A 72,089-nucleotide genomic window follows, 5' to 3' on the forward strand; every position below is an offset into this window, starting at 1 on the left:
TGTGTGAATTTATCTCGTAAAGTATTTTTAGAACACATAATTTGACGACGTTTCCTAAATGTATTCCAACCAAAAGTTTGAGATCAAAGCTAGGTATATTTTCAAGATGCGTAAGATGTCTACAAGGATACATGATCTATGGAAATCTGAGTTACTAACATTGAGGATGGCCAAAACCCTAAGCCCAATATCGGCTAGCATAAAATGAAGAGAGCATGGATAGAGGACGCTTGTGAGCTAGCTAGGTCAAGCATGCATTGTATTTAGTGAGTTCGGTGAGCTGGGTCCACAGCCACAATGGGATCCATCGATGGAATCGTAAAAGAAGAACAATGAGAGGAGGAGGAAGAGGAAGTATTAAATGCGGCACCGCGTGAGATCGACATGGGCGCATGCATGGAGGTGAGGAATTCCCTACCGATCAGGAAGACGGTTCCAATTGGTCCCGGCACGTACGTCCATTGATGGATCTCTCCGACCTTGTCGCGGCCGACCCTCTCTCACTCTCTCTAGTGTATCATGTCTTTGCATTTGGCCGGCCGGCCAATTTAATTATATCGCTAGGAGTAGTACGTACTTTCGAGTAACCAGACCGCTCGAGCTTGAAGGATCACCTAATTTGCACTTGGCAGCTGTAGTTTAGTGCATGGGTAAGTTGTCCATATGCATGCATGCACGGAAAATACGTACGAAGTAGAGTATATGTGTATGCTTTCTTCTGAGAATTGATATGCATATATACGTATGCAAATGCAAAAGAACGGAGGCCAGTAACTCCATCGTCTTCCCGCAAAAAAAAAAAAGTAACGCTATGTGTCAGGGCTGTTTTGTGCCGGTTTTAGCCTCGAATAAGTCTGGGGGTGACGGAGTATAAAGTGCCGGGCGTCAAGAAAAAAAATACTCTGCTCTACGTTTGGAATGAGATTTTCCGCATCCAATTTCACTGGGCGTCAATGACCATATGAGCCCTCAAAAAAATTGACCTTATGAGGGGGTTTTTTTTTTGTAGACAGGCATGATGAGGTGATTAATTGATTGAATTCGTGCGGTGCGAGGCCGGGCCGGAAGAATACGCGTACGTGCGTAACGCAGCGGCGGTCCAGTTGGTGCACGCGCCGGCCGGCCCGCCGCCCGCCGCCACGAGCTTTAAATTGTTTTTTCTCCACTTGCATGCCTTGTCTCGCTGGCTAGATTGACCCAGCAAAGCCGTTTCCTTTCCGGCTTGAGTGGTTGACCACCAGACGACGTACACTACACGCGATGCACTGGGAAAAAGTGAGGCGAATGGCGGTGCGTGGTCGGCCCGGAAACGAAAGCTCCTGCTACTCCACCGCACGCCTCCAATGTCTTGTAAGCCCACACGTCTACTGGCAATCCCTGGGGCCCAGCCCACGCAGTTTCTGCGGTTGGGTCATAACTTACTGGTGGGCTTTTCTCAACAACAAAAAAAACTTACTAGTGGGACAAATCTTGGAAGCAACTAATCAAGAGGTACCCCTTGCAGTAGCCCCGCTAGTGTCACTTTGGTGTGCTGAGAGCATGGCATCTGGCGTGATCTCAGCCCAGAGGCGGAGCCAGCATTTCTCGAAGCCTGGGACTAAAATTAAGCGGCTAAACAAAACGTCTAAAACTAGTATACCACAAGTAACAATGCGTGTCAGATCTACACCACATATTCACAATTCGAAGGAAAAACCAGCTTCATTATTACCACAAGAGAAAAATCGACAAAAGGATGTAAACAATTCGATAAAAATACCTCATTTCAAAAGTGGGTACCAAATTTATGAAGATTTATTCATTTGAGCCCATTGTTTCCTCATCGGTAGTTGTAGAAAGATCTAAAGCTTAAAGATAAAAATCAGTTTTCAAAAGCAAGACACTTGACATAGGATAAGTTAAATTATCATAAATTTTAGAAATAAGAATATTATATATTATTACCATAAAATGTGTGATGTTTCATAGCAAATACATCACACTCTTCATCTTGGATATTTAATTTCCTGTTAACAGTAAAATCAAATTGACTCAAGTTATCATGTACAATTAAAAATCACCAACTAGTTGATTTTGGCTGATTCAGAAACTAGGGGGCAGGGGTCGGATGATATGAGTAGAGATTATTTACCCGCGGAGGCGGCCAAACAGATTGTCAATCCGCAGTAGGGGGAGTAGTGCAGTAGGGGAGGGGGCTGTTCTGCGGTGAGATGATCTCATCCTGAGCCGCCTGGCGCAGCCGCGCAGTTCCGTTCCGCCCCTGGCAATTGACGAGGTTCCACGAAGGCACAAGGAATCTACGCTTGGGAGCTCCTAACCGACGCTCTCAGCGCCGGTTCTCGTACTGGCGCCCGAAGGCGATTCGACTGGGCCGGCCCAGCAAGATTCAATCGCTACAGAGGAGACGCCAAAAAGACAACGCAAAAATGGTCTTCGGGAAGGGTCGAATTCACACCGTGACAACACGGAACCAGTAAGACCAACCACTTAACCTACCACGCTCTACTGACCAACTACAGGGACAACTTTCTAAGTACATTTGTACCCCCGCAAACGTTTACTGTAGCGCTTTGATTTAAATTTTTTGAAAACATTTTGGACAAGGTTCACGAATAACAGAAAAGTTCATTTGTTTTGGAAAAAAGTTCATGATTTTGAGAAAAATGTCTAGCGATTTTGAAAAAGGTTCATCCATTTCACAAAAAAGTTCACAAATCTTGAGAAAAAAGTTCACATATTTGAATAAAGTTCATCAAAATTCAAAAATGGTTCATCGATTCTGAAAAAAGTTCACCAATTTTAAAAAAGTTCATCAATTTTGAAAAATAGTTCATGCATTTGAAAAATAGTTCATGCATCTGAAAAAAGTTCATCAATTTTGAAAAAAAAGTTCACAAAAAAGTGGAAAAAAGTTCATCAAATTTGAAATAAGTTCATCAAAATTGGAAAAAGTTCATCAAAATTCAAAAAAATTCATCAAATTTGAAAAATAGTTCATCGAATTTGAACAACAGTTCATCGTAATTCAAAAAAAGTTCATCGATTTTAAGAAAACGTCCATGTATTTGCAAACCAATTCATCACACCAAGACAAAGAAAAAAACGAAAAACTAAAAAAGGACAAACTAAAAAAGGGAAAACTAAAAAAGGGAAAAGGAAGAAGAACGAATAACAGAGAAAAAGGTATGTTCCAACCAGGTGTTGTGCGGCGGCCGAGTGGTTTGACTAGCTGTCCTTGATGCGGGATGTGGCTGGTTCGAATCCTAGCGGCAGCCCCCATTTTTTGCAGATTAAGACAGAAAAGAGAACACTTTAGATGGGCCGGCCCAGAGCATCGCGGGGGTGTGCGCCCGTTTGCGCACATGCCTGTAACGGGCGCAACGGGCGCCGTTTAGGAAACGCCGATTTCTTTTCCCCCTTTTTGACCCCAGGGGAGGTCGTACGTGACTCATTGGGCCAGAGCGTGGGGCTGGGCTGCACTTGCGCGCCTGGGGCTGTCGTACGTGACTCATTGGGCCAGAGCGTGGGGCTGGGCTGCACTTGCGCGCCTGGGGCTGGGCTTTCTACAAGTGTAAAATACAGAAAAAATACTACTGAGTATAAGGCATCAGTTGGGCCACGCCTGGGGCTATAGCCCCAGTTGCCCTAGGCCCAATTCCGCCCCTGTCTCAGCCGTCCCCATGTGTCGCATGTTGGATGCTCATTCAGGATTTTGTTTCTTTTTTCTATATGCGTTTTTGGGTTTTAGATTTTTATTTTTTGATTATCGTTGACTTTTCTGTTTTCATCCAGTTTTCCCTAGGTTTTGGAAAGAGAAAAAAATGAAAATATATATTTGCTCGACTTTTTTACTTTCACAAAAAGCACGGATTTGCTTCCGCCAAGAAGAAAAAAAATGTGTTTTTTGTGCTTCCACGGAAGCACATATTTGCTTTTCATGGAGCCACAGTTTGCTTCCGCGTGAAGTACAGTTGTACTTCTCGGATAGAGAAAAAGGTAAGAAAAAACATGCTTCTGGCTCTGGATTTTTTGTATCAGTTTTTTTTCTAGGTTTTTCATGGAAAAAAACTCACCAAAACCTATTAACATGAAATCTAGTTTTGAAGATCTTGACATGAGAAATCCAACGATGAAAATGGTTCGGGATTTAGACACATAGTTCAAGAAAGAGAACATATTGAAAAAATAAATCTAAGAAAAAAAGGGAAAAACTCACAGATGCGACAAATGCCGCACAGCCAGTCCCTGAGAAGGTAAGAGTGACCTTTGCAAGAGATATACCTCAATTAGTGATCTCGACAAATCTTACTCCTGGGTTTCCTATGTAGCGGTTTAAATTGGCGTGTGTATAGCCCAGTTTACTCAGAGTGGGCTATCAACCAGCTATCAACACCAAGAGGTCTTACACCGGGGCTATGTGTCGCCTAGTCCAAATGCTATTAGGAAACGCCTTTAGCGGGAGACTGTCAGGCCAACCCAGCACTACAGCAAGCAAGAGTTTTCCTCTTTTGTTTGTTTTCAGTTTTTCCATGGTTTGTACTATGACTTTCCTAGGTTTTCCACATTTTTCATGTTTTTGTTTGCCTTTTCCTTTTACTTTCCTTTTTTCCTTCAATTTTTTGGTTTTTCCTGATTTTTTTCCTTTGGCTCTCACTTGTCTTTCTTTTTCCTTTTTTTCAACATATATCTAATTTGTTTGCATGTGCATTATGTAGTTTTTGTATCCATCAAGAAATTTTGTACACATTTAACTTTTTAAAATGCATGATTCACATTTTAATATATATATATATATATATATATATATATATATGTGTGTGTGTGTGTGTGTGTGTGTGTGTGTGTGTGTGTGTTTTGATGCCTACTTTTTTCCAAACAGAGTATACATCAAAAACATTTCTATATACATTTAAAATTTTAATATACATGATTAACATTCTTTCAGATATTTTTTGAACATTTTTCTCGAATACCCGTTGAAGCATTTTTTGATTACAAACATTATTTTAAAAAATGTAAACATTTGTATACAATGGATGATTTTTTGTGAAAAAATCACAAAGATACTATTTGAAACATGTACACATATTTTTTAAATGTAAATTACATTTTTTTTGAATGGTACAATAAAAGATTGAATTACACAGACATTTTTTCACATTCTATAGCATTCTTTTACAAATGTCACGCACATGTTGTGAAACGCGTGAACATTTTTTGTAATGCCACATATAATTTATTTTTGAACAGTACTACATTTTTTTAAGTTGACAAACACTTTTTTATACTAAAGTTTACTTTTTTTAATGTGCAATGAACAATTTTTTTCAATGAACTAGTTTATTTGTTTAGGTGATATGTATTTAGGTTTTCTAAAATAAACAAAAAGAAAAACATGCTTTACGTCAACATGACGAGTCCACGCGAATACTGGGTGGGCCCAGTATTGGCTCCCTGCAGGCGACCCATTCATAAGAGTCGATGCAAGCAGCACATTGCCACGCCCGAGGTCCTATGTGACATGTTAAGCTCCAAATTAAGATGTGGGCGCTTGCGTGGGAAAAAAGTGAGAAGAATGGCGGTGCGTGGTTGGCCCGGAAAGTAAACCTCTCTACTCCACCGCACGCCTCAAATCTTTTGTAGGGCCACATGTCCACTTGCAACCTTCAAGGCCGAACCCGCACGGTTTCTACCATTGGATCATAATTTATTGGTGGGCCAAATCTTACTCATGGGATAACTATGTAGAGGTTGAAATTGGCCTGTGTATGGCCCGATTTGCTCGAGTGGACTATCAACTATCTTTTTTTATGCCGGCACCCAAGCCTAAACATGTCTACCCCTAAAAAAACCAAGCCCAAATTCATCAGTGAGCACATCAGGATTGCAATTGACAAAGATATTCCTTCAAATTTGAACTAAAACCACGGCAATTGTTATTGGATTGGTGGGAGTACCAAGGACGACAGCTATCCTGGCCCAGCTGTGCAATACTCCAGCTTGGATCTATCCTCCTACGGGTTTGGCAAAAATCAATGTTGATTGTGGCATGTCCAGATCAGGGGTGGCAGTTGCATTCTGTCCAGATGATAAGGCCTTTTCCTAGGAGCGTGACTTGAGAGTGACTTTTCCACCATACACGGGATACACCATGCATGTATCCACGGTTTTGTCGTTGTGTTAAGAGTCATGCCACGTTTTTTGATTTTTGAAAGAAAAAAATTGTCTTGTTCTGGATTTCTATTTCTTGTTCTAAATTGTGTCATAATATTTCATTGTGTACCAGGAACTCCAAGAGAAAAGATCTAATGAAATATTATGTTTTCTTAGAATTTGATGAAATATATTTTTCCAAAAACTGGTGAAATGTTGTGTTTTTCTAGGGGTGTGAAATATTATGTAATACTATGTGTCATACCCGTGCATATATATAGGGTTTTGTTTTTAGGGGTGCATATATATAGGTATACTAGGCTCAATAGAGATGGGCCGTGGGCTGGGCTTGTGGATCGGCTTTGTAACTACAAGAGAGCAATGCAGTACCTTGGGCTCGGCCCATTAGTTTTCTTCCTTTACTTCTCGACAGCCATCACACCTAAATGGGCCAGCCTATGTAACGGTCGACAGCCAGTGAGGGATGAAATCCAGGCTGCCTGGTCACCGGAGCACCCTAGTGGTCGGGTGGAGGATGTAAAACAGAAGCTCCTTGCGCTGTCACAAAGCCTGAGTCGATGGGATAAACACACTTTTGGTTCAGTGCGGACTGAAATAAAAAACTTAAAATGCGAGCTTGGAAGATTAAGAGATAATCCTTTGCGCACTGGTCCGAGCCACGTTGAGCAAAAGATTCATGAGCGGCTTGTGGAGTTGTATCACAGAGAGGAAATACTCTGGCGACAAAGATCGAGAATCGAATGGTTAGCAGTGGGAGACAAGAATACAAAGTTTTTTCATATGAGGGCCAGCATGAGAAGAAAGAAAAACATGATCAAGTCTCTGTCCAATGCTTTGGGCGTCACGATAGACGATCCGGCAGAGCTGAAAATTCTTGTTTCCAATTTCTACAAAGATCTTTACACATCAGAGGGAGTAACAAATATGGAGGCAGTGCTAGCACATGTGCCTCGGAAAGTCACGAATGACATGAACGGCACTCTCTGTGCTCCCTAGACGAGTGAAGAGGTGAAAGTGGCGCTTTTTCAAATGTTTCCCACAAAGTCGCCTAGACCAAACGGCTTCCCCGCACACATTTATCAGAGGCATTGGGACATGTGTGGGGAAGAAATAACTAAGGCGGTGCTAAGAATCGTCAAGGGGGAAGAAAGTGCAGAGTGTATCAACGATACTTTTTTGGTTTTAATACCAAAGGTAATGAATCCAACTCTCCTCACTCAATTCAGACCGATTAGTCTATGCAATGTTTTGTATAAAATTGTTTCTAAGGTGGTGGCGAATAGGTTAAAGCAAATTTTGAAGGAAATATGCCCTAGAGGCAATAATAAAGTTATTATTTATTTCCTTATATCATGATAAATGTTTATTATTCATGCTAGATTTGTATTAACCGGAAACATAATACTTGTGTGAATACATAGACAAACTAAACGTCACTAGTATGCCTCTACTTGACTAGCTCGTTAATCGAAGATGGTTATGTTTCTTAACCATAGACATCTGTTGTCATTTGATTAACGGGATCACATTATTAGGAGAATGATATGATTGACATGACCCATTCCATTAGCTTAGCACCCGATTGTTTAGTATGTTGCTATTGCTTTCTTCATGACTTATACATGTTCCTGTGACTATGAGATTATGCAATTCCCGTTTGCCGGAGGAACACTTTGTGTGCTACCAAACGTCACAACATAACTGGATGATTATAAAGGTGCTCTACAGGTGTCTCCAAAGGTACATGTTGAGTTGGCGTATTTCGAGATTAGGATTTGTCACTCCAATTATCGGAGAGGTATCTCTGGGCCCTATCGGTAATGCACAGCACTTAAGCCTTGCAAGCAATGCAACTAATGAGTTAGTTGCGAGATGATGTATTACGGAACGAGTAAAGAGACTTGCCGGTAACGATATTGAACTAGGTATTAAGATACCGACGATCGAATCTCGGGCAAGTAACATACCGATGACAAAGGGAACAACGTATATTGTTATGCGGTCTGACTGATAAAGATCTTCGTAGAATATGTAGGAGCCAATATGAGCATCCAATTTCCACTATTGGTTATTGATCGGAGACGTGTTTCGGTCATGTCTACATTGTTCTCGAACCCGTAGGGTCCGCACGCTTAACGTTACGATGACAGTTTCATTATGAGTTTATATATTTTGATGTACAGAAGGTTGTTCGGAGTCCCGGATGTGATCACGGACATGACGAGGAGTCTCTAAATGGTCGAGACATAAAGATCGATATATTGGACGGCTATATTCGGACACCGGAAGTGTTTCGGGTGATTTTGGAGAAAACCGGAGTGCCGGAAGGGTTACCGGAATCCCCCGGGGAAGTATTGGGCCTTAGTGGGCCTGAGGGGGAGAGAGAGGGCAGCAGCCCAGGAGGTGGCGCGCCCCCTCCCATGAGGAGTCCGAATTGGACTAGGGGAGGGGGGCGCGGCCCCTCTTTCCCTCTCCCTCTCCCTCTCTTTCCTTCCCCCTTCTCTCTTCCTAGTTGGACTAGGAAAGGGGAGTCCTACTCCTACTAGGAGGAGGACTCCCCCCTCCTTGGCGCGCCCCAAGGGCCGGCCGGCCTCCCCCCTTGCTCCTTTATATACGGGGGCAGGGGGCACCTCTAGACACACAAGTTGATCTTCGTGATCGTTCTCTTAGCCATGTGCGGTGCCCCCCTCCACCATAATCCTCGATAATATTGTAGCGGTGCTTAGGCGAAGCCCTGCGACGGCAGAACATCAAGATCGTCACCACACCGTCGTGCTGACGGAACTCTTCCCCGACACTTTTCTGGATCGGAGTCCGGGGATTGTCATCGAGCTGAACGTGTGCTAGAACTCGGAGGTGTCGTAGTTTCATTGCTTGATCGGTCGGGCCGTGAAGACGTACGACTACATCAACCGCGTTGTCATAACGCTTCTGCTTTTGGTCTATGAGGGTACGTGGACAACACTCTCCCCTCTCGTTGCTATGCATCACCATGATCTTACGTGTGCGTAGGAAATTTTTTGGAATTACTACGTTCCCCAACAGTGGCATCCGAGCCTAGGTTTTATGTGTTGATGTTATATGCACGAGTAGAACACGAGTGAGTTGTGGGCGATATAAGTCATACTGCTTACCAACATGTCATACTTTGGTTCGGCGGTATTGTTGGATGAAGCCGACCGGACCGACATTACGCATAAGCTTACGCGAGACTGGGTCTACCGACATGCTTTGCACACAGGTGGCTGGCGGGTGTCAGTTTCTCCAACTTTAGTTGAACCGAGTGCGGCTACGCCCGGTCCTTGCGAAGGTTAAAACAGCACCAACTTGACAAACTATCGTTGTGGTTTTGATGCGTATGTAAGATTGGTTCTTGCTTAAGCCCGTAGCAGCCACGTAAAACTTGCAACAAACAAAGTAGAGGACGTCTAATTTGTTTTTGCAGGGCATGTTGTGATGTGATAAGGTCAAGACATGATGCTAAATTTTATTGTATGAGATGATCATGTTTTGTAACCGAGTTATCAGCAACTGGCATGAGCCATATGGTTGTCGCTTTATTGTATGCAATGCAATCGCCCTGTAATGCTTTACTTTATCACTAAGCGGTAGCGATAGTCGTAGAAGCATAAATTTGGCGAGACGACAACGATGCTACGATGGAGATCAAGGTGTCGCGCCGGTGACGATGGTGATCATGACGATGCTTCGGAGATGGAGATCAAAAGCACAAGATGATGATGGCCATATCATATCACTTATATTGATTGCATGTGATGTTTATCTTTTATGCATCTTATCTTGCTTTGATTGACAGTAGCATTATAAGATGATCTCTCACTAAATTTCAAGATAAAAGTGTTCTCCCTGAGTATGCACCGTTGCCAAAGTTCATCGTGCCCAGACACCACGTGATGATCGGGTGTGATAAGCTCTACGTCCATCTACAACGGGTGCAAGCCAGTTTTTGCACACGCAGAATACTCAGGTTAAACTTGACGAGCCTAGCATATGCAAATATGGCCTCGGAACACTAAGACCGAAAGGTCGAGCGTGAATCATATAGTAGATATGATCAACATAGTGATGTTCACCATTGAAAACTACTCCATTTCACGTGATGATCGGTTATGGTTTAGTTGATTTGGATCACGTGATCACTTAGAAGATTAGAAGGATGTATTTCTAAGTGGGAGTTCTTAAGTAATATGATTAATTGAACTTAAATTTATCATGAACTTAATACCTGATAGTATCTTGCTTGTTTATGTTTGATTGTAGATAGATGGCCCGTGCTGTTGTTCCGTTGAATTTTAATGCGTTCCTTGAGAAAGCAAAGTTGAAAGATGATGGTAGCAATTACACGGACTAGGTCCGTAACTTGAGGATTATCCTCATTGCTGCATAGAAGAATTACGTCCTGGAAGCACCGTTGGGTGCCAGGCCTGCTGCTGATGCAACTAACGATGTTAAGAACGTCTGGTAGAGCAAAGCTGATGACTACTCGATAGTTCAACGTGCCATGCTTTACGGCTTAGAACCGGGACTTCAACGATGTTTTGAACGTCATGGAGCATATGAGATGTTCCAGGAGTTGAAGTTAATATTTCAAGCAAATGCCCGGATTGAGAGATATGAAGTCTCCAATAAGTTCTATAGCTGCAAGATGGAGGAGAACAGTTCTGTCAGTGAGCATATACTCAAAATGTCTGGGTATAATAATCACTTGATTCAATTGGGAGTTAATCTTCCGGATGATTGCGTCATTGACAGAATTCTCCAATCACTTCCACCTAGCTACAAGAGCTTCGTGATGAACTATAATATGCAAGGGATGGATAAAACAATTCCCGAGCTCTTCGCAATGCTAAAAGCTACAGAGGTAGAAATCAAGAAGGAGCATCAAGTGTTGATGGTCAACAAGACCACTAGTTTTAAGAAAAAGGGCAAGGGGAAGAAGAAGGGGAACTTCAAGAAGATCAGCAAGCAAGTTGCTGCTCAGGAGAAGAAACCCAAGTCTGGACCTAAGCCTGAAACTGAGTGCTTCTACTGCAAGCAGACTGGTCACTGGAAGCAGGACTGCCCCAAGTATTTGGCGGAGAAGAAGGATGGCAAGGTGAACAAAGGTATATGTGATATACATGTTATTGATGTGTACCTTATTAGAGCTCGCAGTAGCACTTGGGTATTTGATACTGGTTTTGTTGCTAATATTTGCAACTTGAAACAGGGACTACGGATTAAGCGAACACTGGCGAAGGACGAGGTGACGATGCGCGTGGGAAATGGTTCCAAAGTCTATGTGATCGCGGTCGGCACGCTACCTCTACATGTACCATCGAGATTAGTATTAGACCTAAATAATTGTTATTTGGTGCCAGCGTTAAGCATGAACATTATATATGGATCTTGTTTGATGCGAGACGGTTATTTATTTAAATCAGAGAATAATGGTTGTTCTATTTATATGAGTAATATCTTTTATGGTCATGCATCCTTGAAGAGTGGTCTATTTTTGATGAATCTCGATAGTAGTGATACACATATTCATAATGTTGAAGCCAAAAGATGCAGAGTTGATAATGATAGTGCGACTTATTTGTGGCACTGCCGTGTAGGTCATATCGGTGTAAAGCGCATGAAGAAACTCCATACTGATGGACTTTTGGAACCACTTGATTATGAATCACTTGGTACTTGCGAACCGTGCCTCATGGGCAAGATGACTAAAATGCCGTTCTCCGGTACTATGGAGAGAGCAACAGATTTGTTGGAAATCATACATACAGATGTATGTGGTCCAATAAATGTTGAAGCTCGTGGCGGATATCGTTATTTTCTCACCTTCACAGATGATTTAAGCAGACATGGGTATATCTACTTAATGAAACATAAGTCTGAAACATTTGAAAAGTTCAAAGAATTTCAGAGTGAAGTTGAAAATCATCGTAACAAGAAAATAAAGTTTCTACGATCTGATCGTGGAGGAGAATATTTGAGTTACGAGTTTGGTCTACATTTGAAACAATATGGAATAGTTTCACAACTCACGCCACCCGGAACACCACAGCGTAATGGTGTGTCCGAACGTCGTAATCTTACTTTACTTGATATGGTGCGATCTATGATGTCTCTTACAGATTTACCGCTATCGTTTTGGGGTTATACTTTAGACGGCTGCATTCACGTTAAATGGGGCACCATCAAAATTCGTTGAGACGACGCCTTATAAACTGTGGTTTGGCAAGAAACCAAAGTTGTCGTTTCTAAAAGTTTGGGGTTGCGATGCTTATGTGAAAAAAACTTCAACCTGATAAGCTCGAACCCAAATCGGAGAAATGTGTCTTCATAGGATACCCAAAGGAGACAGTTGGGTACACCTTCTATCACAGATCCGAAGGCAAGACATTTGTTGTTAAGAATGGATCCTTTCTAGAGAAGGAGTTTCTCTCGAAAGAAGTGAGTGGGAGGAAAGTAGAACTTGATGAGGTAACTATACCTGCTCCCTTATTGGAGAGTAGTTCATCACAGAAACCAGTTTCTGCGACACCTACGCCAATTAGTGAGGAAGTTAATGATCATGATCATGAAACTTCAGATCAAGTTGTTACTGAATCTCGTAGGTCAACCAGAGTAAGATCCGCACCAGAGTGGTACGGTAATCCTGTTCTGGAAGTTATGTTGCTAGATCATGATGAACCTACGAACTATGAAGAAGCGATGGTGAGCCCAGATTCTGCAAAATGGCTTGAAGCCATGAAATCTGAGATGGGATCCATGTATGAGAACAAAGTGTGGACTTTGGTTGACTTGCCCAATGATCGGCAAGCAATTGAGAATAAATGGATCTTCAAGAAGAAGACTGACGCTGATGGTAATGTTACTGTCTACAAAGCTCGACTTGTCGCAAAAGGTTTTTGACAAGTTCAAGGGATTGACTATGATGAGACCTTCTCACCCGTAGCGATGCTTAGGTCTGTCCGAATCATGTTAGCAATTGCCGCATTTTATGATTATGAAATTTGGCAGATGGATGTCAAAACTGCATTCCTGAATGGATTTCTAGAAGAAGAGTTATATATGATGCAGCCGGAAGGTTTTGTCGATCCAAAGGGAGCTAACAAAGTGTGCAAGCTCCAGTGATCCATTTATGGACTGGTGCAAGCCTCTCGGAGTTGGAATAAACGCTTTTATAGTGTGATCAAAGCATTTGGTTTTGTACAGACTTTTGGAGAAGCCTGTATTTACAAGAAAGTGAGTGGGAGCTCTATAGCATTTCTGATATTATATGTGGATGACATATTGCTAATCGGAAATGATATAGAATTTCTGGATAGCATAAAGGGATACTTGAATAAGAGTTTTTCAATGAAAGACCTTGGTGAAGCTGCTTACATATTGGGCATTAAGATCTATAGAGACAGATCAAGACGCTTAATTGGACTTTCACAAAGCACATACCTTGACAAAGTTTTGAAGAAGTTCAAAATGGATCAAGCAAAGAAAGGATTCTTGCCTATGTTACAAGGTGTGAAGTTGAGTAAGACTCAATGCCCGACCACTGCAGAAGATAGAGAGAAAATGAAAGATGTTCCCTATGCTTCAGCCATAGGCTCTATCATGTATGCAATGCTGTGTACCAGACCTGATGTGTGTCTTGCTATAAGTCTAGCAGGGAGGTACCAAAGTACTAAAGGAGTGGATCACTGGACAGCGGTCAAGAACATCCTGAAATACCTGAAAAGGACTAAGGATATGTTTCTCGTATATCGAGGTGACAAAGAGCATCATCGTAAATGGTTACGTTGATGCAAGCTTTGACACTGATCTGGACGATTCTAAATCGCAAACCGGATATGTATTTACATTAAACGGTGGAGTTGTCAGTTGGTGCAGTTCTAAACAAAGCGTCGTGGCGGGATCTACATGTGAAGCGGAGTACATAGCTGCTTCGGAAGCAGCAAATGAAGGAGTCTGGATGAAGGAGTTCATATCCGATCTAGGTGTCATACCTAGTGCATCGGGTCCAATGAAAATCTTTTGTGACAATACTGGTGCAATTGCCTTGGCAAAGGAATCCAGATTTCACAAGAGAACCAAGCACATCAAGAGACGCTTCAATTCCATCCGGGATCTAGTCCAGGTGGGAGACATTGAGATTTGCAAGATACATACGGATCTGAATATAGTAGACCCGTTGACTAAGCCTCTTCCACAAGCAAAACATGATCAGCACCAAGGCTCCATGGGTGTTAGAATCATTACTGTGTGATCTAGATTATTGACTCTAGTGCAAGTGGGAGACTGAAGGAAATATGCCCTAGAGGCAATAATAAAGTTATTATTTATTTCCTTATATCATGATAAATGTTTATTATTCATGCTAGAATTGTATTAACCGGAAACATAATACTTGTGTGAATACATAGACAAACTAAACGTCACTAGTATGCCTCTACTTGACTAGCTCGTTAATCGAAGATGGTTATGTTTCCTAACCATAGACATGTGTTGTCATTTGATTAACGGGATCACATCATTAGGAGAATGATGTGATTGACATGACCCATTCCATTAGCTTAGCACCCGATCGTTTAGTATGTTGCTATTGCTTTCTTCATGACTTATACATGTTCCTGTGACTATGAGATTATGCAACTCCCGTTTGCCGGAGGAACACTTTGTGTGCTACCAAACGTCACAACGTAACTGGGTGATTATAAAGGTGCTCTACAGGTGTCTCCAAAGGTACATGTTGGGTTAGCGTATTTCGAGATTAGGATTTGTCACTCCGATTGTCGGAGAGGTATCTCTGGGCCCTATCGGTAATGCACATCACTTAAGCCTTGCAAGCAATGCAACTAATGAGTTAGTTGCGAGATGATGTATTACGGAACGAGTAAAGAGACTTGCCGGTAACGAGATTGAACTAGGTATTGAGATACCGACGATCGAATCTCGGGCAAGTAACATACCGATGACAAAGGGAACAACGTATGTTGTTATGCGGTCTGACCGATAAAGATCTTCATAGAATATGTAGGAGCCAATATGAGCATCCAGGTTCCGCTATTGGTTATTGACCGGAGATGTGTCTCGGTCATGTCTACATTGTTCTCGAACCTGTAGGGTCCGCACGCTTAACGTTACGATGACAGTTTCATTATGAGTTTATATATTTTGATGTACCGAAGGTTGTCCGGAGTCCCGGATGTGATCACGGACATGACGAGGAGTCTCGAAATGGTCGAGACATAAAGATCGATATATTGGACGGCTATAATCGGACACCGAAAGTGTTTCGGGTGATTTCGGAGAAAACCGGAGTGCCAGAAGGGTTACCGGAACCCCCCGGGAAGTATTGGGCCTTAGTGGGCCTGAGGGGAGAGAGAGGGCAGCAGCCCAGGAGGTGGCGCGCCCCCTCCCATGAGGAGTCCGAATTGGACTAGGGGAGGGGGCGCGGCCCCTCTTTCCCTCTCCCTCTCCCTCTCTTTCCTTCCCCCTTCTCTCTTCCTAGTTGGACTAGGAAAGGGGAGTCCTACTCCTACTAGGAGGAGGACTCACCCCTCCTTGGCGCGCCCCAAGGGCCGGCCAGCCTCCCCCCTTGCTCCTTTATATACGGGGGCAGGGGGGCACCTCTAGACACATAAGTTGATCTTCGTGATCGTTCTCTTAGCCGTGTGTGGTGCCCCCCTCCACCATAATCCTCGATAATATTGTAGCGGTGCTTAGGCGAAGCCCTGCGATGGTAGAACATCAAGATCGTCACCACGCCGTCATGCTGACGGAACTCTTCCCCGGCACTTTGCTGGATCGGAGTCCGAGGATTGTCATCGAGCTGAACGTGTGCTAGAACTCGGAGGTGCCGTAGTTTCGGTGCTTGATCGGTCGGGCCGTGAAGACGTACGACTACATCAACCGCGTTGTCATAACGCTTCCGCTTTCGGTCTACGAGGGTATGTGGACAACACTCTCCCCTCTCGTTGCTATGCATCACCATGATCTTGCGTGTGCGTAGGAATTTTTTTGAAATTACTATGTTCCCCAACAAATTTTGCCTGACATTATTTCTGAGGAACAATCTGGTTTCGTTCCTGGAAGATTGATCACGGACAATATTATATGTGCCTATGAATGCCTGCATTTCATGAAGAGGAGCAAATCCAAATCCAACAGTCATTGTGCTTTGAAGCTGGACATGATGAAAGCTTACGACTGGCTAGAGTGGTCGTATCTGGAGGCAATTATGATTAAACTTGGCTTTGCAAGATCTTGGATTGGAATTGTCATGGGCATGATCAAGTCAGTATCGTTTTCAGTACTTTTTAATGGAGAGAAACTAGATCGGTTCAAACCTACCAGGGGTATTCGACAGGGAGATCCAATCTCCCCTTACCTCTTTTTTATTGCAGCGGAGGGCCTTTCGTGCCTTTTGAAATCTGAAACTCAGTCATCGCATTTCGTGGGAGTACAGGTGGCTCCGACAGCTCCGGTTGTTAACCATCTTCTCTTTGCTGATGATAGCCTGCTGCTATTCAAAGCGAGTAATGAGGGGGCGACTACAGTGTCAAACCTGTTGACTACCTATTGCAATGCTTCTGGCCAGCGAGTGAACAATGCAAAATCATCAATTTTTCAGTAAGGGGTGCCCTCAATCTGTTCGCGATGGCATAAAAAACTCGCTTGATGTGCACAATGAACAATTGAGTGAGAGGTATCTTGGCATGCCCACTGATGTAGGGCACTCGAGGAACGGAACCTTCAAATATTTGAGGGACAGAGTGTGGGAAAAGATAAAAGGATGGATGGAGAAGTTATTATCTTATGCGGGTAAGGAAGTATTGATAAAAGTAGTCGCCCAAGCTATTCCGGTTTATTCTATAGCATGCTTCAGGCTGCCGCGTGGCATTTGTGAGAATGTGACGTCAATGATCCGCCAATTCTGGTGGGGAAGCAAGAGGGGTAAAAGGAAGCCATGCTTGGTTTCGTGGGAAGTATGCACTAAACCAAAATCTTTGGGAGGATTAGGCTTTCGAGACATAGAATTACTCAACCTATCCCTCCTTGCAAGACAAGCATGGCGCTTGGTTGAGGGGCCTGCGACATTGAGTGCAAGGATACTAAAGGCTGTATACTTCCCATCGAACTCTTTCTTAAATTCTGAACTGGGAACCCATCCGTCGCAGATTTGGAGGGCTATTATTGATGGACGAAATGCTATTGCACAGGGCATCATTAAGCGGATTGGAACGGGCGAAAATACCAATATATGGATAGAAAATTGGTTGCCCAGAACGGGCATGATGAGGCCGATCTGTTCCCTTGTGGCAAACCCACCAAAACTAGTTTCTGAACTTATAAATGTAGCTACAAGTACTTGGAAGGAGGAGGAGTTAAGAAGGGTTTTTCTTCCAATTGACGTGAATGTCATATTATCTATCCCACCGTGTACGAAGAGAACAGATGATTTTTGGGCTTGGGGAGAAGATCGTCGAGGCAAGTTTTCAGTCAACTCGGTTTACAAGATGCTCTTCAATATCAAAACCCAAAGGGAAATTTTATTGGCCGGTAATGGAGGCTCTTCAGCATACGAACAGGAGAAGAAGGCGTGGGTGTCTTTGTGGAACATCAAGGTTCCCTCGAAACTGAAAAAATTTGTATGGAGATTGTGCAAGGACTCGGTACCAACTTCAAACATTTTGCATCATCGACATGGCCTCAACCCCGGCCTGTCTGTTCTGCCCAGCGGAGGACAGCTGGAAACATGCTTTAATTAACTGTATTACTGCAAGGTGCGTTTGGTCTCTTTCGTCGGAAGAGATAGTGGAGCATATGTGTGACAACATGAGTTTAAATGCTAAAAACTGGATCTTCACAATGTATGAGAAACTAAAGCATGAAGAATTTACTCGCATGATTGTTACTCTTTGGGCAATTTGGAGATCAAGGCGTAAAGCCATTCATGAGGATATATGTGACAGCCCTATGCAGATCCATCTTTTCATCAATGCTTTTTTGAGGGATATACAGATACTATCAACGCCAGTACAGCGGACTAATGCAAGCCGGATGCCCAGGTCAGCTCTTTGGCAACCTCCGCCACTGGATCACGTGAAGTTTAATGTTGATGCCGCTGTTTCAAGTGGAAAATTTGGTGCAGTTGGAGTAATATGTAGGGATGTGGCTGGCACTTTCCTGGGTGCCTCTTCTCTTACTTCCCAACACATATTTGATCCTGTTGCATTGGAAGCATTGGCGGTAAGAGAGGCGCTGGCGCTCGCGGAGGATTTATATGTGCATAAGATACAAGTGGCGTCTGATTGCAAGATCGTGGTGGATGAAATCAAGAAAGGTATATCGTCGAATCATGTGGCAATCGTACATGAAATCATAGAGAGATCGAATGCTTTTATTGCTTGTAATTTTGTCCATGAATTTAGGAGCTCAAATTTCGAGGCTCACAATCTTGCTAGGCATGCACTTTCGCTCGGGTTAGGCCGCCGTGTCTGGTTAGGCCTCCCCGAAGATTTGAATTTTATCCCTGTAATATTGTGACAATTTAAATAAAGCCTGGCGAGGATGTCTCAAAAAAAAAACGTTCTTAGCCAGTTTTGGGAGGCTTCTAGAAACTTCCGGCTAGTTTTCTTGTTTCCATCTGGTTTTTTCTTTTTCCTTATTTCATTTTTTATTTTTTATTTTTTATTTTTTCTTCGTCTCACGAACTTTTTGTGTCCTGCGTCTCTTCCTCTCGTCCGAATCCCCTGTCTTTCCGATGGCCGCTCTCCACAAACGGCGTCAGCATCCTCTTCCTCACGTCTGGGCGTCTGGCGATCACCGCGGCCACGGGGTGTGAATGTGTGATACTATGAAACAAAAGCAAACATAAACTAGAAAACATGGCATGAATCTCTAAGCAAGGACGGACCGACTGCTATCATTTCTTTAATCTGGCTAACTGGCTTGTAGCGAAGGCAACCATGGACCTGGATTCGCTCCTCGCATTTCGCTAATGGACACCAAACGACCTCCAGATTCACCACGGACTAAGCAACATGAACGTGCATTAACGTTGTAGTAGTAGTATGGATCTGCAAGCGTCTTACTCCCTCCTTTCCACGTCCTACGCAACGCGATTGAATCAAGCTCGATCGATGGATCCTCCACTCTAAACTATCATTACTAGACTAATAACTCTCTACCTAGGTCGTTAGCACTTGGCACTTCCGATTAACTAATACTACATGCATGTCGCAACTCGCGCGCGCGAAGAATTAAACCAAAACTTGCATCGCCAACAGTAGCTAGATACAGTTTGCGAGGGGGAGAATCAAAATGGAGGGCGAACTGCTGGGGAAGAAGCAACTCAGCCCCCGCAACGGGAGGCGCTGGTGCAGGTGCAGCACGACCACTGTGACGCTGCTGCTCTTCCTGGTCACCAACACCGCCTCCATCCTCCTCTCCTCCGGCGCCGGCGCCTCGGTCGTCCGCCGCTACGAGCCCGCCACCGTCCGCCTCTGGGACGACTCCGCCGCCCTCCTCGCGGACCTCAATGCCACGCGGTCTGCGCTCGAGTCCAGCCGCGTCGAGCTCGCCGGCCTCCACGCGCGCCTCGGCACCGCCACCGCGCTCCTCCAGACCCTCCTCGCCGAAGCAGCGCGCGGCGGCGACGGTCAGCGGAAGGAGGAGGCGCCCGCGTCCGGCAATGGGTGGTGGGCGCGCGAGCTCGTCGGCGAGCTCAAGCTGGCTGTCGGGAACGCCTCCGACGGCGAGGCGGCTCTGGGCCACGCGTGCGGCCGCTTCCAGGACGAGCTCGAGCGGTACATGGACTACAAGCCCGGCGGCGAGTGCCCGTCCGACGCGGCGCTCGAGCACCTGCTCATGCGCGGGGGCTGCGAGCCCCTGCCCAGGCGGCGTTGCCGGCCGCAGTCACCGCCCGGGTACGCTGAGCCGGCGCCGCTGCCGAAGAGCCTGTGGTCAATGCCGCCGGACACCAGCGTCGTCTGGGACGCGTACCACCCGTGCAGGAACTACTCGTGCATGGCGAGCCGTGGCTTGGGCCTCGACCTCCGCGGTCGCCGGGAGAAGGGCCTGTGGACGCGCGACGACGGCGCGCTCGCCTACTCCGTCGACACGGCGCTCGCGGCCAAGCCCAAGGGCACGGTGCGCATCGGGCTCGACATCGGCGGCGGGGGCGGCACGTTCGCGGCCCGGATGCGCGAGCGCGGGGTGACCGTGGTGACCGCGACCACCAACGCCGGGGCGCCGTTCGGCAGCTTCGTCGCCTCGCGGGGGCTCGTACCACTGCACGTAGGCCAGGCGCGCCGCCTGCCCTTCTTCGATGGCACGCTCGACGTCGTGCACGCGGGGCGCGAGCTGACGAGCGACTGGATGGTGCCCGGCGACGGCGTGGCGATGGAGTTCGCGCTGTTTGACGTCTACAGGGTTCTCAGGCCCGGCGGGCTGTTCTGGCTCGACCACTTCGTCTTCCCCGGCGCGCAGCTGAACGCTACGTATGCTCCAATGCTTCACCGCGTGGGGTTCAAGAGGCTGCGGTGGAACGCCGGCCGGAAGCCGGACGGCGGAGTGGAGAAGAACGAGTGGTACCTCTCGGCGCTGCTCCAGAAGCCGATGACATGACTTAGGCAAGAACATGAACTAAACAAAACTGTTGTTTGCAACCGAAGTACTGCTGGGCGGTCTGAGAACATTGTAATTTTTATCTATCGGGAAACAGAACAATTTCATCATGCGTTTTCTTTTAGTACTTCGTACTATTTTGCCCTACTCAATTCTCATCGAATTCAAGTTTACTACTCCTACCATTGTTATTTCTGAACTCAACTATCTACGTAGTTGAGCTAAGCACACTGGACTTGGATGTTGTTCGACATTCCTAAAGCAAAATCCCGAATCCAAACAATCCACTACCAGCAATGATGTACACCCTCCTTCAAAAAGGAAGCCTATAAAACTTGTCTCAAGCCAAACAGTGCAACGGATTGTTGATCGCAAACTCAATCGAACATTTGACTTCAAGACAAAATTTATAGGCCTTCTTTTGGGAGATGGAGAGAGTACATTATACTCCCTCCGTTCCTAAGTGTAACTCTTTTTAGAGATTTCAATAAGAACTACATACGGATGTATATAGACATATTTTAGAGTATAGATTCACTCATTTTGCTCCGTATATAGTCTGCATTGAAATCTCTAAAAAGACTTATATTTAGAAACGGAAGTGTCTATTGAGGGATTATAGGAACCTAGTCTTACCCCTGCAAAGTTGCAATGCAGAGAGACTGGTTCAAACCCAAGACATCTTGACACAAGTGGGGAGGACTTCACCACTGTGCCAGGCCTGCCCTCTGCTCTGAAAACGTTTAGGAACACAAATAGCCAAAGGATGTGAAGATATCAGCAATTGTACTTGCTAAACCCAACTATGTATTGCCCATGACAAGTTCTATGTATGATCCAGTCCAATTTAACAACACTCGAAAGTATGTACAACTTCCTTGATGTCAACAGAACAACATAACTATGTATTGCCAATCTTACTTCCAATCAAGGTGTACCCTACCAATTCAATTGTACAAATCAATCACCTGATCTTGTAAGCCCAACCATGTTCCTTCAAAAATACATCTACAGCCTCCTTGACGGCAAGGTTTGATATTAGTTGGAATGGTTCCAGTGGTTCACGGGTCACAGGGTCAAATTTCCCCACCTACGAATTTGAAAGTCTCATGAGTTTGGTACGCAAAACACGAGTATCCAAGTATGTCTCAAGAGATTTATGTTTATTTCACGCTTCTGCTTACCCTATTTAAATGGTCAAGAATCACAGCCCTCTCGTAAGTAATTCCGCTTGGAGTGATCACTGGATCCCTGAAGATATCAAGTGTAATTTTGCAGCAGAGATGGTCAGGAACCTGCACAAAATGCATGTTGTTTGATTATTAGACCAGGCAAGCCAGTATAAAAGTAAGCACTTTGAAAGGCAGTTTCATACTTCTGTTGGAGTATCAGCCTTTGCAGCTTTCCTGAAAACTTCATCTAGCTCATTTAGATGCTCTTCAGACACGTCTGCAGTTGGATTATCAAGGCGGTTATAACTCTTTAGAGCTTCTTTACATGTTGCACTGCAAAAGGACAAATGATATGTTAGACAGGAACTGCAATACATCCCACTGATACGCAATGCAGGGAAAAAAATATTAGTTACGCACTTCAGTTTATGCATTTGAGAGGATCGCATTTTTGATAGTCCTTCCCATTCAATGTATTTTGCTTTAGAAAGCTCTTGCCATATCTCTTCAACCATATAGCTTGCAGGATGTGCACCCCTTCCAAGCTCCAAAGACTAATTTTGCATAGTTTGGTTCATCAGTAAAAATGGCATAAACATAATTGTTTTGCAACTAAAATAACATCATCAAAAGAGCAAACTACATCAATGATGGCATTTAGCATCGCACTTTCCTGTTTGTGTTGGTAGTTAGTAATACCCATGATCAACTCCGCACAACAATTTTCTTTTACCCAGATTAAGATCACATTTACAAATTACCAAAATGAGAGGACGAAAGATAGGGCAGGTGGATGTTAGTAAGATGTGTTCCCAATCAATATTGTGTCTCTGAAAAGGCCAAATTAGTACCTAAATAATACCAAATCCAATTCAGGAGTCCAATACAGACATCAGGAAAGAATGCCAGTAAGGCGCAATTAAACCATCACCCATAAGTGGGTTACTCACGTTAATGGTAAGTCAATATTTTCTACAAATAGTCAGATTAATACTGATAGTTGGAGCAACAAAGAGCTTAACAAGAGAGGAACCTTTTCTAGTGCTTTTATTCCTCCAGCCAATTCTTGCCTGTTGAGAAGTGCAAGCCCAAGCATGTAATGCGCCTACCAACAGAGTAAAAAAAATATTGTCACTACAGACAGAAGAATAAACATACTAACATTGCAAGGAAAATATTACGATGATGCTTTTTCAACAAAACGAAAACTATGTCGCGTGTAGTGTAACATCAAGTTCGAACAGTAGTGTTCAAGCCGATTTCAAAATGTCCAGACCTGAAGCAATCATCTCTTACTTTCTCTCTTTAAAAAGGAAGCTGAATAATCTTGAAATGCTACATGTACTTTTATGATTAACTTTTTACCAAGGGTATTTGAAGCATACACATTACCTAAAGCAAGAACATTATAGGTTTGCTTACAGATTCACGAGGCAATTCATACATTGTCTTCTAGTGATGATGAATGTCACAATACATTCAAGGACATTTTGCTATAGTAAGAACAAGCACTAGAGCCCAAAATAAAATGATACAGGACTTCTTAAATGATTTGGCAAATCAGGTCTAAGGGGCTGTTTGGATTGGAGCCCTGGGCTGCCCGTCCAAAACATTGGTCGTTGACCAGATTTCGTTGCCCGTTTGGATGGCTACCCAAAAATTGGCGCGCCCAGACCACCTCAGTTTCTCTAGTTCAATCCTACGCCAATTCGTTGGCGAGTTATCAGCGGCAGATTCGCTCGCCAATCTTTTGGCTAGCCCAGGTTTGGCGGGGCTGGCAATGGCACGAACCAAACAGCCCCTAAATTTCAATCTTAGTCAAATGAACCAAACAAAACACAAGCTTGATATTGAGTTAACAATGAGCGCAGCTACATAGCTACATATCTCAAGTAACCTCCCAGCTGAGAGGTCAACACCGTGCAACCTCAAATTGTTCATATGTCTAGGTCCAGTTTCTTAGATAAAAGGTGACAGCCCGACTTAATATTAATAAAGCCACCAAGCATCCGACAGAGTTATCAGAACCATCGAGCACACGACAAGGCATAAGTAACAAGTTCAAACGGCCACAACCAGCATGAAGCTTCACGGCACACAGGCCGGCAAAACAAAGAGCAAACTAAGGAGACGACACTAGAGACCTTCTAGATGCAGTTTCCAATTGCAGGATAATGTGCACACTAAAAGATCCAGTAATACCGAATAAAGCCTAACTTAACTAGAGTGTGGATACATGCTACAAGGAGTTTCTCAAAACAGGGTAAAAGATCAAATCCATTACATCTTTGGTCAAAACGGAAAATGCTATTTATTTGCACTACAGGAATCGTGACCTTGGAATACATAAACAAAGCATTTAAAGAGGTTAACTACTAAATAAAGCTCAAGACACAAACCCACCTTAACGGAGTGGCTGTCATAATGGATAGCCATTCTACAATCTTCCTCAACCTTAGCCCACTCACTGCCAAATTTAATAGCAACACAGTACAATGTAAACCTTGGAGTGCATCGAAGACGAATAAGACGCGACAAACAAATGAAAATAGGAGTTGTACATACTTCCGCTTCTTATAGCACAGTGCTCGGTTGGTCCAGTATACTGCAACATTTTGGCAGAGAGCTATAGCCTGTTAACCAATAATATGCCGCAGTTAGCAAGGAAGGTGTAAATAATGCAGGAATTTCTAAATAAAAAGGCACACCAAGTTGACAGAATAAATATTTCTACAACTGACGCCATGAAGAGAAATTTTAAGACGCTCCCAAACTTTCTGGGCCATTCATTTTTATTGATCCAGGGAGCAAGACTAAACATGGTAACCTATTACCAGGCTCGGCCCTGGGGCAGGGCAGCCAGGGCAACGACCCTGGGCCCCTAAACCTCTAGGAGGCCGGCCCAGCTAAGTCGGCAATGATTTTTAGAACCCAGCGCTGAAGTGTCCAACCAAATCGATAAATGACAAACATCCAATAAACTCTAGTACAGGCAGTGGCGGCCCATGTGCATCCTTTGTTCGCTTGACTGGTGGAGTGCCATTTTACTCTAGCTAGCTAAAAAAAACTATTTCCTCCAGAGCAAATGAGAGTGCATTTGCAACAATAGTTTTCTCGTACAAAACAAAGGCCACCTCATTCTTGCTCTTCTCTTTCCAAAACGATAACATGCACTGGCTTTGGTGAAAAGCATAAGAAATACTCCTGGTTCTAAAAAATGATTTGCATTCTTCTAACTTTTTCACACACAACAAAGAGTAGTGGGGTCAATAATATGTGTAGAATTTTATGTTCCATAGCACTTTCTGTCGCATGTGCACTGAAATCAAACTTATAGCACCCGAGGCTGCAGTTTTAGCTCCTCATTTTCTCTTTCATCATACTTCAATCACTATTTATTTCACATGAACTTGAAGATACATAGTTCGTTCTTTATCTACTTGCATCAATTTTTTTCTTCTAATTCATTCCTTAGTTGTTCTAAAATAAAGGGAGCACAGGCACCTAGGACCCAGGTGTGCGAAAACAACACCCGCACAGGCTTTGCCTAAAAGCCTAACCACAATTTCTTACGTTGTCACAACTAATAATGCAGGAGATATATCAACCGACAACCTCGCTTGCTGCAGGAGTACTATTATTCCTTCTCCAGGTTCAGCTTGTACCTTGAATGTAATTTGTCTTTTTAGGCATGTTTGGGCAAACATAGAAGTTAATATCACGAAGTTAACATAGTAACAGAGAGAAATGGCTATAAGCCTATAACTATAGCTTTGCACTAGTTTTCAATTACTAAGGGCCTCGGGCTTTAGTTTGGTCCCGGGAACCCTGAAATCCGAACCGTCCCTGCCTATTTTACCTCCTAGGGGGTAATAGGTCACCCGTAACTACCAAATAGGCATCAGTGTCTTTTGTATTTGGTATATTGCGCATCAACGGAATTGGAAGGTCTATTGCATATGTATGCATCTGTATAGGTTAACATGAGAAAACATGTAACATGTACGTGACAACACATACGTGTCTGAGCAGTGTACTACATGCATACATGTGTACGATCAATCGAAAACAAGTCTTAACAATGTACTACTGCTTTCCTGCAAAAAAATGTACTACTGCTATAACAAGGTGTACGTAAGCCTGAAACCATTTCTATGTTGATTTTGACAATGTACTAATGTTTATATTAGATGAATTTGTAGTTTTATTTTCGTGAAATAAAATACGGTTGCAGCATGCACCTGTTTGAAAGTATAACATGGAGACTACATTATGTCTATTTCCATTTGTGCCACATGTTTCGAAGTTAAGCACATTCGTGATTCATTTCATTGTATTATCCAAAAGAAAATAATTAATTACCTTCCTTATAGTCAGATACGAGGAAAAGTAAATGGCCTTGCATCTTACAAGATGAAAGGCACCGGCTATTCTATAGTGCACATGGTCATATAATTCCACCTATTTTTAGCAAATAAACGGTTTGGGGGTATTCACTTCTATTAAATCATAGAGGGTAAGTTGGAACATCTTAAAGAGCTCATGATCTGAAGAGGCAAAACAAGAAGAGTTCCGAAGCAACTAGAACTAAATTGTAGTCTTAGCTGGATTGCAAACATGTATGACTTGCCACAACATTCCATCTTTCTTGTGACCATAGCGAAAGTTATAATTTGTAGAGTTCACATATGCAACACTTCTAGAGATACGTGAGTAGTTTCTAATTTCTATGCCCAGGTGTAAAAGTACACCATGATGCAGAAACCACATTTTCTCTGTTCTCTCTTCTCCGGGGGTCCGGGCAGGCCTTATAAAAAGCATCAGCATTGAAAATGAATACCCAAGATAAGCATTGGCATTGAAAATGAATACCCAAGATGCTTAAATGTGACTCATCCTGCATTTCTTACCTGCACAATGACATAATGGTGTTCTGTTAAGTAGCTCCTCTCAGCTAACAAAGAGGGAAGAATATGTGTAATCACTGATCAAACCACCTAACTGCTCACAGGTAAAAGCACACATATATAGGTAATGGCATAGCATTCCATGTCAGATAATTCAGCAAAGCTACAGTTGGTAGAATTCGGCAGGAATTCCCGATGATTGATCAAAGCGACGGCCCACAACTAGCCACGATCCTCGGTAGAATGGGCTCCGTCGTTTCAGACCGCTAAACCATTCCGCAGCACACGGATTCGTCTGAAGCAAATGGAGCCTAGCGACTCCAATCCAGCAAAAAATGGGCGCGCGAAGATAAGCTAGCCGCGCGGCGGCGAGCGCGAGCAACCCCTGCTTACCCCGGTGTAGGCGTCGATGGCGGCGCTGATGCGGTCCTTCTTGAAGCAGGTGTTGCCCTCCTGCTTGAGCAGCTCCGCCTGCCGCTTCGATCCCGACGCGCTGTCCGCCGCCGGCGACATCTCCGGCGGCCCTGGCTTCGTGCCGGCGAGGAAGGAACGGAGTTGGTGGATGGGTGGGAGAATGGGGGGAGATTTGGGTCTGGAAAAATCGTCGCGTGCGCCTCGAGGCTTCTTCCCCTTTCGAATTTGTATCGATCCCCCGAACGCGAGACGAGGAAAACCTGGGGTGCGTTTTTTCCGTTTTTGCACGGAGGCCCCTCTATTTGACTATCCAAGGGCTAAAATTCAGACGTTATGGCTCGCATTCGCGGGTGCGCTCGTTGGAAATTTGGACCAAATATTTGCAGCTCGGTAAAAAGTTGATTGTAATAAATTACTACTGCTTTTTTAGGGAATCTAATAAATTACTACCTAAATTACGATCAATCTTACTTACTACTAAGTTTACAGTTCACAAAGTAGACATAATCGATGTAAAAAAAGTGAACTGTTTTTTTTTCTTTCGAGCAACAGGCAGGAGCTTTGCCTTTTCATCATTAAGAAAAAAAAAAGAATTGATCAATTTATAAGAAAAGTTGGATGAAAACCGATACATCTACGATATACGCACACGCTAGATGAGGATATGCACCAATTGAATCCCCGATAGTGCCACCCAAGTGACCGGAGACTCTGCGACACCCTACAACACAACACTTGGATCTGGAGCCGCCGCCCCGACATCCACACCGGCCCCGAGGTCGTGCACCAGTCTAGTTGACGGCTTTGCCACCCTAGAGGCCAAAGCCAACACCCTACACACATGAGATCTTCGGCGCCGCCGCGCCGACTTCCACACCGGCCCCAAGGCCGTGGACCCACCTAGCCGACTGTCATGTTGCCCTAGCGACCAAAGCCAAACACCACACACGATAGACTTCCGGAGTCGCCGCTCCGACTTCCACACAGGCCCCGAGGCCGCGCACTCGCCTAGAAGATGACGAAGCTACAAAACCACAGAAGCCACCGCCAACGGATAAAGGACCGGACCTCCAAGGCGTCGCCCCCAAAAGGGAAGCGAAGAGGAACGCCTTTGACGGCCACTTCGGCCAAGGTCGAAGATTGGGTGTTCACCTGAAGAGTCCATGGCCTAGATGCCGAAGGAGGTGAAGGGGCTGCACGACGACGCCTCCAACGAGGAAACGACTACCTAGGACGCCATCGATGCCGGCATCGACCGGGGTCAATCTAGGCTTTCACATGGAGCTCACCAAACTCATCGTCACCACAACAATCACAAATGACGGCGGCCAAGCACGCTCACAACTCGCCACCGCCAACCACCACCTACACGGCCGACAAAATCACCACGCCCCCCTCGCGCTGCCATAACAACCCCAAAAACACCGCCAAGAGCGGCGGCGCTGCGCCGCCATCCTGCATCCTCAGTGCAGTGGAAGATGTCTCAACCCCACCACCGCAGAAGCTAGCGCCGCTGATGGTGCGGGAAGGAATTGGCCGGAGCCGGACCACACACAGCCAAACTGTGCCACAGTGTCACCCACTGCCAGCTGAATCAAAGCAGCCCACCACACACCAGATCTGGGGCTGCCCGGGCCAGATTCGCGTCGCAAAAGCCACCGGGACCCGCCACAAGAGCACCAACCAGCTAGGTGAAGGAAATATGCCCTAGAGGCAATAATAAAGTTATTATTTATTTCCTTATATCATGATAAATGTTTATTATTCATGCTAGAATTGTATTAACCAGGAACATAATACTTGTGTGAATACATAGACAAACAGAGTGTCACTAGTATGCCTCTACTTGACTAGCTCGTTGATCAAAGATGGTTATGTTTCCTAGCCATAGACATGAGTTGTCATTTGATTAACGGGATCACATCATTAGGAGAATGATGTGATTGACTTGACCCATTTCTTTAGCTTAGCACTTGATCGTTTAGTTTGTTGCTATTGCTTTCTTCATGACTTATACATGTTCCTATGACTATGAGATTATGCAACTCCCATTTACCGGAGGAACACTTTGTGTGCTACCAAACGTCACAACGTAACTGGGTGATTATAAAGGTGCTCTATAGGTGTCTCCAAAGGTACTTGTTGGGTTGGCGTATTTCGAGATTAGATTTGTCACTCCGATTGTCAGAGAGGTATCTCTGGGCCCTCTCGGTAATGCACATCACTTAAGCCTTGCAAGCATTGCAACTAATGAGTTAGTTGTGGGATGATGTATTACGGAACGAGTAAAGAGACTTGCCGGTAATGAGATTGAACTAGGTATTGAGATACCAATGATCGAATCTCGGGCAAATAACATACCGATGACAAAGGGAACAACGTATGTTGTTATGCGGTTTGACCGATAAAGATCTTCGTAGAATATGTGGGAGCCAATATGAGCATCCAGGTTCCGCTATTGGTTATTGATCGGAGACGTGTCTCGATCATGTCTACATAGTTCTCGAACCCGTAGGGTCCTTGCGCTTAAAGTTTCGATGACAGTTATTTTATGAGTTTATATGTTTTGATGTACCGAAGATTGTTTGGAGTCCCGGATGTGATCACGGACATAACGAGGAGTCTCGAAATGTGAAAGTGCTAGTGATCGACTAGAGGGGGGTGAATAGGCGATTTTTAAGAAAGTCTTCAAAACATGGGAGTTTCGAAGACAAACGATAGAAATAAACCTATTACCATGCAGCGAAAGGTAGACTACACTAAGCAAACCATAGTCAAGTATTCAATGAAGTGAAAGCACAACAACTAATGGCAGCTAGGCAGTATGGATCAGGTAGGAAGATAGTATGAAGCCAATCAGAACAAGCAGTCACTCAGTGAAGACAAAAGATAATGCAAACAAACAGTGACTTCACAAGGATCAACTGTAAATAAAGAGATGAGAAGGATAGAACCAGTGACTCATTGAAGACAATGATTTGTTGGACCAGTTCCAGTTGTTGTGACAACTGTACGTCTGGTTAGGGAGGCTGAGATTCAACTCAGAAGACCATGTCTTCACCTTATTCCCCTTGAGCTAAGGACACCCAGTCCTCGCCCAATCACTCTGGTAAGTCTTCAAGGCAGACTTTCAAACCTTCACAAACTTCATTCACCGGCGATCCACAATGACTCTTGGATGCTCAAAACGCGACGCCTAACCGGCTGGAGGATTCACAGTCCTCAAGTGTAATAAGTCTTCAGATCACACAAACAGGAAGACTTAAGTGATGCCTAACACTCTTTGGCTCTGGGTGTTTAGGGCTTTATCCTCGCAAGGAATTCTCTCTCAAAGGCTTCGAGGTGGGTTGCTCTCAAACGACAAAAGTCGTACACTAACTCTGAGTAGCCGACCGTTTATGGTTGTAGGGGGTGGGCTATTTATAGCCACTAGGCAACCCGACCTGATTTGTCCAAAATGACCATGGGTCACTAAGGAACTGACACGTGTTCCAACGATCAGATTTCAAACACACGGCAACTTTACTTGGGCTACAAGCAAAGCTGACTTATCCAACTCTGGATAAGATTTGCTCTCATAGTCTTCACTCGAAGACATAGGATTTTGGCTAAGCATCACTTCAGTCATTCTGACTGGTTCTCTTGGACCCCACTTAACAGTACGGTGGTTCCTATGACTCAACGAAGAAGAAAAAGAACGACGAAACAACTAAGTCTTCGCGCTCCATAGTCTTCATGCGATGTCTTCTCTTGTCATAGTCTTCAATGTGAATGTCTTCACATACCACCTTTGACTTCAATGTCTTCATACATTTTTAGGGGTCATCTCTGGTAGGAGAACCGAATCAATGAGGGACTTCTACCTGTGTTATCCTGCAATTCTCACAAACACATTAGTCCCTCAACCAGGTTTGTCGTCAATACTCCAAAACCAACTAGGGGTGGCACTATATGCACTTACAATCTCCCCCTTTTTGGTGATTGATGACAAACTGGTTGAAGCTCTCGGTCATTTAGGACACGAGACCGCCTTCGAGGCCTTTGCGCAATGGTGCTACCAGTGGCGTCAGTTTGAGAGCGAGGGGCACGTGTGTTGCCATCAAGGGGATAAACGCGCGAGACTGCTTGAACTCCTTCAATAGGCTGGGTGAAGCTTTGGTGATCAACATTGTGAAGATAAATGGGATCCTTAGCAGGCTCTGGGTAAATAGCTTCAACCGACAGATCAACCTCTGGCAAGAAGACAAGATGATTGCACGCAGACGGCTGATAGTTGATTGCAGAGTGAAGCTTGATAAGGTGCATTACCCATGGAGCATAAAACTTTAGACCAAAAATGTCAGAGCCAGATGCAGCCATCTGTCTGATGAAGAAGTCTTGAGCATTGAAGCTGATGCCATTGAAGATATAGAAAACCAAAGTCTTCATTGCTCCTTCAAGCTTTGCTGTAGATGAATGTCCTTTGACAGGCCATAGAGTCTTTCTGATGATATGGTAAATGGTGCGAGGCAGATACTCTAGGTCTTCAACAAAGAATTCAGATGGGTATTCAACGTCGTGAGGTAAAGGCTTCATCATGCTCAGCATTTGACTCATGTTGGGTTCTGGCTTCTGAAAAATGCTTTCCAAGGTATTCTGGTGTTGTTGACAACCTGGTTCATAGTATTCACCAGGAGTGGTCAGGCCTGTGAGCTCAATGATATCAAGAGCTTTGGCTTCATGATGGACATTGCATGTCATCCACTCAAGGACCCAAGTCTTTGGATCCCTGTTGTAGCCTCGAATGTGAAGAGTTGCATAGAACTGTAGCAGAAGCTCTTCATTCCAGTGTTCCTTATCTGTGACAAACTGCAGCAGTCCAGCATCTCTGAAGCAATCCAACGCTTCTTCAAGGCAGGGCAGGCCAGCTATAGCTTCAGAGTCGAGGCGCATATGTGGAAATATGCGCCCTTGATTGTATAAGACGCAGGAATCGTAGTTGCGCTGCTGATAGCTCCAGAACCGATCTGATGAAATGCGAGGTTTGGTATAAGGGTTCTTGGCGCTGTTGAAGAAGGTGTTATGTGCCACGAAGCCATTCACATTGAAAACCCCAGGTGAAGTTGCATTGCCTGGGAATCGTGGAAGTCTTGGCTTGGGCTTCTGGACGGAAGGTCTGTGCTCGACATGATAGTCAAATTGGGGACCCGCAGTAGGTGGAGGAACCAGAATGGGCCATCGAACCATAACAGGCTGACCACGATCAAATGCCAGCTCAATGGTGTGCGGTCTTGGAGGGGGGACAGGAGCATTGGCATTGTCGTTGACATGGGCTTCAGGGGCCACATTGGCTTCAGGTGCTTGCACCTCAGGTGCTTCAGCAGTGGCTTCGGGCGCTGCAGTGGCTTCAGGTGCTTGTACTTCTGGCACCGCAGTAGCTTCAGGCGCCACATTAGCTTCAGCCATGACAACGTCATTGGCTTCAGTGGTGATGTTGGTGGCCGCCTCAGGATCGTTAACCTCCACTTCAGAAGCTGGAGGGTCGGACACGTTCTCGAACAACATCTTGGTGAGACGTGGGTGTAGCAACTCTTTCTGCTTCAACTCTTGGTTCTTCTTCTTCATCGGCTGATGCAGCCGGAATATCTTCAGCCATTTTGGCTTCAGACTCAGACACGTGCATAGTGGGAGTGACTTGGGGCCTTGGTCCTTTGCGAAGCCTGCGTAGTGCTGGCGACGCTTGCGGAGATGGAGTGTGCTGGGCCCCAAAGTCATCGTCATCTTGCACTGGTGAGGTGGCTTGCGGTTGGGGAGAACTTGGGGTGTCTTGTCATTGTGGGTGATCAGCCCACGATGCATCATGAGCAGTTGGCGTCAGAGGACGACCAATGCTGATGAGTTCGCTGTGCGTGAGCACATGCGATTATACCAATTGGTGCTCGATCTGAGAAAGGACTTCATCATCTTCAACATTGTCGTGAGGACCAATGTCTTCAGCTGCGGTGGGGTCAACAGCTAGATTGTCTTCAGCTTCAGGAGCCTCTAGGGAAGCAGGCTCATGAACTACCACTTGGCCTTCTTGATTTTCAGACGCAGGACGAGCCACTAAGATTGGCTCGACCTCAAGGGGTTCTATGGGAGCAACCCGATCTCTCTTCTTGGTTTTGCGTTTCTTAGTTGGAGGAGCATCATCAGTGGTGCCCTTGGTTTTGCACTTTCTGGCTTCAGCTTCAGCTGCCCTTGTTTTCTTCAATTCTGAAGCCACTGTGGGGACCTTAGGCCTTGAGCCTGTCATACTGGTTGGGAAGACAATTGGATGTACTTCCTGCCTTGGTGCTTCGGGTTCTGCCACAGCTGGCTTCTTCTTCTTCTTGGCCGCCATTCTGGGGTCGATGCCTGGTCGCCCCAAGGCCTTGCACTTTTCAGCTTCATTATATCCCTGAACACATTTAGCAGCAAGATCCTTCATGCGTTCACGAGAACCTTTGGCTTCTTCGCGTTTGGTTCGAAATGCTTCCTTAAGCTCATGCATCATGGTCTGGAAGTTCTGAATGTCTTCAACATTGAGCTTGGCCATATGCTTCTTGAACTGAGCCTTTTCATAATCTATCTTATGCTTCAGCTCAACAATCTTCTGAGCTAGAGCCAGCTCAGTAGCAATGGCTCCGTGGAAGGCGACGCTGAGGCCAATGGGAAGCTAAAGATCATCAAAGCTAACATTTGGGTTGTCAAACCACTCATCAATGAATGTGTTGATGATTTCAACATCAAAGAGAGGAAGGTCATTGAAGATTTCTGCCTCTTGCTTGCTCTTCATCAACTACTCAAGAGCATCATCGTTAAGATAATCGTCGCTGGACAGATCAATGGCGTCATTCTCATTTCGCAGAACAGCAGCAGGGGTCAGTGCTTGGCTGGTGGGTTGCATGGGCATCTTCACTTTAGAGGGCTTGGAGATGCGTGACAGATCTTCAGACTGCACACTGTGTTCAGGAGGTGCAGTGGCCAGAGGCTTCACCCGTGAAACCTTTGGTGCAGGGGCAGGCTTCGAAGCTTTAGGCTTCTTTAGCTTCTTTGGCTTCGATGGTGCAGGCGCTTCGTCAGATTCAGCGTCGTCTGCAGGTTGATCCACGACTGCCCCTTGAACCATAATATGAGTGATGAGACCTTCCAGGTTGTAGAAGGGCCCAACAAGATTGGGTTCAGCTTCGCGTGAACCATCGGCACGAGAAGCAGAGGGACCTGGATTGAAGTCTAATCCTCGCAACTTCTTATTTCTTTTGGCCAAGTTCCTGGCAAACTGAAGGTTGCACTTGAACAGATTGTCGTCACGACACCATAGCAATGATGATGGGTCTGCATCTGCAGGCTGTGGTCCACGGACCATGCAGGGATAGAAGCCTTGTTTAATGGCTTCAGCTCTGGACCTGGGTTGAAGATTTTTGTATAGGATGTCTCCCCACGGTCGCTTGATGGCATTCTTCTTAGCATACTCCTGGGTCACGAACCTGTACTTGAACCATTGTTCTGCCCAATATCTTCGAATCCATTGGATTCGAGTTTTCCGCTGATTGTAGTCCTCCTCCGGATCTGTCTTGTACAGCTCATAGAGGTCAGGAGGTAGATCTCTTGAGGTGTTACCACGACGCTGTCTGCCACCCTTCCTTGCAAATTTTTCTAGTGCCATGAAGTTTAGACTGAAAGGCTTCAAAATTGTCAAAGTGCGAAGACATTCACTCATAGATAGAGAGTTGTTTCCAGATTTGTATGAATCCATGAATAAGTACAAGTAAGGAATCTAACTACTTTGTGAAGCATAAGTGAACATACTAGGCGTATTATGAGATGCAGTATGAAATAGATCCAACTTGTGTGAACAGAATGTAGCGACCCTCAAACAGTCTGATCTCTGTACTCCGGTGTCATCCCTGGATCAGTAATGCTGACACCACACAGTACTCCGAGGATTTATAGCAGAGTAGCAATCACACACTTATTACATCGAGTGTCTTAAAAGAGAACTTATTACAATAAGTATGGCTTAAGGCCATCTAATAACGATAACAGCGGAAGGCTTGGAAGATAAGTGAGTCCATCAACTCCAACGGCATCACTGAGTATAGAACCACGACCTAAAAACTCCTTAATCGTCGTCTGAAAAGTGTGCAACATTAACGTTGCAGCCCGAAATGGGTCAGCACATGGAATATGCTGGCAAGGTAACACATAGAGAGTAATGGAATGAAACAACTATACTATATGGATATTTGGCTGGTGGAAAGCTCTATGGTTATAGTTTTGCGTAAAGCCAATTTTCCCCTACTTCAAAGGAATAAATTTAATTACTATCATGGTGGTTGTTAAACATTGAGAATGGTTGACAGCATTCTCAATCCCAATTAAGCATAATCATTAAACATAACCCAACAAAATTAATTTATAGTAACATGTTGAGATTCACATGAAAATCCAAGTACTAGATACTCAAGATGTCCATAACCGAGGACACGGCTAACCATGATTAGTTTGTTACACTCTGCAGAGGTTTGCGCACTTTTCCCCACAAGACTCGATCGCCTCCGTTTGGTTTCTCGCACTACATGGTGCTTGAGAAGACGGATGACCGAGACATAGTCTTTCAGAAGCGCTAGCACCTTACGATCGGGTGGACCATACCACCTACATCCCCTACATCTGCTAGTCTACCACTGTAAGAGTTCGCACAACTTAGTCAACTATCCTAGAGCCCATAATAGCTTGTGGCTGCACACGGAAGTTTCTAGTATGAATAGTCTCATGATCCCTTTGAGCCTGGGTGGCGGTCCAAAAGAAAACAGGCAAGTCCTGAAATACCCAGGTGCCTCAATCAACCCAGATGTGTGTTTAAGTTGCCACCTTAGATAAACCATTAATTAACAAACTCACATCTGTCATGGATATCACTCACCCAATCCACGTCTACTAGCATAGTATGGCATAACAAGAAAACGTAGAAGTAACTCCCAAAGGTTTGATAATAAACAAGTAATAGATACTACCTCAACTTGTAACACCCCGGATATAACTTTCCCTATTTGTACTCCAACTCTTGCCGTTTCCGGCGTTAAGTTATATTTATTTCCTCGGGTTCGGGTTTTTTCTCCATGTGTTGTTATCGTTGTCATGCATCTCATATCATGTCATCATGCGCATTGCATTTGCATACGTGTTCATCTCATGCATTCGAGCATTTTCCCCGTTGTCCGTTTTGCATTCCGGTGCTTCGTTCTCCTCCGGTGGTCATTTCTACCTTTCTTTCGTGTGCGGGGATTAAACATTTCCGGATTGGACCGAGACTTGCCAAGCAGCCTTGGTTTACTACCGGTAGACCGCCTGTCAAGTTTCGTATCATTTGGACTTCGTTTGATACTCCAACGGTTAACCGAGGGACCGAAAAGGCCCCGTGTGTGTTGCAGCCCAACACCCCTCCAATTTGGCCCAAAACCCACCTAACTCTGCTCCATCATCTAGAGCGTTCGATCACGACCGCGTGGCCGAAAACCGCACCTCATTTGGACTCTCCTAGCTCCTCCTATGCCTATAAATAGATCCCTCCACGAAATTCCGGATCCCCCTCGTCCTCAAACCCTAATCCCAGATCCACGCCGGCCAGACACGTCCGCCCCGGCCGGACGCGTCCGCCCCGCCGCCTCGGCCACTCCCGCGGCGCCAAGTGTCACCGCCGCCGTCTTCCCCCGCGCTGGCCCGCGCGGCCCAGGGAAGGCCCTCCCGGCCCGCGCGCCGCCGCCTCCGAGCCGCCGCCCCGCGCCGCCGCCTCCGGCCGCCGCCGCCACCGCCGACCCCGGGAGCATCTCGCCGGCCTTCTCCTTCCTCCGGCGAGCCGCGACGAACTCCGGCCTCTACAGTGTTTCCGGCCAACTTTGAAATCCGTGCAAACCCTAGATCTGAGGGTTGTTTTTTTTCTAAGTCCCAGTTATTCTCAGTCCATATGCACATGTCCGTAGCCTCGTAACTTTGCATCCGTAGTTCCGATTCATGCATATAGCATATCAAAATGTTCATCTCGGAGAGTATATCATTTCATTCCATTGCGTCATTTTCATTTGAGCTCATCTTGATGCCCGAAATGCTGTTAGAAGAGGGCTACTTGAGTTAATTGTGAGATCTGCTACTCCATTTAGGCTTTTTGTCATTTTTGCCATGATTAATGTGTGCATGATATGCCCGTGAGTTCTACTTATGTTTTGTTAAGGGTTTTGTCATCTTTCCAGAGGTGCAACCCATGTATTTTTAGGATGTGTGTGGTGACTTGTGCAAGCTTGCAAAGTGGTGCACTTGCTAATTCTGTTTTCAGGGACTTAGTGATTTCACTAAGCCCTGGAGCTATTTATCTCATGTTGTCATATGTTCATGTTGTTTCCTAGTGATCCGTGCCTCTTTTGAGGATGATCAGTAAGGGAGTTTTGTTAATATTGTAGTGCTCTATCCATCCATGTCTTTGTTTGCATTTATGGAGCACCCTAGCTTGAGTCAATCGAGCTCTACGGTTGCTACTTTGTGAATCTGGGCAGATTGTCAACTTGTTTGCAATTTTGCCGGTGATGTTGTAGTTGATCCGTGCATGCCATGCTATTGTTCTTGCCATGTCTAGCTCGCATTTTGTGCCTTCTTGATGGGTGTATGCTTGTCTTGCCATGACTTGCTCTGTAGTGAGTGCATCGAGCTCGTAAACATGCCTACTTCAGTTATATTTCAGCATGTGTCAGTTTTTCACTAAGTCTGAAACTGATTATGTTTTTGCTATGTTCACATGCTTGCAATTGTATTTTCTGATCCTTTTTGGCTCAAGGTCACTAAGGAATTTTTGTTAAGCTCTTTGAGTAGCTCCATGCCATGCTTTACTTTGCCATGTTCAGGTCCTGTAGCATGTAGTTTTGTTGCTCCGAAGAGGGCTACCTGATCTGAAATTCCAGACAAGTGTTGATTTCACTAAGTCTGAGATCTGTTTGCCATTTGCATTTTTGCCATGCTTGTTTGAACCTGTTAATGGATGATTTGGCCGTAGCTCAGTGCTAGACTTTTGTTAAGCATCTTGTGTGCATCCCTGCCATGTATTTTGTTGTCATGTTTGAGTGCTGTAGCATGTTCATTTCTTTGCATTTAGATGCCTACTTGCTGTAAATCATAGACCGGTGTCATTTTGAATCGCTTGCCATTTCCAAACCGTAACTCCAATTCCGGCGTTCTTTATATCGTTTTCAAGCGATTTCATCTCATCTTTCCAGTGGCACACTTGGATTTCCATGTTGAGGCCAGGTTCATGCATTTCCTATCATATCTTGCATTTTGCATCCCGCATAGCATATCATCTTTGCATTGTGTTGTTTGAGTTTGCACGTGGTTGATTGTGTCCTTGTTGCTTGTTTGTCTTGTTTGGGTAGAGCCGGGAGACGAGTTCGCTAACGAGGATCCCGTTGAGTTTGCTTTCGAGGATCCAGTCAACTCTGACAACTGTGCAGGCAAGATGATCATACCCTCGAAATCACTACTATCTTTGCTATGCTAGTTTGCTCGCTCTTTTGCTATGTCATTGCTACGATGCCTACCACTTGCTTGCAAGCCTCCAAAATTGCCATGTCAAACCTCTAACCCACCAATGTCCTAGCAAACCGTTGATTGGCTATGTTACCGCTTTGCTTAGCCCCTCTTATAGCGTTGCTAGTTGCAGGTGAAGATTGGAGGCCGTTCCTTGTTGGAACATATATTTTACTTGTTGGGGATATCATTATATTGCTATGTTATCTTAACGCATCTATATACTTGGTAAAGGGTGGAAGGCTCGGCCTCTCGCCTAGTGTTTTGTTCCACTCTTGCCGCCCTAGTTTTCGTCATATCGGTGTTATATTCCCGGATTTTGCGTTCCTTACGCGGTTGGGTTATAATGGGAACCCCTTGATAGTTCGCCTTGATTAAAGCTTTTCCAGCAATGCCCAACATTGGTCTTACCATTCGCCACCTAGCCTTTTCTTTCCCTTGGGTTCTGCAGACTCAAGGGTCATCTTATTTTAACCCCCCGGGGCCAGTGCTCCTCTGAGTGTTGGTCCCATCGAGCGATGTCCGGGGCTACCAGGGGCAACTCTGGGCTGGCCTACCCGACGTCTGGCTCATCTGAGTGTGCCCTGAGAAAGAGATATGTGCAGCTCCTATCGGGATTTGTCGGCACATTCGGGCGGTGTTGCTGGTCTTGTTTTAACCTGTCGAAGTGTCTTGAATTACTGAGATACCGAGTCTGATCGGAACGTCTTGGGAGGAGGTCTATTCCTTCGTTGACCGTGAGAGCTTGTCATGGGCTAAGTTGGGACTCCCCTGCAGGGATTTGAACTTTCGAAAGCCGTGCCCGCGGTTATGGGCAGATGGGAATTTGTTAATGTCCGGTTGTAGATAACTTGAACCTTAACTTAATTAAAATGAATCAACTGAGTGTGTTACCGTGATGGCCTCTTCTCGGCGGATTCCGGGAAGTGGACACGGTGTTGGAGTAATGTTTGTGCAGGTTGCTCTCTAGTTTCTCGCTCGCGCTTTGCCTCCTCTTCTCGCTCTCTTTTGCGAATAAGTTAGCCACCATATTTGCTAGTCGCTTGCTGCAGCTCCACTCATATTTTACCTTGCCATTCCTATAAGCTTAAATAGTTTTGATCGCGAGGGTGCGAGATTGCTGTGTCCCTGTGGCTCATAGATTACTATTACACCAGATGCAGGGCCTGTTGATTCCACTCCAGGAGATGCGTACGAGCTCAAGTGGGAGTTCGACGAAGACTCTCAATGTTACTATGTTTCCTTTCCCGATGATCAGTAGTGGTGCCTAGTTGGGGGCGAACGGGACCGTTGTCGCATGTTGGGTTCTCTTTTATTTGGCGCCGTAGTCGGGCCATGAGTGTTTGGATGATGTAATGTTATTTATGTACTTGATTGACGTGGCGAGTGTAAGCCAACTATGTTATCTCCCCTTTATTATTTATATTACATGGGATGTTGTGAAGATTGCCTAACTTGCTACATATGCCTTCAATGCGATTATGCCTCTAAGTCGTGCCTCGACACGTGGGAGATATAGTCGCATCGAGGGTGTTACAAACTACTTCCCATCCCACAATTTAATTAGATCCTAATCATGCAATGTGTGAGGATTGATCTAATGCAATAAAACTGGGTAGTAGAAAAGGTATGATCAAAGTGTTACTTGCCTTGCTGATGATCCGCGAAACCTAACGATTCGAAGTAACAGGCGGCGCACTCCGGGTATTCTATCGCAAACAAACAAACAAGTATACAATAAGTACTCATCTAATACACAGGTAAAACTCAAATAAGAGATCTAACCAGAAGGTTCAACTTAAGAACTCCGGTTGGCAAAAAGAATCAAATCAAACAAAGCAACGAAAGTCAAACGGTGAAAGAAAACACTTCGTTCTAGTAATCTAGATCTAGGGCAAATTTTACAGTAGCAAAACCTTGTTTAAGTTGATTAAACGGATAGAGGGTTTCGAGACGAATCCCTAGGCGCTTGAATCGCCTGATTCCGATAAACGAGTGAAAGTTTAAACTAAAACGAAAATCAGATCAGGAATCGCGATCAGAAAAATCGCGGATTTAATCCGAGAAAAAGAAAAACGCCGAACGCCGAATTTTTTTTCTCTTTTTTCGGCACGGAATTCGAGGCGCGACGAACCTCGGGCGGCGGGATCATCGGCGGCGGCGGCGACGGCTCCAGCGGCGCGCGCGGATCGAGGCGGGGCTGATGGGCTGGGGCGGCTCGAGGCGGCGCTATTTAAAGGCTGCCCCCGGGCGGTGTCCCGCTCGGGTACGGCCCGAAGTCGGTTCGTTTTTTTTAATTATTCCGCTCGGAAAAAAATAAAAAGAAATACTAAACGGACTCCAAAAATTCCGAAATAAGTTTTCACGGGTTTCTAAAATCAAGCCGCACAAGGTGAACATTTATTTGGGCCCTAAATGCAATTTTGAAAAACACACATTTTTCCTAAATTCAAATAAAACACCGAAAAACTCCGAAATAAAATCTTATTTGATTTTATTATTAAATCCTCAACATTTCTTTATTTTGGGAAAGTCATTTTATTCCCTCTATCATATTTTGTAATAGAAATAATTGATGATAAAATAAATAAAATCAAATGATCCTATTCTCAAAATTTGAGAAAACTCAAATATGAAAATAACGAAATCCTCAACTCTCCCCATGGGTCATTGAGTTGCGTAGAATTTCTAGGATCAACCAAAATGCAAAATAAAATATGATATGCATGATGATCTAATGTATAACATTCCAAATTGAAAATTTGGGATGTTACAAACCTACCCCCCTTAAGATGAATCTCGCCCTCGAGATTCGGGTTGGCTAGAAAATATGTGAGGGTGGTCTTTGAGCAAATCTTCCTCTTGTTCCCAGGTGGCTTCATCCTCCGTGTGGTGGCTCCACTTAACTTTGCAAAACTTGATAACTTTGCTGCGAGTAACTCGGTTGGCAAACTCGAGAATCCTGACTAGTTTCTCCTCGTAGGTCAAATCGTTATCCAACTGAATAGTTTCCAAAGGCACTGTGTCTCTCAACGGTATGTCAGCCATCTCTGCATGACATTTCTTTAACTGAGAAACGTGGAACACATCATGAACTCCTGACAATCCTTCGGGCAATTCCAACTTGTAGGCCACTTCTCCCATACGCTCCAAAACTCGATATGGTCCTACAAATCGTGGTGCTAACTTCCCTTTAACTCCAAAACGCTTTGTTCCCCGAAGTGGAGATACTCGAAGATAAGCTCTGTCTCCGACTTCATAAACTGTCTCCTTGCATTTAGAATCCGCATAACTCTTCTGTCTGGACTGGGCTACCTTGAGCCTATCGCGAATCAACTTCACCTTCTGTTCAGACTCTTTAATCAAGTCAGGACCAAACAACTGGCGGTCTCCAACTTCGTCCCATGACAACGGTGTCCTGCACCTCCTTCCGTACAAAGCTTCGAAAGGGGCCATCTTTAAACTGGTTTGGTAACTGTTGTTGTAAGAGAACTCTACATATGGCAAATTATCGTCCCAACTAGATCTGTAATCTAGCGCACAAGCTCTCAGCATATCCTCCAAAATCTGATTGACTCTCTCGGTCCGTCCATCTATCCGTCCATCTATCTGTGGATGAAAAACTGTACTGAATTCTAGCCTGGTACCCAAAGTTTCTGCAACTGCTTCCAGAACTTTGAGGTAAACTGGGTTCCTCTATCTGATACGATACTCCTTGGAACTCCATGCAGACATACGATCCTGGTCATGTATATCTTTGCCAACTTAGCACTGGTGTAAGTGGTCTTTACTGGGATGAAATGAGCTACTTTCGTCAATCGATCAACTACAACCCAAATCGAGTCATAGCCTGAACGAGTCCTGGGCAATCCCGTGATAGAATCCATGCCTAGCTTATCCCACTTCCATTCGGGTATCGGCAATGGTTGTAACCATCCTGCTGGCTTTTGATGCTCTGCCTTTACTCTTTGACATACATCACAAACTGCTACATACTCCGCTGTATCCTTCTTCATTCCGGTCCACCAGAAAATATCCCTCAATCCAGATACATCTTGGTATTTCCTGGGTGAATTGAATACGGTGAGTCGTGTGCCTCTTGCAAAATCAACTTCCTGATCTCCGGGTCCTTGGGCACATAAATGCGGTCTTCAAACCATAGGGTGTCGTGCTCATCCTCACGAAATCCTTTAGCTTTTCCTTTGCTCAGTTTCTCCTTTATAGCGGCAATCTCTTTGTCAGCTTTCTGAACTTCTCTGATTCTATCCATCAAAGTTGACTGAATCTCCAATGCTGCTACATAGCCTCTCGGCACTATTTCCAAACATAGTTCACGAATATTTTCTGCTAACTCCTTGGGTATTTCTCCCGTCATTAACGTACTGACATGGCTCTTACGGCTTAATGCGTCTGCTAGTACATTAGCCTTTCCAGGATGATAATGCAATTTCATATCATAATCCTTGATAAGCTCCAACCATCTCCTTTGTCTGATGTTTAACTCCTTCTGTGTGAAAATGTACTTCAAACTCTTATGATCCGTGTACACCTCACAATGATTTCCAATGAGGAAATGTCTCCATGTTTTCAAAGCATGCACTACGGCTGCTAACTCCAAATCATGCGTAGCATAATTCAACTCATGAGGCTTCAGTTGTCTTGAGGCATATGAAACAACTCTCCCTTCCTGCATAAGCACTGCTCCAAGTCCTCGACGTGAAGCGTCGCGATACACCTCATAATCCTTGGTCTGGTCTGGCAAAATCAACACTGGTGAAGTAACCAAACGTTTCTTTAACTCCTGGAAACTAGCCTCACACTCCTCTGTCCATATGAACTTGGTATCCTTATTCAACAACTCAGTCATAGGCTTCGCAATCTTTGAGAAATTCTCAATAAATCTCCGGTAGTATCCTGCGAGTCCAAGAAAACTCCGGATCTCTCCAACTGTTGTTGGGGCTTCCCACTTGGTCACGGTTTCAACTTTAGCGGGATCTACTGCTATACCTTCTCCAGATATAACGTGTCTGAGGAATCCTACTTCCTTCAACCAAAACTCACATTTGCTGAACTTGGCATATAATTGATATTTTCTGAGCTTTCCAAGTACCAAACACAAATGCTCCTTATGCTCCTCTTCATTCTTCGAATAAACCAGGATATCATCAATGAACACTACGACGAACTTATCAAAAAACTCCATAAACACTTTGTTCATCATGTTCATAAAATAGGCAGGTGCGTTAGTCAGACCAAATGACATAACGGTATACTCATACAGCCCATACCTAGTGGTAAAAGCTGTCTTCGGAATATCCTGTTCTCGAATCTTCAACTGGTGGTATCCTGATCGCAGATCGATCTTGGAAAATACCTTAGCTCCTTGCAATCGATCAAACAGATCATTGATCATTGGTAGTGGGTACTTGTTCTTGATCGTTACTTCATTCAATCCTCGATAATCAACAACCATCCTTAACGATCCATCCTTCTTCTCCACTAGTAGTACTGGTGATCCCCAAGGCGAAGAACATGGGAGAATATATCCTTTATCCAGTAACTCCTTAATCTAATTCTTAATTTCCACCAAATCCTTTGCTGGCATCCTATATGGTCTCTTTGATATTGGCCCTGTGCCTGGCAATAGCTCAATCAAAAACTCAAGATCTCTATCCGGTGGCATGCCTGGCAACTCCTTTGGAAAAACATCAGGAAAATCCCTTACCACTGGTACTTCCTCCTGCACAACTCCTGTTAGGCAATTTACTTGAGTCCTCTTTGGCACATGCCGGGATACATACTTGATCCTTCTCCCTTCTAGGGTGGTAAGAAAAATTGACTTGCTAGCACACTCAATATTCCCTTCATACTTTGATAACCAATCCATGCCTAATATCACATCCAATCCTTGAGATTCCAATACTATTAGGTCTGAGGGAAAAACATAGTTACCAATCCTTAATGGTAACCGATCACACCATAGACTAGCCACATACTCTGCTCCGGGCGAGGTTACTAACATGGGTGACCTAAGGGCTTGGGTTGGTAGGTTATACTTATCCACAAATCCCCTTGAGATGTATGAATGCGATGCGCCAGTATCAAAAAGAACGAGTGCAGTAGATGACTTAACCAAAAACTTACCTATTACTGCATCGGGCTGAGCTTCAACCTCCTCCATGCTAACGTGGTTCACCTGTCCCCTGTTAAAAGGGTTCGGCTTCTTCCCAGAACTTACATTGCTATTTCCATTTTGTAATTCAGGACATTCATTGGCATAATGTCCTATCTTCGAACACTTAAAGCAAGTGACTTGGCTTAGGTCCTTCTTGGCTGGGGTTGAGGGGTTGGTGCGATTCTGGCCGTTGCTTCCTCCATTGCCATTACCATTCTTGGTGCCATTGTGATTGTGCAAGCTACCTCCTCCATGGGTATGCTGAAAATGTCCTCCCGGTCTAGGGGTAAAACGTGGCTTCTGCTGAGCTCCTGAATTGTACTTTCCTTGTCCATACTTCCTCTTGCGGTTCTCAATTTGCTGCTTCTTGCCTTGAATCATAAGAGCACGATCTACCAACTCCTGGTAGTTGTTGAAGGTTGCTACCATCAACTGCATGCTCAACTCATCATTCAGTCCTTCCAGAAACTTCTCCTGCTTAGCTGCATCCGTAGCGACGTCATCTGGGGCATAACATGCTAACTTACTAAAGTCCTCCACATACTGGCCAACTGTCCGTCCTCCTTGGCGCAAGTTGCGAAACTCACGCTTCTTCATGGCCATAGCTCCTACTGAAACATGTGCAGTACGAAAAGCCTGCTGAAACTGGTCCCATGTGACAGTGTCAACTGGGAAAGTGGCTGTGAAATTCTCCCACCATGATGTTGCGGGTCCTTCTAGCTGATGTGCGGCAAACTTCACCTTCTCCGCATCTGTGCATCCTGCTGTGGTCAACTCCCTAACTGTCTTGCGGAGCCAATCATCTGCTACTATCGGCTCGGTGCTACTGGAAAACACCGGCGGATTTAGCCTAAGAAAACGGGCTAAGTGGTCAATAGGTGGTGGTGGTGGTGGGTTGTTGTTGTTGTTCCCTTGATTCTGATTCTGGACTAGCAACTGCATCAATGTGTTCTGCTGCTGGATCAACTGAGTGAGCTCCGGTGGAAAGGCAAATCCGGGGTCACGTCTCAGAGGCATCTGAGGGTTTTAGAAAAGATGAGATGTAAGAATAGAGGGGGTCTAAAGAGAAAACACTACCCATATGCACATGAGGCAAAAACAAACAATTCACTTCATTCAATCAAACAAGGGCATACAATCAATCTATCTATCGCAAAAGTGCTCGGACTACTATATTTACATGATGGACTACTACTACTGATGAGGTGGTCTACTAGAAATATTCTATGGTTGTTGACTCCATGATATCTGCTCCAGCTTCATCAACATAGTCATCATCGCTACTATCTGCTTCGGAGTCAGTGCCGTCGATGATGATGTAGTCTTCCGGGCTAATCTCCATGGGTTCTTCGTTTTCATCTACTAGCGTAGGGCCTCCCAGAAATATTCCAATCTTCTTGATCAGGTCGTCATTCTTCTTCACCAATACTTCAATTTCCTCTTCATAATCTTCACGTGTAGCCTTGAGTTCTTCCTCCAGTTCCTTGATTCTAGTCTTTGCCTTCTTCAGGTCTATCATGTCGGCGCACATCTGGTTCTCCTATCGTCGAATGTGCTGGTTTAGCTCCTGGATAAAAGCTGCGATTGATCTATCCTTCCTGGTGCTGATCATCTCCCAGTGCTCATCTCGGCGCCCACAAATCTGGTAGATAGTATCCTTGAGATCCTTGTGGTAGACTTCTCCAATGCGTCCCATGGCGATATGAGCTGCCATGCTCTTTCCTAGACTCCAAGTGGGTGCATCAAAAGAAAACTCTATGGGCTCAGTGACTAGCATGAACGTCCTTCCTGGAACTTGAACTTGAATCATCCAGCGCTCTTCTTCAGGTAAAGTGGCATTGTAGGTTCCCGTGAAGCTTGGTACTCCTATGTTCAGGTATCTAGTGACTTCCTTCAAGTGTCGTCCAAAGGGTGTATCTTCATCCGGTTGTGTGAACTTGTTCCTTGCATGCGCCATCCTAAAGAGTAGAAAAGATGAGAGGTCACAAGAGAAGAGAGTGAATAGTGATCTAGGTCTTGTGCTTAGTGGTCGTGTCCTACAGTCAGCGTGTTCTCTGATACCATCTCTGTAGCGACCAGACCTCAAACAGTCGGATCTCTGTGCTCTGGTGTCATCCCTGGATCAGTAATGCTGACACCACACAGTACTCGGAGGATTTATAGCAGAGTAGCAATCACACACTTATTACATCGAGTGTCTTAGAAGAGAACTTATTACAATAAGTATGCCTTAAGGCCATCTAATAACGATAACAACGGAAGGCTTGGAAGATAACTGAGTCCATCAACTCCAACGGCATCACTGAGTATAGAACCACGACCTAAAAACTCCTTAATCATCGTCTGAAAAGTCTGCAACATTAACGTTGCAGCCCGAAACGGGTTAGCACATGGAATATGCTGGCAAGGTAACACATAGAGAGTAATGGAATGAAACAGCTATACTATATGCATATATGGCTGGTGGAAGGCTCTATGGTTACAGTTTTGCGTAAAGCCAATTTTTCCCTACTGCAAAGGAATAAATTTGTTTAGCTATCATGGTGGTTGTTAAACATTGAGAATGGTTGACAGCATTCTCAATCCCAATTAAGCATCATCATTAACAAAACCCAACAAAATTAAATTAGAGAGTAACATGTTGAGATTCACATGATAATCCAAGTACTAGATACTCAAGTTGTCCATAACCAGGGACACGGCTAACCATGATTAGTTTATACACTTTGCAGAGGTTTGTGCACTTTTCCCCACAAGACTCGATCGCCTCCGTTTGGTTTATCGCACTACACGGTGTTTGAGAAGACGGATGACTGAGACATAGTCTTTCAGAAGCGCTAGCACCTTACGATGGATAGACCGTTACACCTACTTTCCCCTACATCTGCTAGTCTACCCTGTAAGAGTTCGCACGACTTAATCAACTATGCTAGAGCCCATAATAGCTTGTGGCTGCACACGGAAGTTTCTAGTATGAAAAATTTCATGATCCCTTTGGGCCTGGGTGGCGGTCCATAAAGAAAAACAGGCAATCCTGGAATACCCAGGTACCTCAATCCACCCAGATGTGTGTTTAAGTTGCCACCTTAGATAAACCATTAATTAACAAACTCACATCTGTCATGGATATCACTCACCCAATCCACGTCTACTAGCATAGCATGGCATAAAGGCAAACGTAGAAGTAACTCCCAAAGGTTTGATAATATAATAGGTAATAGGTACTACCTCAACTACTTCCCATCCCACAATTTAATTAGATCCTAATCATGCAATGTTTGAGGATTGATCTAATGCAATAAAACTGGGTACTAGGAGGTATGATCAAAGTGTTACTTGGCTTGCTGATGATCCGCGAAACCTAGAGATTCGAAGCAACAAGCGGCGCACTCCAGGTATTCTATCGCAGACAAACAAACAAGCATACAATAAGTATTCATCTAATGCACAGGTAAAACTCAAATAAGAGATCTAACCAGAAAGTTCAACTTAAGAACTCCGGTTTGCAAAAAGGAATCAAATCAAACGAAGCAACGGAAGTCAAACGACAAAACAAAGTCTGCAACATTAACGTTGCAGCCCGAAACGGGTCAGCACATGGAATATGCTGGCAAGGTAACACATAGAGAGTAATGGAATGAAACAGCTATACTATATGCATATTTGGCTGGTGGAAAGCTCTATGGTTACAGTTTTGCATAAAGCCAATTTTCCCCTACTTCAAAGGAATAAATTTAATTACTATCATGGTGGTTGTTAAACATTGAGAATGGTTGACAACATTCTCAATCCCAATTAAGCATAATCATTAAACATAACCCAACAAAATTAATTTATAGTAACATGTTGAGATTCACATGAAAATCCAAGTACTAGATACTCAAGATGTCCATAACCGGGGACACGGCTAACCATGATTAGTTTGTTACACTCTGCAGAGGTTTGCGCACTTTTCCCCACAAGACTCGATCGCCTCCGTTTGGTTTCTCGCACTACATGGTGTTTGAGAAGACGAATGACCGAGACATAGTCTTTCAGAAGCGCTAGCACCTTACGATCGGGTAGACCGTACCACCTACATCCCCTACATTTGCTAGTCTACCACTGTAAGAGTTCGCACAACTTAGTAAACTATGCTAGAGCCCATAATAGCTTGTGGCTGCATACGGAAGTTTCTAGTATGAATAGTCTCATGATCCCTTTGAGCCTGGGTGGCGGTCCAAAAGAAAACAGGCAAGTCCTGGAATACCCAGGTGCCTCAATCCACCCAGATGTGTGTTTAAGTTGCCACCTTAGATAAACCATTAATTAACAAACTCAATCTGTCATGGATATCACTCACCCAATCCACGTCTACTAGCATAGCATGGCATAACAAGCAAACATAGAAGTAACTCCCAAAGGTTTCATAATAAACAGGTATTAGGTACTACCTCAACTACTTCCCATCCCACAATTTAATTAGATCCTAATCATGCAATGTGTGAGGATTGATCTAATGCAATAAAACTGGGTAGTAGAAAAGGTATGATCAAAGTGTTACTTGCCTTGCTGATGATCCGCGAAACCTAACGATTCGAAGTAACAGGCAGCGCACTTCGGGTATTCTATCGCAAACAAACAAACAAGCATACAATAAGTACTCATCTAATGCACAGGTAAAACTCAAATAAGAGATCTAACCAGAAGGTTCAACTTAAGAACTCCGGTTGGCAAAAAGAATCAAATCGAACAAAGCAATGAAAGTCAAACGGCGAAAGAAAACACTTCATTCTAGTAATCTGGATCTAGGGTAAATATTACAGTAGCAAAACCTTGTTTAAGTTGATTAAACGGATAGAGGGTTTCGAGACGAATCCCTAGGCGCTTGAATCGCCTAATTCCGATAAACGAGCGAAAAGTTAAACTAAAACAAAATTCGGATCAGGAATCGCGATCAGAAAAATCGCGGATGTAATCCGAGAAAAAGAAAAACGACGAACGCCGAATTTTTTTCTCTCTCTTTTTTTTCAGCATGGAAATCGAGGCGCGACGAACCTCGGGTGGCGGGATCGTCATCGGCGGCGGCAGCTCCGGTGGCGCGCGCGGATCGAGGCGGGGCTCATGGGCTGGGGCGGCTCGGGGCGGCGCTATTTAAAGGCTGCCCCCGGGCGGTGTCCCGCTCGGGTACGGCCCGAAGTCGGTTCGTCTTTTTTTGTTTTTTTAATTATTCCGCTCGGAAAAAAAATAAAAAGAAATACTAAACGGACTTCAAAAATTCCGAAATAAATTTTCACGGGCTTCTAAAATCAAGATGGACAAGGTGAACATTTATTTGGGCCCTAAATGGAATTTTGAAAAACGCACATTTTTCCTAAATTCAAATAATACACCGAAAAACTCCGAAATAAAATCTTATTTGATTTTATTATTAAATCCTCAATATATCTTTATTTTGGGAAAGTCATTTTATTCCCTCTCTCATATTTTTGTAATAGAAATAATTGATGATAAAATAAATAAAATCAAATGATCCTATTCTCAAAATTTGAGAAAACTCAAATATGAAAATAACGAAATCCCCAACTCTCTCCGTGGGTCATTGAGTTGCGTAGAATTTCTAGGATCAACCAAAATGCAAAATAAAATATGATATGCATGATGATCTAATGTATAACATTCCAAATTGAAAATTTGGGATGTTACACAGAAACTGCTTGCGGTAGAAAAGGATGAATCTATTGGATCAAAGAGACTGTAAAAAGGAGGTTTTATTTACCACACGAGGAACTGCTAGACGGAGTGGGAGAGGAGGCCGAGTAGTTCGATCTTCCGTGCCCTAACTTGGCGATGGAGGACACCTACGGCGTAGGCGGAGAAGACGATGTCCGCGGCCGGCGTGATGACGGCGTCGGTGAGGTCGTGGTAGCTAAGCGCTTCGTCGTCGGCGTCATCGAGGGCTAGCGGTGGCGCTAGGGTTTGTGCGAGAGTGGAAGAAAGGATAATGACTGTGAGGAGGCGTGTATTTATAGGGACAGGGACGACACAGTGTTATTACACAGGTGCCCCTGGCGGTTCACATCTGAAGGACACGTGGCTATCATGCAACACATCGGAGGTTGTTCCACGTTCCCACGCACGCCTGGATTGTCGGGTGGTCGTTCCCACTTCTCCGGGTTTCAGGTGGAAGGATTTAGCATTGAAAATGGATTAATGTTTGTCTCTGTGTCTTCTGCTGACAAGGACATAGAGAAGACATTTTGACAGTGTCAATAGAATGCATATGATTTGGATAGATAGACTTAGGAAAGAAGCATAGAGGGGTTAGGGTCCGATCACATTCACTTAGTTCAAAAGATTCAGCAAGAAGCAATAGCTATAAGTGAATGTTGTAGAGGACAGAAACCAAATTAGTACGTTGAAGATAACCATGAGGTCATGTTAACATTGAAGACAAACAGAAAGCGAAGACTTTGCAAAAGTAACGCCATTGTGAGAAACACTTCTTAGGGAAGAATTTGGTGGTGGCATTACCCACCGTATAGGAAGTATTAGACCCAGACACAGCGCACAACTATCGTGGCGCTCTGAAGTCAAATTCCACGCTAATGTATTCACACTCAGAATGCAAGTCTTCATTGATTTAAGACATACGTTACTTCGTGTGTTGCACATCTAAGTCATCAACATGCACAAGTGTTAGGAAGTGTGCCTGATCACAGGACATTTGAGGATTCCAAGATATTTAGCTCACACCGTAACTTGCAAAACCTCTTCTCACCCAAGGGCTTTGTGAAGATATCTGCCAATTGCTCTTCAGTGTTGACGTGTATGATATCAATATCTTCCTTCATAACATGATCTCTGAGAAAGTGATGACGAATTTCAATGTGCTTTGTCTTCGAGTGCTGAACTGGGTTGTTAGCAATCTTGATGGCGCTCTCGTTGTCGCAGTAGAGTGGCACTTGCTTCAGATGAATGCCTTAGTCTTTGAGTGCTTGCTTCATCCATAGAAGCTGAGCGCAGCAAGATCCAGCAGCAATGTATTCAGATTCAGCAGTGGAGAGAGATACACAGTTCTGCTTCTTTGAAGACCAACATACAAGTGATTGTCCCAGAAAATGACATGTGCCTGATGTAGACTTGCGATCCACCTTGTCACCAGCATAATCAGCATCCGAGAATTCAACTAGATCAAACTCTAAGCCCTTTGGATACCACAATCCTAGTGTTAGGGTATGATCCAAATATCTAAGAATTCGCTTCACAGCTAAGTGATGCAATTCCTTTGGTGCTGCTTGGAACCGGGCACACATGCAAACACTAAGCATGATATCTGGCCTAGATGCACATAAATAAAGCAAAGAACCAATCATGGAGCGGTATACCTTTTGATCGAACTCTTTACCATTGTCGTCGGGACCCAAATGGTGTTTAGCTGGCATTGGCGTCGTGTAGCCTTTGCAGTCTTGCATTCCAAACTTCTTCAGGCAATCTTTGAGGTATTTCTCTTGAAATATGAAGATGTCGTTGCGTTGCTGTCGTATTTGAAGACCAAGGAAGAACTTCAGCTCACCCATCATGGACATCTGATATTGCTCTTGCATCATATATCCAAACTCTTCACTGTATTTCTGGTTAGTGCAGCCGAAGATAATGTCATCCACATATATTTGGCACACAAACAGTTCACCATCATATGTCTTCGTGAAGAGAGTGGGATCCAGGGGACCAGGTTTGAAGCCTTTGCTCTTCAGGAAGTCTTTGAGTGTGTCATAGCTCGAGGGGCTTGTTTAAGGCAATACAGTGCCTTGTTGAGCTTGTAAACCATGTCAGGATGTTTTGGATCTTCAAAGCCAGGCGGTTGTGCAACATACACTTCTTCTTCAATCTTGCCATTGAGAAAGGCGCTCTTCACATCCATTTGATACAGAAGAATGTTATGATGATTTGCATAGGCCAGAAGTATGCGTATAGCTTCAAGCCTAGCCACAGGAGCAAATGTTTCATCGAAGTCAATTCCTTCAACTTGAGTGTATCCTTGAGCAACGAGACGAGCTTTGTTTCTAACAACTTGACCATGCTCATCTTGTTTGTTGCAATATATCCATTTAGTTCCTATGATATTGTGCTTACGAGGATCAGGACGCTTGACCAGTTCCCATACATTATTCAACTCAAACTGTTGAAGCTCTTCTTGCATAGCTTGAATCCATCAGGTTCCATGAAGGCTTCATCAACTTTCTTGGGTTCAGATATTGAGACGAATGCGAAGTGCCCACAGAAATTTGCTAGCTGTGTTGCCCTTGAACGAGTGAGTGGACCTGGTGCATTGATGCTATCAATTATTCTCTCAATCTGTACTTCATTTGCAATACGAGGATGAACAGGACGAAGATTTTGCTCTTGCTGACCATTATCATCGTTAGAAGGATTGTCGTCAGGCTGAGCATTGTCTTCAGGTTGATCTGGTGCAGAGATGATGAGTTCCTCTTCAGGCTGAGCTTCAGACGGTATGATTTCTCCAGTTCCCATGAGTTTGATGGTTTCACTGGATGGAACTTCATCTAGCACATTTGGCAGGTGCTCTCTTTGTGAGCCGTTAGTCTCATCGAACCGCACATCCACAGTTTCAACCACTTTATAGTGAAAGAGGTTGAAGACTCTGTAGGAGTGTGAATCCTTTCCATATCCAAGCATAAAACCTTCATGTGCTTTCGGTGCAAATTTTGAAGTGTGATGTGGATCCTTGATCCAGCACCTGGCACCAAATACTCTGAAGTAACTGACATTTGACTTCTTGCCAGTAAGGATCTCATAGGATGTCTTGTTGAGAAGCTTGTGAAGATAAACACGGTTGATGATATGGCATGCAGTATCAATGGCTTCAGGCCAGAACTTTCTTGGAGTCTTGTATTCATCGAGCATCGTCCGGGCCATCTCAATAAGTGTTCTGTTCTTGCGTTCCACGACGCCATTCTGCTGCGGCGTGTACGGAGCTGAGAATTCATGAGTGATGCCCAAAGTATCAAGATAAGTGTCGAGGCCAGTGTTCTTGAATTCAGTGCCATTGTCACTTCTGATGTGCTTGATCTTGACTCCATAGTTGTTCATGGCTCGATTGGCGAAGCGTCTGAAGACATCCTGCACTTCAGTCTTGTAGAGGATTATATGCACCCAAGTATATCTTGAATAATCATCAACAATGACAAAGCCATAGAGACAAGCAGTAGTAGTAAGAGTTGAGTAGTGAGTGGGACCGAAGAGGTCCATGTGGAGCAGTTCGAAGGGTTGAGTCGTTGTCATGATTGTCTTCGAGGGATGCTTGGCCCTCGTCATCTTTCCTGCTTCACAGGCACCGCATAAGTGATCCTTCTTGAACTTGACGCCCTCGATGCCTATGACATGCTTCTTCTTTGCAAGAGTGTGCAAGTTCCTCATGCCAGCATGCCCTAGCCTCCGATGCCAGAGCCAGCATTCTGAAGCTTTTGCTAGAAGACATACGGCAAGCTGTGGTCCTGCTGAGAAATCTACCACGTACAAATCATCTTTTCGATACCCTTCAAAGACTAGAGACTTGTCAGATTCCATTAGAACAAGGCAACGATATTTTCCAAATATCACAATCATGTTTAAATCGCAAAGCATTGAGACAGACATTAAGTTGAAACCAAGGGATTCAACAAGCATTACTTTATCCATGTGTTGATCCCTCGAGATTGCAACTCTACCTAGACCCAATACCTTGCTTTTACCAGTATCAGCAAATGTGATGTGACTCTTTCTAGATGGACGTAAAGTTGAGTCCATGAGAAGACTTCGCTTGCCAGCCATGTGATTAGTACACCCACTATCAATAATCCATTCTGAAGCAGCTGGTGTCATACCCTACAGTGCAGTTAGGGGGATAGGCTTCACGAAGAGAATTGTGAAGCATAAACATTTGACGAGCAAGTGGATTATGAAAGCTTAGATCGAGGTTAGGACTGATAGGGCAAGTATCAAGCGACTCAGGAACAAAATACATAATAAGACCATTTGGGCATTTGATCTTGCGCCCTACAAGATGTTTAAGGTCCCCAGCAATGGCTTCAGACGAATTTGATTTTCGGCTGGAGACCCTTCCTACAAAAGAGAGTTAAGATTTCTTAGCCACCCACATCTTCAAGGGTGGCTTCGAAGCAATGAGTCTAAGTGCAACATCTGAGAACTTTGGCTTTGGAGCCCTAGTAAATAGTCTTGCAGGTGGACAATAGTACTCATAAGAATAAGAAGAGTAGTTCTTGGTCTTATGAACATGGCGGTTTGATGCAACGCGCTCATATTGATAGGCCTGAGTATGGCTTCCCTGCAAAACATTTACGTTAGTGCGACTCGGGTGAGTCCTTTGTCTGTATGAAGCCTTTGGACCATATGAATCATGTGGTCTGGGATTTTTCTTCATCACTTGTGGTGTCATGACGACAGTCATAGGAAGATTCCCCAACCACTTTTTCGGCACCCAGACTTTCTTCATAGGTGGCCCATTCCTGCAGTTAGTACCAATATACCTGGAAAACACTTCACCATTCTGATTCTTAAACAGTTTATAGTTTGCATCAAAGGATTCATCAATAACAATGGGATTAGCACAAGTGAAGCCGGGTGGATGCATCCACTGAAGGTTCCTTTGCAGCAACCCATGTGGTTTTGGGGTACTACTCAGGTTTCCAGTAAGAGCCATCAACATTCATTTTCCTTTCGAACCCAAGACCCTCTTTCCTAGGGTTTCGGTTCAGGATCTGCCTTTTGAGGACATCACATAGTGTTTGATGCCCTTTGAGACTTTTGTACATCCCTGTTTTAAGCAATGTCTTCAACCTAGCATTTTCATCAGCAATAGCAGTGGTATCCTCAGCAGAGGGGTTAGTTACCACATCAACAGTTGAAGATATTTCAATAGTAGCAGCAGTAGAACAACCAGCAACAGAAGTAGTGTTGTCACGCTCAATGCATTTAAGACATGGTGGTTCAAATCCTTCCTGAGCGGAACTGATCTGTTTGGCATGGAGTGACTCGTTTTCCTTTTGAAGATCTTCATGAGCCGCTCTCAATTTCTCAAGATCTTGCTTCCGTTGAAGATGATCATAGGAAAGCTTTTCATGAGTTGTTGAGAGCGTTTCATGACGACTTTCAAGTTCCTCATACTTAACATGAAGATTTTTTATGTCTTCAATTAAGGACTGAGATCGAGTCATTTCAGCGTCTAACAGGTCATCGCTTTTGTCTAACAGTTTTTGAATATGTTCCATAGCTTTCTGTTGTTCAGTTGCAATTTTAGCAAGTGTTTTGTAGCTGGGTTTGGAACCACAATCAGAGTCATCTTCACTGGATGTTTTATAGTGAGTAGTGCATGTGTTTACCTTGGCACCACGTGCCATGAAGCAATAGGTGGGAGCGGAGTAGTCCTTGTCATTTGCATCGGCGTCGGCGATGAAGCCATTGTCTTCAGTGTTGAAGATGGACTTGGCAACGTATGCTGTAGCCAGACTTGCAACGCCAGAATCGGACTCCTCCTCAGACTCCACCTCCGCCTCCTCAGAAGCAGACTCCTGCTCTGAATCCATTTCCTTGCCAATGAACGCACGAGCCATGCCAGATGAGCTCTTCTTGTGAGATGAAGACTTTGAGGAAGACTTGGAAGAAGACTTCGAGTATTTCTTCTTCTTCTTGTCGTCAGAATCATACTCCTTGCTCTTCTTCTTCTTGTTGTTCTCATTGTCCCACTGTAGACACTCAGAGATGTAGTGGCCAGGTTTCTTGCACTTGTGGCATGTTCTCTTCTTGTAATCATGGGCAGAAGCTTCATCATTCCTTGAGCTTGATCGTGGAGACTTTCTGAAGCCTTTCTTCTTGGTTAATTTTTGGAACTTCTTCACAAGCATAGCAAGCTCCTTTCCAATGTCTTCAGGATCATCAGAACTGATGTCAGATTCTTCTTCAGATGAGGAGACAACTTTTGCCTTCAGGGCACGAGTTCGCCCATAGTTGGGACCGTAGATGTCTCTTTTCTCAGAAAGATGAAACTCATGTGTGTTGAGCCTTTCAAGTATGTCAGACGGATTGAGTGTCTTGAAGTCAGGACGTTCTTGAATCATTAGGGCTAGGGTGTCAAACGAGCTGTCAAGTGATCTCAGGAGTGTCTTGATGACTTCATGCTTGGTGATCTCAGTAGCGCCAAGGGCTTGAAGTTCATTTGTGATGTCAGTGAGTCGATCAAACGTGAGCTGAACATTCTCATTGTCGTTTCTCTTGAAGCGGTTGAAGAGGTTGCGAAGGACACTGGTTCTTTGATCTCTCTGGGTTGAGACGCCTTCATTGACCTTGAAGAGCCAGTCCCAGACTAGCTTAGATGTTTCCAAAGCACTCACACGGCCATACTGTCCTTTGGTCAAATGACCACAGATGATGTTCTTGGCAGTGGAGTCCAGTTGAGCGAACTTCTTGACATCGGCAGCGGTGACACCTTCACCGGCCTTGGGAACGCCATTCTTGACGACATACCATAGGTCGACATCAATTGCTTCAAGATGCATGCACATCTTATTCTTCCAGTAGGGATATTCAGTTCCATCGAAGACTGGGCACGTAGCGGAGACTTTGATTATCCCTGCAGTCGACATAGCTAAAACTCTAGGTGGTTAAACCGAATCACGCAGAACAAGGGAGTACCTTGCTCTGATACCAATTGAAAGTGCTAGTGATCGACTAGAGGGAGGGTGAATAGGAGATTTTTAAGAAAGTCTTCAAAACATGGGAGTTTCGAAGATAAACGATAGAAATAAACCTATTACCATGCAGCGGAAGGTAGACTACACTAAGCAAACCATAGTCAAGTATTGAATGAAGTGAAAGCACAACAACTAATGGCAGCTAGGCAATATGGATCAGGTAGGAAGATAGTATGAAGCCAATCAGAACAAGCAGTCACTCAGTGAAGACAAAAGATAAAGCAAACAAACAATGACTTCACAAGGATCAACTATAAATAAAGATATGGGAAGGATAGAACCAGTGACTCGTTGAAGACAATGATTTGTTGGACCAGTTCCAGTTGCTGTGACAACTGTACGTCTGGTTAGGGAGGCTGAGATTCAACTCAGAAGACCGTGTCTTCACCTTATCCCCCTTGAGCTAAGGACACCCAATCCTCGCCCAATCACTTTGGTAAGTCTTCAAGGCAGACTTCCAAACCTTCACAGACTTTGTTCACCGGCGATCCACAATGACTCTTGGATGCTCAGAACACGATGCCTAACCGGCTAGAGGATTCACAGTCCTCAAGTGTAATAAGTCTTCAGATCACACAGACCGGAAGACTTAAGTGATGCCTAACACTCTTTGGCTCTGGGTGTTTAGGGCTTTATCCTCGCAAGGAATTCTCTCTCAAAGGCTTCGAGGTGGGTTGCTCTCAAACGATAAAAGCCGTACACTAACTCTGAGCAGCCGACCGTGAAGGGGCTACACGATGACGCCTCCAACGAGGGAACGACTACCTAGGACGCCATCGACGCCGGCATCGACCGGGGTCAATCTAGGCTTTCACATGGAGCTCACCAAACTCATCGTCACCACAACAATCACAAATGACGGCGGCCAAGCACGCTCACAACTCGCCACCGCCAACCACCACCTACACGACCGACAAAATCACCACGCCCCCCTCGCGCTGCCATAACAACCCCAAAACCACCGCCAAGAGCGGCGGCGCTGCGCCGCCATCCTGCATCCTCAGTGCAGTGGAAGATGTCTCAACCCCACCACCGCAGAAGCCAGCGCCGCTGATGGCGCGGGAAGGAATTGGCCGGAGCCGGACCACACACAGCCAAATTGTGCCACAGTGTCACCCACTGCCAGCTGAATCAAAGCAGCCCACCACACACCAGATCTGGGGCTGCCCGGGCCAGATTCGCGTCGCAAAAGCCACCGGGACCCGCCACAAGAGCACCAACCAGCTAGGTGAAGGAAATATGCCCTAGAGGCAATAATAAAGTTATTATTTATTTCCTTATATCATGATAGATGTTTATTATTCATGCTAGAATTGTATTAACCAGGAACATAATACTTGTGTGAATACATAGACAAACAGAGTGTCACTAGTATGCCTCTACTTGACTAGCTCGTTGATCAAAGATGGTTATGTTTCCTAGCCATAGACATGAGTTGTCATTTGATTAACGGGATCACATCATTAGGAGAATGATGTGATTGACTTGACCCATTTCTTTAGCTTAGCACTTGATCGTTTAGTTTGTTGCTATTGCTTTCTTCATGACTTATACATGTTCCTATGACTTTGAGATTATGCAACTCCCGTTTACCGGAGGAACACTTTGTGTGCTACCAAACGTCACAACGTAACTGGGTGATTATAAAGGTGCTCTACAGGTGTCTCCAAAGGTACTTGTTGGGTTGGCATATTTCGAGATTAGGATTTGTCACTCCGATTGTCAGAGAGGTATCTCTGGGCCCTCTCGGTAATGCACATCACTTAAGCCTTGCAACATTGCAACTAATGAGTTAGTTGTGGGATGATGTATTATGGAACGAGTAAAGAGACTTGCCGGTAATGAGATTGAACTAGGTATTGAGATACCAATGATCGAATCTCGGGCAAGTAACATACCGATGACAAAGGGAACAACGTATGTTGTTATGCGGTTTGACCGATAAAGATCTTCGTAGAATATGTGGGAGCCAATATGAGCATCCAGGTTCCGCTATTGGTTATTGATCGGAGACGTGTCTCGATCATGTCTACATAGTTCTCGAACCTGTAGGGTCCGTGCGCTTAAAGTTTCGATGACAGTTATATTATGAGTTTATATGTTTTGATGTACCGAAGATTGTTTGGAGTCCCGGATGTGATCACGGACATAACGAGGAGTCTCGAAATGTGAAAGTGCTAGTGATCGACTAGAGGGGGGGTGAATAGGCGATTTTTAAGAAAGTCTTCAAAACATGGGAGTTTCGAAGACAAACGATAGAAATAAACCTATTACCATGCAGCGGAAGGTAGACTACACTAAGCAAACCATAGTCAAGTATTCAATGAAGTGAAAGCACAACAACTAATGGCAGCTAAGCAGTATGGATCAGGTAGGAAGATAGTATGAAGCCAATCAGAACAAGCAGTCACTCAGTGAAGACAAAATATAATGCAAACAAACAGTGACTTCACAAGGATCAACTATAAATAAAGAGATGAGAAGGATAGAACCAGTGACTCGTTGAAGAAAATGATTTGTTGGACCAGTTCCAGTTGCTGTGACAACTGTACGTCTGGTTAGGGAGGCTGAGATTCAACTCAGAAGACCGTGTCTTCACCTTATCCCCCTTGAGATAAGGACACCCAGTCCTCGCCCAATCACTTTGGTAAGTCTTCAAGGCAGACTTCCAAACCTTCACAGACTTCGTTCACCGGCGATCCACAATGACTCTTGGATGCTCAGAACATGATGCCTAACCGGCTAGAGGATTCACAGTCCTCAAGTGTAATAAGTCTTCAGATCACACAGACAGGAAGACTTAAGTGATGCCTAACACTCTTTAGCTCTGGGTGTTTAGGGCTTTATCCTCGCAAGGAATTCTCTCTCAAAGGCTTCGAGGTGGGTTGCTCTCAAACGACAAAAGCCGTACACTAACTCTGAGCAGCCGACCGTTTATGGTTGTAGGGGGGTGGGCTATTTATAGCCACTAGGCAACCCAACCTGATTTGTCCCAAAATGACCCTGGGTCACTAAGGAACTGACACGTGTTCCAACGGTCAGATTTCAAACACACACGACAACTTTACTTGGGCTACAAGCAAAGCTGACTTATCCAACTCTGGATAAGATTTGCTCTCATAGTCCTCACTCGAAGACATAGGATTTTGGTTAAGCATCACTTCAGTCATTCTGACTGGTTCTCTTGGACCCCACTTAACAGTACGGTGGTTCCTATGACTCAATGAAGAAGACAAAGAACGATGAAACAACTAAGTCTTCATGCTCCATAGTCTTCATGCGATGTCTTCTCTTGTCATAGTCTTCAATGTGAATGTCTTCACATACCACCTTTGACTTCAATGTCTTCATACATTTTTAGGGGTCATCTCTGGTAGGAAAACCGAATCAATGAGGGACTTCTACCTGTGTTATCCTGCAATTCTCACAAACACATTAGTCCCTCAACCAGGTTTGTCGTCAATACTCCAAAACCAACTAGGGGTGGCACTAGATGCACTTACAAAATGGTCGAGGCATGAAGATTGATATATTGGATGACTATATTCGGACACCAGAATGGTTCCGGGGGTTATCGGATATATACCGGAGTATCGGGGGTTACCAAAACCCCCCGGAGGTTATTGGGCCTCATGGGCCCAATTGGTGGAAGAGGAGAGGCGGCCAAGGGGCAGCCGCGTGCCCCTCCCCCCAAGTCCGAATTGGACAAGGAGGGGGGCGGCGCCCCCCCCCTTTCCTTTCCCCTCTCCTCTCCTAATCCAACAAGGAAAAGGGAGGGAGTCCTACTCCCGATGGGAGTAGGACTCCTCCTGGCGCGCCCCTCCTGGCCGGCCGCCTCTCCCCCTTGCTCCTTTATATACGGGGGCAGGGGGCACCCTAGAGACACAACATTTGATCTGTTGATCTTTTAGCCGTGTGCGGTGCCCCCTCCACCATAGTCCACCTCGATAATACTGTAGTGGTGCTTAGGCGAAGCCTTGCGTCGGTAGAACATCATCATCATCATCACCACGCCGTCATGCTGACGAAACTCTCCCTCAACACTCGGCTGGATCGGAGTTTGAGGGATGTCATCGGGCTGAACGTGTGTTGAACTCGGAGGTGCCGTGTGTTCGGTACTTGATTGGTCGGATCGTGAAGACGTACGACTACATCAACCGTGTTGTGCTAACGCTTCCGCTTTCGGTCTACGAGGGTACGTGGACAACACTCTCCCCTCTCATTGCTATGCATCACCATGATCTTGCGTGTGCGTAGGAATTTTTTTAAATTACTACGTTACCCAACAGTGGCATCCGAGCTTGGTTTTATGCGTAGATGTCATATGCACGAGTAGAATACAAGGAGTTGTGGGCGATATAAGTCATACTGCTTACCAGCATGTCATACTTTGGTTCGGCTGTTTTATTGGATGAAGCAGCCCAGACCGATATTACGCGTACGCTTACGCGAGACTGGTTCTACCGACATGCTTTGCGCACAGGTGGCTGGCGGGTGTCAGTTTCTCCAACTTTAGTTGAATCGAGTGTGGCTATGCCCAGTCCTTACGAAGGTTAAAACAACACCAACTTGACAAACTATCATTATGGTTTTGATGCCTAGGTAAGAATAGTTCTTGCTAAGCCTGTAGCAGCCACGTAAAATTTGCAACAACAAAGTAGAGTACGTCTAACTTGTTTTTGCAGGGCATGTTGTGATGTGATATGGTCAAGACAAGATGCTAAATTTTATTGTATGAGATGATCATGTTTTGTAACCGAGTTATCGGCAACTGGCAGGAGCCATATGGTTGTCGCTTTATTGTATGCAATGCAATCGCCCTGTAATGCTTTACTTTATCACTAAGCGGTAGCGATAGTCATAGAAGCATAAGATTGGCGAGACGACAACAATGCTACAATGGAGATCAAGGTGTGGCGCCGATGACGATGGTGATCATGACGGTGCTTCGGAGATGGAGATCACAAGCACAAGATGATGATGGCCATATCATATCACTTATATTGATTGCCTGTGATGTTTACCTTTTTATGCATCTTATCTTGCTTTGATTGACGGTAGCATTATAAGATTATCCCTCACTAAATTATCAAAGTATAAGTGTTCTCCCTGAGTATGCACCATTGCGAAAGTTCTTCATGCTGAGACACCACGTGATGATCGGGTGTGATAGGATCTACGTTCAAATACAACGGGTGCAAAACAGTTGCACACGCGGAATACTCAGGTTAAACTTGACGAGCCTAGCATATAACAGATATGGCCTCGGAACACGGAGACCGAAAGGTCGAGCATGAATCATATAGTAGATATGATCAACATAGTGATGTTCACCATTGAAACTACTCCATCTCACATGATGATCGGACATGGTTTAGTTGATTTGGATCACGTGATCACTTAGAGGATTATAGGGGTGTCTATCTAAGTGGGAGTTCTTTAATAATATGATTAATTGAACTTAAATTTATCATGAACTTAGTACCTGATAGTATTTTGCTTGTCTATATTGATTGTAGATAGATGACCCGTGATGTTGTTCCATTGAATTTTAATGCGTTCCTTGAGAAAGCAAAGTTGAAAGATGATGGTAGAAATTACACGGACTGGGTCCGTAACTTGAGGATTATCCTCATTGCTGCACAGAAGAATTACGTCCTCGATGCACCGCTGGGTGCCAGGCCTGCTGCAGATGCTGCTGACAATGTTAAGAACGTTTGGCAGAGTAAACCTGATGACTACTTGATAGTTCAGTGTGCCATGCTTTACGGCTTAGAACCGGGACTTCATCGATGTTTTGAACATCATGGAGCATATGAGATGTTCCAGGAATTGAAGTTAATATTTCAAGCAAATGCCCGGATTGAGAGATATGAAGTCTCCAATAAGTTCTATAGCTGCGAGATGGAGGAGAATAGTTCTGTCAGTGAACATATACTCAAAATGTTTGGGTATCATAATCACTTGACTCAACTGGGAGTTAATCTTTCTGTTGATAGTGTCATTGACAGAGTTCTTCAATCACTGCCACCAAGCTACAAAAGCTTCGTGATGAACTATAATATGCAAGGGATGAATAAGACAATTCCCGAGCTCTTCGTGATGCTAAAGGCTGTGGAGGTAGAAATCAAGAAAGAGCATCAAGTGTTGATGGTCAATAAGACCACCAGTTTCAAGAAAAAGGGCATAGGGAAGAAGAAGGGAAACTTCAAGAAGAACGGCAAACAAGTTGCTGCTCAAGAGAAGAAACCCAAGTCTGGACCTAAGCCCGAGACTGAGTGCTTCTACTGCAAGCAGACTGGTCACTGGAAGCGGAACTTCCCCAAGTATTTGGCGGGTAAGAAGGATGGCAAGGTGAACAAAGGTATATGTGATATACATGTTATTGATGTGTACCTTACTAATGCTTGCAGTAGCACCTGGGTATTTGATATTGGTTCTGTTGCTAATATTTGCAACTCGAAACAGGGGCTACGGATTAAGCGAAGATTGGCTAAGGACGAGGTGACGATGCGCGTGGGAAATGGTTCCAAAGTCGATGTGATCACAGTCGGCACGCTACCTCTACATCTACCTTCGAGATTAGTTTTAGACCCGAATAATTGTTATTTCGTGCCAGCGTTGAGCATGAACATTATACCTGTCTTGTTTGATGCGAGACGGTTATTCATTTAAATCAGAGAATAATGGTTGTTCTATTTATATGAGTAATATCTTTTATGGTCATGCACCCTTGAAGAGTGGTCTATTTTTATTGAATCTCGATAGTAGTAATACACATATTCATAATATTGAAGCCAAAAGATGCATAGTTGATAATGATAGTGCAACTTATTTGTGGCACTACCGTTTAGGTCATATCGGTATAAAGCGCATGAAGAAACTCCATACTGATGGACTTTTGGAACCACTTGATTATGAATCACTTGGTACTTGCGAACCGTGCCTCATGGGCAAGATGACTAAAACACCGTTCTCCGGTACTATGGAGCGAGCAACAGATTTGTTGGAAATCATACATACAGATGTATGTGGTCCGATGAATATTGAGGCTCGTGGCGGATATCGTTATTTTCTCACATTCACAAATGATTTGAGCAGATATGGATATATCTACTTAATGAAACATAAGTCTGAAACATTTGAAAAGTTCAAAGAATTTCAGAGTGAAGTTGAAAATCATCGTAACAAGAAAATAAAATTTCTACGATCTGATCATGGAGGAGAATATTTGAGTTACTAGTTTGGTCTTCATTTGAAACAATGTGGAATAGTTTCGCAACTCACGCCACCTGGAACACCACAACGTAATGGTGTGTCCGAATGTCATAATCGTACTTTACTTGATATGGTGTGTTCTATGATTTACCGCTATCGCTTTGGGGTTATGCTTTAGAGACGGCTGCATTCACGTTAAATAGGACACCATCAAAATCCGTTGAGACGACGCCTTATGAACTGTGGTTTGGCAAGAAACCGAAGTTGTCGTTTCTTAAAGTTTGGGGCTGCAATGCTTATGTGAAAAAGCTTCAACCTGATAAGCTCGAACCCAAATCAGAGAAATGTGTCTTCATAGGATACCCAAAAGAGACAGTTGGGTACACCTTCTATCACAGATCCGAAGGAAAGACTTTTGTTGCTAAATTCGGAATCTTTCTAGAGAAGGAGTTTCTCTCGAAAGAAGTGAGTGGGAGGAAAGTAGAACTTGATGAGGTAACTATACCTGCTCCCTTATTGGAGAGTAGTTCATCACAGAAACCAGTTTCTGCGACACCTACACCAATTAGTGAGGAAGTTAATGATCATGATCATGAAACTTCAGATCAAGTTTTTACTGAACCTCGTAGGTCAACCAGAGTAAGATCCGCACCAGAGTGGTACGGTAATCCTGTTCTAGAAGTTATGTTGCTAGACCACGACGAACCTACGAACTATGAAGAAGCGATGGTGAGCCCAGATTCCGCAAAATGGCTTCAGGCCATGAAATCTGAGATGGGATCCATGTATGAGAACAAAGTGTGGACTTTGGTTGACTTGCCCGTTGATCGACAAGCCATTGAGAATAAATGGATCTTCAAGAAGAAGACTAATGCTGACGGTAATGTTACTGTTTATAAAGCTCGACTTGTTGCAAAAGGTTTTCGACAAGTTCAAGGGGTTGACTACGATGAGACCTTCTCACCCGTAGCGATGCTTAAGTCTGTCCGAATCATGTTAGCAATTGCCGCATTTTATGATTATGAAATTTGGCAAATGGATGTCAAAACTGCATTCCTGAATGGATTTCTGGAAGAAGAGTTGTATATGATGCAACTGGAAGGTTTTGTCGATCCAAAAGGAGCTAACAAAGTGTGCAAGCTCCAGCGATCCATTTATGGACTGGTGCAAGCCTCTCGGAGTTGGAATGAGCGCTTTGATAGTGTGATCAAAGCATTTGGTTTTATACAGACTTTTGGAGAAGCCTGTATTTACAAGAAAGTGAGTGGGAGCTCTGTAGCATTTCTGATATTATATGTGGATGACATATTGCTAATTGGAAATGATATAGAATTTCTGGATAGCATAAATGGATACTTGAATAAGAGTTTTTCAATCAAAGACCTCGATGAAGCTGCTTATATATTGGGCATCAAGATCTATAGAGATAGATCAAGATGCTTAATTGGACTTTCACAAAGCACATACCTTGACAAAGTTTTGAAGAAGTTCAAAATGGATCAAGCAAAGAAAGGGTTCTTGCCTGTGTTACAAGGTGTGAAGTTGAGTAAGACTCAATGCCCGACCACTGCAGAAGATAGAGAGAAAATGAAAGATGTTCCCTATGCTTCAGCCATAGGCTCTATCATGTATGCAATGTTGTGTACCAGACCTGATGTGTGCCTTGCTATTAGTTTAGCAGGGAGGTACCAAAGTAATCCAGGAGTGGATCACTGGACAACGGTCAAGAACATCCTGAAATACCTGAAAAGAACGAAGGATATGTTTCTCGTTTATGGAGGTGACAAAGAGCTCGTCATAAATGGTTACGTTGATGCAAGCTTTGACACTGATCCGGACGATTCTAAATCGCAAACTGGATACGTGTTTACATTGAACGGTGGAGCTGTTAGTTGGTGCAGTTCTAAACAAAGCGTCGTGGCGGGATCTACGTGTGAAGTGGAGTACATAGCTGCTTCGGAAGCAGCAAATGAAGGAGTCTGGATGAAGGAGCTCATATCCGATCTAGGTGTCATACCTAGTGCATCGGGTCCAATGAAATCTTTTGTGACAATACTGGTGCAATTGCCTTGGCGAAGGAATCCGGATTTCACAAGAGAACCAAGCACATCAAGAGACGCTTCAATACCATCCGGGATTTAGTCCAGGTGGGAGACATAGAAATTTGCAAGATACATACGGATCTGAATGTTGCAGACCCGTTGACTAAGCCTCTTCCACGAGCAAAACATGATCAGCATCAAGGCTCCATGGGTGTTAGAATCATAAATGTGTAATCTAGATTATTGACTCTAGTGCAAGTGGGAGAGTGAAGGAAATATGCCCTAGAGGCAATAATAAAGTTATTATTTATTTCCTTATATCATGATAAATGTTTATTATTCGTGCTAGAATTGTATTAACCGGAAACCTAATACTTGTGTGAATACATAGACAAACAGAGTGTCACTAGTATGCCTCTACTTGACTAGCTCGTTGATCAAAGATGGTTATGTTCCCTAGCCATAGACATGAGTTTTCATTTGATTAACGGGATCACATCATTAGGAGAATGATGTGATTGACTTGACCCATTCCGTTAGCTTAGCACTTGATCGTTTAGTTTGTTGCTATTGCTTTCTTCATGACTTATACATGTTCCTATGACTATGAGATTATGCAACTCCCGTTTACCGGAGGAACACTTTGTGTGCTACAAAACGTCACAACGTGACTGGGTGATTATAAAGGTGCTCTACAGGTGTCTCCAAATGTACTTGTTGGGTTGGCATATTTCGATATTAGGATTTGTCACTCCGATTGTCGGAGAGGTATCTCTGGGCCCACTTGGTAATGCACATCACTTAAGCCTTGCAAGCATTGCAACTAATGAGTTAGTTGCGGGATGATGTATTACGGAAGGAGTAAAGAGACTTGCCGGCAACAAGATTGAACTAGGTATTGAGATACCGACGATCGAATCTCGGGCAAGTAACATACCGATGACAAAGGGAACAACGTATGTTGTTATGCGGTTTGACCGATAAAGATCTTCGTAGAATATGTGGGAGCCAATATGAGCATCCAGGTTCCGCTATTGGTTATTGACCGGAGACGTGTCTCGGTCATGTCTACATAGTTCTCGAACCCGTAGGGTCCGCACGCTTAAAGTTTCGATGACAGTTATATTATGAGTTTATATGTTTTGATGTATTGAAGATTGTTCAGAGTACCAGATGTGATCACGGACATACGAGGAGTCTCGAAATGGTCGAGACATGAAGATTGATATATTGGATGACTATATTCGGACACCGAAATGGTTCCGGGGGTTATCGGATATATACCAGAGTACCGGGGGGTTACCGGAACCCCCCGGAGGTTATTGGGCCTCATGGGCCCAATTGGTGGAAGAGAAGAGGCGGCCAAGGGGCAGCCGTGCGCCCCTCCCCCCAAGTACGAATTGGACAAGGAGGGGGGCGTCCCCCCCTTTCCTTTCCCCCTCTCCTCTCCTAATCCAACAAGGAAAAGGGAGGGAGTCCTACTCCCGGTGGGAGTAGGACTCCTCTTGGCGCGCCCCTCCTAGCCAGCCACCTCTGCCCCCTTGCTCCTTTATATACGGTGCAGGGGGCACCCTAGAGACACAACAATTCATCTGTTGATCTTTTAGCCATGTGCGGTGCCCCCCTCCACCATAGTCCACCTCGATAATACTGTAGCGGTGCTTAGGCGAGGCCCTGCGTCGGTAGAACATCATCATCGTCACCATGCTGTCGTGCCGACGAAACTCTCCCTCAACACTTGGCTTGATCGGAGTTCGAGGGACGTCATCGGGCTGAACGTGTGCTGAACTCGGAGGTGCCGTGCATTCGGTAGTTGATCAGTCGGATCGTGAAGACGTACGACTACATCAACCGCGTTGTGCTAACGCTTCCGCTTTCGGTCTACGAGGGTATGTGGACAACACTCTCCCCTCTCGTTGCTATGCATCACCATGATCTTGCATGTGCGTAGGAATTTTTTTGAAATTACTACGTTCCCCAACACTAGGCTCACCTCGTGTCGCATCCCTACAGCCCGGTGACCCAGGGCACACGGAGAAACTGTCGGGCTGCCACCACGGTCACCCACCGCCTCCACACCAGATTCGGGCGCAAGGACCCTAGATCCGTCGCCATGCGCAAGGTAAAGATCTGAACCATGATCGCAACCCGCATAGCAACGCCTGCATCAGCGCCCGCACGAGCTAGCCACGAGAGCGACCATGCCCAAGTGTCACCGCTGCCGCATAGTCTTTGCCCAGCGACACTTCCTGACGACGATGAGGGGGGGGCGGAGGGGCGGCTGTCTGGCGATGGCTTGTTTTGCAGCCTGTGTCGCTCATGCAGAGCAAAGTAGGGACAGATTTTTCGAGATTGACTGTTTTGGCAAGGCAATCCTCAGCTTTTTGTAAGCACAATCCCCCAAAATAGAATGATAAATTACCATTTTTGGTCCTTAAACTTTTCATGAGGTACATGTTTGATCTTTACTATTATGCTAAAATTTTAAACAATTCAAAACTGACACACACATTGCTTAAATTAAGCTCTCGATCGATCTGAACATCAAGATGGTTTTGGTTGACACGTCTACCACATTGGTCTTAGACGCTTGTCATGAGGAAACCCTATGAAAAATGGCAGATCAAGGTAAGTGTGTGATGCCATGTTTTTATCCATGGGTGAAAGACATTGAATGCATTTTTCTTTCTCTTTAGATCTTAATTGGTCGGATGAACCATGTGTGGTGGCCAAGACATGACAAAACTATAGTTGAGTATATCTCATCTTTTACAAATGTAGCCCTCCTAGTTCTCAACTAATTTGGACTACATGAGACACTAGTGTTACAGTGTTGGAGAGGAGATACTCTATCCATGCATGGTGAATGGATGCTGGTTTGGGTCTATTTGTAATGGCAATCAACAAACTTGCCTACTTTTCTAAATCTACGTCTATGGGTGGCATTAAGCATCATGGTTGTGTAAAGCCACCTCCACACGTGATCAAGGTTAACACCAACGGTGGCTTTGACAAGGACCATCGACATGGTACAGTTAGAGGCATTGTTCATGATGACAAGGGTTGCTTCATGATATGTCTTTGTCGTATCTATAATTTTGATTGTTTCATGCCAATATTCTACAATTTTCATATACTTTTGGCAACATTTTATATTATTTTTTGAGACTACCATATTGATTCAGTGCCCAGTGTCAGTTTCTGTTCATTGCATGTTTTTTGTTTCGCAGAATACTCATATCAAACGAAGTCCAAACGCGATAAAAATTTATGAAAAATTATTTTGAAATATATGTAATTTTGGGAAGCGAAATCAACGCGAGATGATGCCCGAGGGGCCCACAAGCCCTAGGGGTGCGCCCCCTACCCAGGGTGCGCTTAGCAGGCTTGTGGCCACCCAGAAGGTCGGTTGGAGGTGTCCTTCGGCCGCAAGGAAGCTTATATCCGGATAAAAATCATGTTAAGATTTCAGCCCAATCGGAATTATGGATCTCCAAATATTGAAGAAACGGTGAAAGCCAGAAAACAGGGACGCGAAATAGAAGAGACACACAGAGAGAGATCCAATCCCAGAGGGGCTCTCGCCCCTCCCACTATAAAAAAAATTCACTTCCGTGATGATATGTGTTTGTCACAATAGGTCACATTTCTGTCATGCATGTACATCCATGACGATTTTATGACAGAATCAAGATAGTCATACCTGTACTATCATAGAAGTGTTCCATGACATTACCAAAATTATCATCACAGAACTGTCCGCTTCCATGACGATAAATCACGTGTCACAGAAGTGCTTTCGTCAAGGGTGACCGACATGTGGCATCCACCATAACGGGTCGCCATTAAGCTATCGGGTTCCGATTTGGATCCGATAACCCGTTAACAGCCCGAACCAATGGGGATTTTCCACATGTAAAATTCTCAATGGCCAGAGTAACCTGTGTCGGCTCACCGTTGGGACATATGTCATCCACTCATTGGACCGAAGGCGCCTATGATTCATCGACACGTGGCATGGCCCAATAGAGGCCCATTCCAGTGAAAATGCCGGCCCGTCTGACTTGGTTAAAAGGTAGCGGGCTGGCCCACGGAAAGCCTGTTAACGACTTGTTCGCATATAGCCCATTTACAGCCCGCTAACTCATGGCCTACCAGAATTTGGCCCAGTTGCGTCATCTGGGCCGTCCAATATGACACCAGACCGTTGTAACTTCCGGCCCATGTATGGCCCATGACGTCCCATAGGAGGCCCTTCATAACTCTAGGCCCATTAAATGCCCGAGATGAAACTGGCCCATAATAAACAATGTATCGCTTTATACCCATTAACGGCCCATTATTCCGTCGGCCCTTTCCAGCCCGTGTTAACTTTTGGCCTTCTAAGGGCCCATTTATTCTTGGGCTCATTTCTAGAATTCGGTTAGTTACGGTATGTTACATGTCTGTTCCGTTTGTGGGCCAAATTCAGCCTGTGGTTACATTCGGCCCGTTTGTGGCCTGTTAACCCATTGGGCTATTTTATAGCGTTGTCAAATACGGCCTATTAACAACCTGTTATGGTCCATGAATAGTACGGCCCATGTTTGGCGAAATGATTATACGCCCCGTAGAAGGCACATGGATCCTACGCCCGTAGAAGGCCAATTGATCCTACGGCTTGTAGAAGGCCCATGGATCATACGGCCCGTAGAAATCCCATGGATCCTACGGCCCGTAGAAGGCCCATGGATCCTACGGCCCGTAGAAGGCCCATGGATCCTACGGCCCGCAGGAGGCCCATGGTTACAACAGTATGTGTGTTGCCATGGTTATTGTGGCCTAGTTACTACAAATAGGTTATTACGGCCACTAGAAAAACACGGAAAAAGAACTGCAATGACTACAAGCAAACAACTAAACAAGACAATAAGGAAATAAATAAGCAAGCAAGTAACGCTAGGCTATTACGGCTATTACACATATACATCCACTTGGCATCAAAGTTCGCCACCAGTGCAAATATAGGGAACAAAGCAGCATATTAC

At 44.6% G+C, this 72,089-nt stretch overlaps 2 protein-coding genes across 2 annotated transcripts; one reads left to right on the forward strand and one right to left on the reverse strand.

Moving 5' to 3' along the window:
• The first annotated feature begins 19,299 nt into the window (after positions 1-19,299).
• LOC123152315 (probable methyltransferase At1g29790) lies at positions 19,300-20,811 on the forward strand. The gene has a single exon (XM_044571887.1). The coding sequence runs from the start codon at positions 19,507-19,509 to the stop codon at positions 20,809-20,811; it is 1,305 nt and encodes a 434-aa protein (XP_044427822.1). The 5' UTR covers positions 19,300-19,506.
• Positions 20,812-21,586: 775 nt separating this feature from the next.
• Positions 21,587-27,584, reverse strand: LOC123147582 (E3 ubiquitin-protein ligase CHIP). The gene is made up of 8 exons (XM_044566847.1): positions 27,284-27,584; positions 24,549-24,616; positions 24,387-24,450; positions 23,017-23,088; positions 22,404-22,537; positions 22,187-22,316; positions 21,996-22,106; positions 21,587-21,901 (listed from the first exon to the last, which is right to left on the reverse strand). Exons 1-8 carry the CDS (start codon positions 27,401-27,403, stop codon positions 21,776-21,778), a joined length of 825 nt encoding a protein of 274 aa, XP_044422782.1. The 5' UTR covers positions 27,404-27,584; the 3' UTR covers positions 21,587-21,775.
• Between the last annotated feature and the right edge of the window lie 44,505 nt (positions 27,585-72,089).

The sequence above is a fragment of the Triticum aestivum genome, chromosome 7A, assembly GCF_018294505.1.
Source record: "Triticum aestivum cultivar Chinese Spring chromosome 7A, IWGSC CS RefSeq v2.1, whole genome shotgun sequence".
NCBI lineage: Eukaryota > Viridiplantae > Streptophyta > Magnoliopsida > Poales > Poaceae > Triticum > Triticum aestivum.

Coding starts and splice junctions, on each gene's coding strand:
- LOC123147582 (XM_044566847.1), bottom strand. CDS start 27,403: ATGTCGCCGGCGGCGGACAGCGCGTCGGGATCGAAGCGGCAGGCGGAG. Junction 23,089..24,386: donor ATGACAGCCACTCCGTTAAG/GTGGGTTTGTGT, acceptor CTCTGTTGGTAG/GCGCATTACATGCTTGGGCT. Junction 22,107..22,186: donor AGGCTGATACTCCAACAGAA/GTATGAAACTGC, acceptor CATTTTGTGCAG/GTTCCTGACCATCTCTGCTG.
- LOC123152315 (XM_044571887.1), top strand. CDS start 19,507: ATGGAGGGCGAACTGCTGGGGAAGAAGCAACTCAGCCCCCGCAACGGG.